Source organism: Oncorhynchus mykiss, chromosome 18 (genome assembly GCF_013265735.2).
Source record: "Oncorhynchus mykiss isolate Arlee chromosome 18, USDA_OmykA_1.1, whole genome shotgun sequence".
Lineage (NCBI taxonomy): Eukaryota > Metazoa > Chordata > Actinopteri > Salmoniformes > Salmonidae > Oncorhynchus > Oncorhynchus mykiss.
In genome coordinates this window covers 54,516,569-54,581,978 of record NC_048582.1, presented here as the reverse complement: position 1 = coordinate 54,581,978, position 65,410 = coordinate 54,516,569, and the positions used below count along the sequence as shown (strand labels likewise).

Here is a 65,410-nt window from a genome sequence, read left to right as displayed (position 1 = left end):
TGCTCCAGGCCGGATGGGCCCAGCCTTCCCCAGCGTAGCCTGCTCCAGGCCGGATGGACCCAGCCCAACAAAACCCCAGTTTCATTTCATCAACTGCCGTTTCCCATGGACCACTGCTCCACAAGTGGACGGAGCGTTCCAACCATTTGGAGAGATTGATATTTTTCACTCCCTTTTTTCTTTCTTTGTTCCTCTTTCTTTCTTTCTTTCTTTCTTTCTTTCTTTCTTTCTTTCTTTCTTTCTTTCTTTCTTTCTTTCTTTCTTTCTTTCTTTCTTTCTTTCTTTCTTTCTTTCTTTCTTTCTTTCTTTCTTTCTTTCTTTCCCCTCTCTCCCTCTCTCTCGTTCTCTGGCAGCATGCAGTATTCATCATCCTCTCTGCCTGCATGACTGACGTACAGGTCTGATGGGTCCTGTGCTCCTTCAAATGAGACCCCTAATCCAGAAATCACAGCCATGAAAAAAATAGAGTAGGGTTGATATTATGAGTCACTATAAACACTATAAACATAGATTCATAGTCCTTTATATATCCATATAGATTCAAAGTCCTTCATATAATCATATAGATTCATAGTCCTTCATATATTCATATAGATTCATAGTCCTTTATATATTCATATAGATTCATAGTCCTTTATATATCCATATAGATTCAAAGTCCTTCATATAATCATATAGATTCATAGTCCTTCATATATTCATATAGATTCATAGTCCTTTATATATCCATATAGATTCATAGTCCTTTATATATCCATATAGATTCATAGTCCTTTATATATTCATATAGATTCATAGTCCTTTATATATTCATATAGATTCATAGTCCTTCATATATTCATATAGATTCATAGTCCTTTATATATTCATATAGATTCATAGTCCTTCATATATTCATATATAGTGCAATGCAAAAGTATTTGCCCCCTTTCTAATTTCCTCTACTTTTGCATATTTTTATACTGAATGTTATCAGATCTTCAACCAAAACCTAATATTAGATAAAGGGAACCAGAGTGAACAAATAATACAACAATTACTTATTTATTTCATAAACAAAGCTATGCAACACCCGATGCTCCTGTGTGAAAAAGTAACTCAATAACTGGTTGTGCCACCTTTTAACTGCAGTGACTGGATGACTGCAACCAAATGCTTCCTGTAGTTGTTGGTCAGTCTTTGTGTCTTTGTGGAGGAATTTTGGCCCACTCTTCCATGCAAAACTGTAACTCAGGGACATTTGTGGGTTTTCAAGCATGAATTGCTCGTTTCAAGTCCTGCCACAACATCTTAATTGGGATTAGGTCTGGACTTTGACAAAGCCATTCCAAAACTTCAAATTTGTTGCTTTTTAACCATCTTCATGTAGACTTGATTGTGTGTCTTGCTGCATGACCCAGCTGCACCCCAGCTTCAGCTCACAGACGGAGGACCTGACATTCTCCTGTAGAATTCTCTGATACAGAGCAGAATTCATGGTTCCTTCTATTAAGGCAAGTTGTCCAGGTCCTGAGGCAGCAAAGAATCCCCAAACCATCAGACTACCACCACCATGCTTGACCGTTGGTATGAGGTTCTTACTGTGGAATGCAGTGTTTGGTTTTCACCAGGCATAATGGGACCCATGTCATCCAAAATGTTAAACTTTTGAATCATCTGTCCATAGAACATTCTTACAAAAGTCTTGATGATCATCCAGATGCTTTTTGGCAAACTTGTGTTAACTTTTTGTTTCAGCAACTTTGGTGGATGCGTGACCAGGCCAGCCCAGTACACCTTACAGTGACCAGGCCAGCCCAGTACACCTTGTGTGTGTGTGTGTGCGTGCGTGTGCGTGTGTGTGTTGGTGTGTGCGCGTGCGTGTGCGTAGGTGTCATTTCCAGGCTGTGTGTGTGTGTTGGTGTGTGCGCGTGCGTGCGTTTGCGTAGGTGTCATTTCCAGGCTGTGTGTGTGCTCATGTGTAAACGTACGTGTGTCTCTATTCAGGATGTTCTCAATGGGTGGTGGAGGACCTGTCAGCAGCTGCAGCTGTGACCACATGATTACCTGAGTCCCTTCAATGTAAACGCCACAGTTTAGATTGAAATATGAGTGCCAGGCTGAACGCCACTAGACAATGTGTTGAGGAAGGGAGCGGGGAGAGAAAACAAACTTCCACCATGCTCCGAGGATCTGGTTTAAGTTTCAGCCATTCAGAGCAGAAACACACGAACACACACACACACAGCCACGGCGGTGGGTTGGAGCCTGGGAACATGCAGAGAGAGGGTCCTGTGTCAATAAGGAACAGTGGTGGGCCACAATAGGGCCTGCCTCAGACCACACCGCTGACAGACACCCACACAAAGGAGCCTGAAAGGACTCCCCCGCCATTCTCACACACACCAAAGAATGGGTCAGTGTGTGGCTGTGGTGGCGGGCTGCCCAGGGCTGTTTGATGAGTGTGTGTTTGTGTGTACATACGCACACACAAACACCCAAGACGGACGCGGATGGACACACGCATGCACGCACGCACACACGCACGCAAAACACACACACACACACACACACACACACTGAACACATAAACAAACACCCATACTTACAAAAGCAACATAGAAATGTCCTCATGTAAAGAAATTTACAGTAGTCCTAATTGTCAAACCCAGCAACAGGTTATTGCTGAGATCATTGCAGGAGTTCACAATAATATATAACCACTAAACTAACTTTGAATGTTGTGTAACACAAACATTTATCTAAGGATAAATTATAGAAACTCCCCTTCACATAATGATGAACTATTTCTGTGTCTGTGAGTGTTGGCAGTGCTGAGATGACCAAACCAGAGATGTGTTGACTTACTGTAACCAAGGAGCTGTAGCTAGCTCTATGTCCTTGCTGAATGTCTATGGTTGTAACACAGAGGATAAAGAGGTGAAGTGCTGCCACCTTGTGGCGAGGATAAAACATTAATCACTGAATGATTATTTCCCAACCTAACCACTAGATTGCAGCATTGAGTCTTATGCAACTTTCCAATTTGGGTGTAAAGCTTGATTCCTCCCTCACCTTTGACAGCCAACAGTGTAAAGCGTCTTCCTATCACCTCAAGAACATTGCCAAACTCTGTCCCACCCTCACTCAGTCTGATGCAGAGAAGTTGGTCCATGCCTTTATCTCCTCAAGGCCGGACGACTGCAACACACCCTTAATCGGGATCCTTGGCAGGATTCTCTAGAAGCTCCAATACATCCTGAACACCCTCCACCAAACACCCTCCATCAAACACCCTCTACCCTCCACCCTCCACACTCCATGAAACACCCTCCACCCTCCATAAAACACCCTCCATCAAACACCCTCCACCCTCCATCAAACACCCTCCATCAAACAACCTCCATCCTCCATCAAACACCCTCCACCCTCCATCAAACACCCTCCATCAAACACCCTCTACCCTCCATCAAACACCCTCCACCCTCCATCCAACACCCTCCATCAAACACCCTCCATCAACCTCCATCAAACACCCTCCACCCTCCATCCTCCATTAAACACCCTCCATCCTCCATCAAACACCCTCCATCCTCCATCAAACACCCTCCATCTTCCATCAAACACCCTCCACCCTCCATCAAACACCCTCCACCCTCCATCCAACACCCTCCACCAAACACCCTCCATAAAACACCCCCCATCCTCCATCAAACACCCTCCATCCTCCATCAAACACCCTCCACCCTCCATCAAACACCCTCCACCCTCCATCCAACACCCTCCACCCTCCATTAAACACCCTCCACCAAACACCCTCCATAAAACACCACCCATCCTCCATCAAACACCCTCCATCCTCCATCAAACACCCTCCACCAAACACCCTCCATCAACCTCCATCAAACACCCTCCATCAAACACCCTCCATCCTCCATAAAACACCCTCCATCCTCCATCAAACACCCTCCATCAAACACCCTCCATCAAACACCCTCCATCCTCCATCAAACACCCTACATCAAACACCCTCCATCCTCCATCAAACACCCTCCATCCTCCATCAAACACCCTCCATTAAACACCCTCCTCCAAACACCCTCCATCCTCCTTCAAACACCCTCCACCCTCCATCAAACACCCTCCATCCTCCATCAAACACCCTCCATCAAACACCCTCCATCCTCCATTAAACACCCTCCTCCAAACACCCTCCATCCTCCTTCAAACACTCTCCACCCTCCATCAAACACCCTCCATCCTCCATCAAACACCCTCCATCCTCCATCAAACACCCTCCAAACACCCTCCATCAAACACCCTCCATCCTCCATCAAACACCCTCCATCCTCCATCAAACACCCTCCATCCTCCATCAAACACCCTACATCAAACACCCTCCATCCTCCATCAAACACCCTCCATTAAACACCCTCCTCCAAACACCCTCCATCCTCCTTCAAACACCCTCCACCCTCCATCAAACACCCTCCATCCTCCATCAAACACCCTCCATCAAACACCCTCCATCCTCCATTAAACACCCTCCTCCAAACACCCTCCATCCTCCTTCAAACACTCTCCACCCTCCATCAAACACCCTCCATCCTCCATCAAACACCCTCCATCCTCCATCAAACACCCTCCAAACACCCTCCATCAAACACCCTCCATCCTCCATCAAACACCCTCCATCCTCCATCAAACACCCTCCATCCTCCATCAAACACCCTCCATCCTCCATCAAACACCCTCCAAACACCCTCCATCAAACACCCTCCATCCTCCATCAAACACCCTCCATCCTCCATCAAACACCCTCCATCCTCCATCAAACACCCTCCATCCTCCATCAAACACCCTACATCAAACACCCTCCATCCTCCATCAAACACCCTCCATTAAACACCCTCCTCCAAACACCCTCCATCCTCCTTCAAACACCCTCCACCCTCCATCAAACACCCTCCATCCTCCATCAAACACCCTCCATCCTCCATTAAACACCCTCCTCCAAACACCCTCCATCCTCCTTCAAACACTCTCCACCCTCCATCAAACACCCTCCAAACACCCTCCATCAAACACCCTCCATCCTCCATCAAACACCCTCCATCCTCCATCAAACACCCTCCATCAAACACCCTCCAAACACCCTCCATCAAACACCCTCCATCCTCCATCAAACACCCTCCATCCTCCATCAAACACCCTCCACCCTCCATAAAACACCCTCCATTCTCCATCAAACACCCTCCACCCTCCATCACTGGTTCCTGCCTCATTCAGGATTAAACTCAAAACCCTCCTGCTGACTTTCCAGTGCATTAATGGAAATGCCCCTCCTTATCTCCAAGAACCCCTCTCCCTCAATAACCCCACCCGCACCCTCAGGTCAAACGATAGCCTGCTCCTCCATGTCCCCAGGACCAAGCTTCGTCAGGACGGCTGCGCACAACCAACGTTCATTATGGTGTGTCCTGTCCTTTACAGAGAGGTGCAAGACTATAAAGTGATGTGATTAAAAAACATTTAAAAATTAAACAGAGATTAAGTTTAAGCATTATCAAAGTTTTATTTTTTTAAATGTATTATAGAGGAACAGTAGTACAATTGAAACAGAAAAAGGAGAATTTAATTTTGAAAACCTTGAAAAAACATATAAAGAGTAACCTGACTTGTTTTGTGTTTGGGGTTGAGCCCAAGAAAGGCCCATTGGTTTTGCATCACTGTAGTTTGAAAAGAGAGTTGAAAAATACACCTTTAAAAAAAGCTTGTTTCTGTATTAGTGTTTTGTTTGTTTTGTCCATTATAGTACAGCATAATAAAATCTAAAACAATACATCTTGAGATCATCGGTTGTACAGTAAGGGAGTCAAAGGATAGTATAAAAACCAGAAACAGGGTGGTTAAATGGATAAGCACAGGTGTGAGCACACACACACACAGACCCAGAGAGGAGAGAGAAAGGCTAGGGTTGTGTTCATTAGGGCACAACGTAGCAACGCATTTTGCAACGGAAAACAAAAACCAGTGTTTCTTATTGGACAAGTACAGATAGCAAAGCACCTCCCCGTTTCACTCGTTTTCCGTTGTGTGCCTTCTGAATGCAACCAAGACACGACACAAAGCCAGGCCAAGGTTTTAAACAAGCTGACTGCAGCGGACTGTGTGTTTCATTAAGTAAAATCAACTACTTACATTTTTTTCCCCACAGTGATTTGAAGGTAAATGATATTTTACAAACAGGGATGAGAAACTTACTATAGGTTTCCTTTAAATACATTTCCACTTTGAGAAAAGGGAGATCAAACATTTCTGTATAATTGTAGCACTTCAATATATATCCACTGCATATGGACAGAAACTGCTGTTCCTACATTTCAAACAATCCATATTTCTTATAAAATATGTTCTTAATGAAATAAAAAGGAAAAGTAAATACATCTTTGTAAAGGACAAATAAAACTATATATGTATCTAAGGTAAAGTGAATGATTTTTTTTTTTTATAAAAACATTTAAATCTGACGATTACATACACAAGCAAGGATCTACACACTATAGAATTTACCTGGCTTTTTTAATACATCATCTCAACAATAATAAACTATTTTGTTTGGACAAACAGATAGAAATTAACAGTCTTGATTGCATTTTGGAGTCAATATAATATTAAATAACAAAATGTCTTAAAAAAATGTTCCGCACGGAAGAGAAAAGACTGTCTTAATATTGTTCCATTCAGACCTTCTTTGGGGAAGCAAACAAAGACTAAATGATTTTCATGAACGCCAAACAAAAATAAGTAAGTGCATGTCTATGATGGCCATAGAGCTTCACTTTATATCTAACAAAGTGTTTTCCTACCTGGCAGACAAAATAAAAGGACTTAAACAAATTCAATAAAAACTGATTGTAAAAATATCATTACTTTTGAAAATGGAGTTTCTCTTTCAGAGGTCATAAATCACATATTATGATCTATCGGCACTCTTCAAATACCACCTTACACCCAACGTTCAAGTTAATAATAGCATATATATATATATACTCAGTACCTAACATAAACCATGTATATGTATATATATATATATATATAAAGTTATCTTCTTAACTTAGGTCCAGTACTGTCGGTAGTTCTCCAAAATGGTATGTGAGTGTGTGAGCATTAAATAAGAAAAGACAATAGCAAAACAGTGTTCTATAGAGAGCTGATTAATACATATAACTGAGTCATTTCAAGCTTCATGATTAGAAACATCATATACAGCCGTAGGTCCAGTATTTTGCGACATAAGCATTACAGCACCAATCATTTCCATCATTTGGCAAAATTCAAGCTTTAAATTAATGTCAAAATGCTTTATAAAGTGTTACTGTGTGGTGCTGTGATTCATACAAAGCAAGCAAATAACAATTCCCCGTATACTTTCACTGCTTTTTTATGAATCACTTTCTATTTTCTCTCTGCTTTATAAGGGATACAACAAGATTTTGGTAATGAGGCCTTATCTACTTTCCCAGAGTCCGATGACGTCGTGAATACTATTTTTTGTCTCTGTGTCCATTATGAAGGAAGTTACTGTCGAGAGCCAATGCTAACCAGCGTTAGCGCAATGACAGGAAGTCTATGGGTATGTGCTAGCAGGTGAGTAGATACCCATAGACTTCCAGTCATTGTGCTAAAGTTAGTTAGTATTGACTAGTGGAACTACCTCTAACTTCCTTCATACTGGACTCAGAGACATAGACATTGTATCCACGACTTCATCCGACTCTGGGGAAGTAGATAACGGTCCTCAATGCCAAAATACCCAAGTATCCCTTTCATATTTTTTCGCAGCATTTTTCAGTAGTTTTCTTATTTCCTGCTAAATCTTGGTGTGCGTTCTGCTTGGCACATAGCACAGCCCACTTAAATTAAACTCATAAATATGGCTGTGATAAATTAGTCACAAACAGATTTTTTGGTTCCAAGATTTGTGCATGGAAAAGATAAAATATAAAATTATAATGTTCAGAGCATCTAAACATAAAATCTTCCTGTCGGCAAATAATGCTCTCTTTCTTTGACGTACTTTATGCTAAAACACGCAGCTAACAATAAACTTTCAGACTTGACAGAAAGTCCAAATCTGAAAGGGAACTTCTCTGATAGCAGTTTACAACAAAACAGAAAACAAAGTATATTTAATAAGACCATAATAACTTCTCTTTCATAAATTAAATAATTAACATTTATTTTAAAGATGATTGGCCTATCGTAACTTAAACCGCTGTACACCACCAACCCCCTCCCCCCAAAAATAAAATACAGCACCATAAACCTGATTTCAATATTTCATTTTTATCTCTTTCTCTAGTGAGCACTAAGCACAGAGTCTGACACATAGAATATCTGTACATCTTGGAGTCCCTCGCTACCAAAGCTTCTCTTTGTCTCATACACTGAACCGTGTAAATAACCTCAAGGTTTGATAGCACTTTGATTGTTTACCAGCTTTTTAAAATGTATAATTCGTCAACTATTTTGTTTCTATCTGAGCAAGTCACTACTCGTTCTCAAGGGCAGCACCAGTGTCACCCTCCTCCCAGTTGGATTGGTCGTTGTCGTTAGGCTCCTCCCCCTCCTCAGCCATGTCCTCGTCAGGCTCCTCCCCCTCTCCTCCCTCCTCGAAGTCATCGTCTTCACGGACGAACCCCTCCAGGGACTCCAGGCCCTCCTGTGTGGCCTGGTGGGAATCTGCACATTCCGCACATTCCGCACAAACGCCGTAGCGCCGCGAGCCATGCCGGATCCCCACGCTGGCCGCCAGCATGAAGATCTTTTTACATACCATGCACTTGTACTTCTTGTCCTTTTTGTGCACCTGTAGGGATGGGGAGGGGGGAGAGAGCGAGACAAAGGTTAATGCTCTGTTCAAGTTCTGTCGGAATAGAGGACAGAGTGATGAGGGGGAGAGAGAGGGAAGGTGGAGAACAGAGTCATGGAGGGGGAGAGAGAGGGAAGGTGGAGAACAGAGTCATGGAGGGGGAGAGAGAGGGAAGGTGGAGAACAGAGTCATGGAGGGGGAGAGAGAGGGAAGGTGGAGAACAGAGTCATGGAGGGGGAGAGAGAGGGAAGGTGGAGAACAGAGTCATGGAGGGGGAGAGAGAGGGAAGGTGGAGAACAGAGTCATGGAGGGGGAGAGAGAGGGAATGTGGAGGAAGGAGAGAAGGTGGAGGAAGGAGAGAAGGTGGAGAACAGAGTCATGGAGGGGGAGAGAGAGGGAAGGTGGAGGAAGGACAGAAGGTGGAGGACAGAGTCATGGAGGGGGAGAGAGAGGGAAGGTGGAGGAAGGAGAGAAGGTGGAGGAAGGAGAAAAGGTGGAGAACAGAGTCATGGAGGGGGAGAGAGAGGGAAGGTGGAGGAAGGAGAGAAGGTGGAGGACAGAGTCATGGAGGGGGAGAGAGAGGGAAGGTGGAGGAAGGAGAGAAGGTGGAGAACAGAGTCATGGAGGGGGAGAGAGAGGGAAAGTGAAGGAAGGAGAGAAGGTGGAGGACAGTGATGAGGAGGAGAGAGAGGGAAGGTGGAGGAAGGAGAGAAGGTGGAGGACAGTGATGAGGGGGAGAGAGAAGGGGAGGGTGGAGGACAGAGTGATGGAGGAGGAGGGTGGAGGACAGAGTGATGGAGGGGGAGAGCAGGTTCGTGGAGACAGGAGACAGAGTATGGATGGGTGTGTGTGTGTGATAATGTTTTGAAGAGGGAGGTGTGATTTAAAAACAAGTAATTAAGGAAATCCAAGACGACATGGTTACAAGGACATGGTGTTTAGAGGCAAGCGAGGGTGTCTGAAGGACTCAGGTCCTCTACTCAACAGGGAATGTGAGTAGCTAGGGGAAGGTGCAATGTGTTTTAGGGACTGAGGGGGTGTGGAGGTAGACTTAGGTGCAGGGTGTTTTAGGGACTGAGGGGGTGTGGAGGTAGACTCAGGTGCAATGTGTTTTAGGGACTGAGGGGGTGTGGAGGTAGACTTAGGTGCAGGGTGTTTTAGGGACTGAGGGGGTGTGGAGGTAGACTCAGGTGCAATGTGTTTTAGGGACTGAGCGGGTGTGGAGGTAGACTCATGTGCAATGTGTTTTAGGGACTGAGGGGGTGTGGAGGTAGACTCATGTGCAATGTGTTTTAGGGACTGAGGGGGTGTGGAGGTAGACTCATGTGCAATGTGTTTTAGGGACTGAGGGGGTGTGGAGGTAGACTCATGTGCAATGTGTTTTAGGGACTGAGGGGGTGTGGAGGTAGACTCATGTGCAATGTGTTTTAGGGACTGAGGGGGTGTGGTAACTTTCCCAAAATACCCTGGTTTTCCATAAATTCTGGTTGGAAGATTCAGGATTTCCTGATAATTACCTCCAACTAGGATTTCTGGAAAACCAGGGAATCTTGAGAAAGTAACTGTCATTTTGCAACCCTACTCAGGTGTCTGGGGGAAGGTGAGAATGTGGAGGAGGACAGCTATGTTTGGGAGGAGGTGATGTTCCCTTTTAGGCCCTCTACTAACCAGGGAATGTCTCTTGATGGGAAGGTGACAGTGTAGAGGGAGGCTATGACACGGTGATGTGTGTAGGGTCTTACCAGGGAATGTCTCTTGATGGGAAGGTGACAGTGTAGAGGGAGGCTATGACACGGTGATGTGTGTAGGGTCTTACCAGGGAATGTCTCTTGACGGGAAGGTGACAGTGTAGAGGGAGGCTATGACACGGTGATGTGTGTAGGGTCTTACCAGGGAATGTCTCTTGACGGGAAGGTGACAGTGTAGAGGGAGGCTATGACACGGTGATGTGTGTGTAGGGTCTTACCAGGGAATGTCTCTTGACGGGAAGGTGACAGTGTAGAGGGAGGCTATGACACGGTGATGTGTGTAGGGTCTTACCAGGGAATGTCTCTTGATGGGAAGGTGACAGTGTAGAGGGAGGCTATGACACGGTGATGTGTGTAGGGTCTTACCAGGGAATGTCTCTTGACGGGAAGGTGACAGTGTAGAGGGAGGCTATGACACGGTGATGTGTGTGTAGGGTCTTACCAGGGAATGTCTCTTGACGGGAAGGTGACAGTGTAGAGGGAGGCTATGACACGGTGATGTGTGTAGGGTCTTACCAGGGAATGTCTCTTGACGGGAAGGTGACAGTGTAGAGGGAGGCTATGACACGGTGATGTGTGTGTAGGGTCTTACCAGGGAATGTCTCTTGACGGGAAGGTGACAGTGTAGAGGGAGGCTATGACACGGTGATGTGTGTGTAGGGTCTTACCAGGGAATGTCTCTTGACGTGCTCTCTGCGGGTGAACAGCTTGCCACAGATATCACAGCTGAAGGAGCGGACGCCGGAGTGAATGATGAGGTGTCTCTTCAGTGTTCTCCGGTGCTTGGCGATGTAGTTACAGTGGGGACACTTGAGCTTATTCAGGGCCGTGTCGGACGACTCACCTGAGAAGAAAAACACAAACAGGTTATGAGTCAGGAGGCTGCTTTCTACTCAGCTGCTCAAACCCACATTTGACAGACAATGAAGGGAGGAATTTGGAGCAGTTAGTTAACGAGCCACCCTGGTCTCTGGTGGTACAACCCCTTTGCTCTTCACTTCTCAATAGAAGAGAGGAGCTGTTGGGTGTGGTGGTGGGGTGAGGGGGGTCCCTAGTGAGGGGATATCATGTTACCATGGTGTTTATGGAAAGGGAAAACAGTCACTCAGAGTTACCCCCATAAAATACTAGAAACTGTGTCCGTTGCCATGGCAACTACTGCCTAGGGGACATAACAAAATAAGTCTAATGTGATTTCCCTACTGAAAACATGTCATTGTTTTACCATTAACCCACTGACATAAAACATTTCACATTCGTGTAGGAAGGAAAGAATCTTGAAGAAAATGTTCGGAAATGCAGTGCCTCGGTTGCTATGAACACATTTCACAAGATATCAACAAGATTCAAATTAAAGTGGGCAAAAATTACAGCATCGATAAGGAACTACACAATTGTGAAGAAAGATATTTGAGGAATCTATGATGTGAAAAAGTGGAATCATAACACCACACTAACTACTAAACAACCCCAGGGATAGCTATAGATAGTGACTAGTTAACTGATTGATTTGGCAAGGCTCTGTGCTATTCTGTGCCACAGCACAGCCACCTGAACGATAGGGTTCTGCCTTTGTCTTTGTTTGTCCCGAGACACAAAGCGTTGTCAAGCAGGCCAGGTTGCCAGGGGGCTGAGGATAAGCAGGTCACCTGTGCTGTTCGTGTTCAACAGGATACAGTGTGTTCCACCACCTTGTGGGATATTTACATTTTAGTCGTTTCACTCCGATCCAGAGCCACTTAGAATAACTTTTCCGATCACTGATCACAATCGTATTAACCATCCACCGAGTTAGGTTCATGACATAAGGTTTGAAAACAGAATAGATCATAAGTACAGTAATCTCTAATCTGTAAGTACCAAAGTCTGAACATATTTCTGAACAGATTCTAAGCCAACTACTAGAGTGTATAATAGTAGGTACATGCAGCTTATACAAGAAGAGATCTTACCATTCTCCCAGGACTCTCCTTGCTGGGAGGAGTCTTGTAGGAGGCTGTACTGAATCTGGTTGGCCAGTTCTGTGAGAGGAGAAACAAAGAGATGATCAGAGGGGCTGAAAGGTTTGGGGGGCAGAAGGACCTTACCTTACGTACACAAAAGACCAGGCCCCACAATCCCCCCCACCCCAGTTTACAGACCTATCCCCAGGGTCGTGTTCAGCAGGGCACACTATAGGAAAAATGTTTTAAAAATAAATTAAGAAAATGACGTATTGGACAAGTCGTGGAGGTAGACCCTCCCTGTTTCATTCTGCTTTTGTGTTTTCTGTTTGGTGCCTAATCCCTGATGAATACGACCCTGGAGCTGCCTGTGTTCTGCCTGCCTGTCTGTCTGTAGAACACTTCCTCTAGCCAGGCCACTGTATTCAGCAGCCTCTCCCAGCCTCTCCCACTGGGCTGTGGATTAAGCCAGGATGAAGCTCTCAGCCCTTCACTGAGGATCATGTTACACTGAACAGGCTTAATTAGCCATAGCTCTGGGCCTGGCCCTCAGAGCCCATTGTTAAGTACCTGACCACTGGTCCCATTCTCTATTCTGCCTGCCTGGGTCAATATTTGCAATGGTAAGGACAGCCCCAGTGCATTAGGGGGGATTAGGGAGGGAGGGAGGGGCAGACCCTGACAGCTTTGCACCTCCAAGGGATTGGGAGGTTATTTAGTGTGTGTGTAAAGAGGCAGCAACCAGGCAGCCCGCACTTTAAAACAATCCAACGGCCTTGTTTAGAGAGGAACCTAGAATTTAAAGCCATAAATCCAGAAACTCTGCTATGGTAAAGCAGAGAAATGGACCTCTGGTCTCCTGAAGCTTAGGTAGTGTTCATTCGGCACCAAACAGAAGAAAACAGATTGAAACAGGGAGACTTATCCAATAACAAATGCTAATTTATCCATTGCAAAATTTAAAAAAAAAAAATCCCTTTGGTCTCCTCAGAGTTGGGTAAATCTGCTTTCAATTTATTTGTACCCCATGTATGGAACAATCTACAGAGTTCCCTATAACTGGATGTTCTGGTGCCTCTCTGGCAGTTTAAAATGTTAATTGGGGAGTGGGGACCTCCTTGCTGAGGAATGTGATTGTTATTCTGGAATATTTGTATTATATTGTATTCTACTTTGTAAATAGTGTATATGCAGGGCTCCCTTGCAAAAGAGATGTTGGTCTCTACGGTGACCTAGTTAAAATAAAGGTAAATAAATATTAAACCAAAAACATTGTGCACTAATGCTAAACCGCAGATTCTCCTCATAGTAACCCATACTACCACAGGTACAGGGGAACTGGAGCATCTCTAATACATAGATCTAGGCTGAAGAGAGTCAGAAAGGGAGGTCAGAGTGCCAAATTTGGGAATTGTGTTGCTGCATTAATGATGACACACCGAGTTGCAACACCCCTCGCCACAATAAAACATGTGAGAAGAAGATTTGTGTTGCGTTTAAAGGAACCTGGAGGAAGAATGTGTCCCCTGCTTTACTTCCTTATCCTGCAATAGGAGTGAAATACCCCCTCAATGCATGATATCATTCCATACAGCACACTGCTTAATGGGGGCAGAGCTGGCCCTGTGTGTGAGCGTGTGTGTGTGGCCATGACAGGCTCATAGAATCAGAGATAACCCAGGATTTCTGAGGTATGGTGTGGCAGGATGAGGACAGGAGTGGGGCCGACTTAAAAAGGACAGGCTGGCCTTACTCATACCAGGCTGGCTGCTAATTAAAAAGCTGGTGTAACCGATGTGAAATGGCTAGCTAGTTAGCGGGGTGCGCGCTAATAGTGTTTCAAACGGCACTCGCTCTGAGACTTGGAGCAGTTGTTCCCCTTGCTCTGCATGGGTAACGCTGCTTCGAGGGTGGCTGTTGTCGATGTGTTCCTGGTTCGAGCCCAGGTAGGAGCGAGGAGAGGGACGGAAGCTGTACTGTTACACTGGCAATACTAAAGTGCCTATAAGAACATCCAATAGTCAAAGGTACAGTGGGGAGAACAAGTATTTGATACACTACTGATTTTGCAGGTTTTCCTACTAACAAAGCATGTAGAGGTCTGTAATTTTTATCATAGGTACACTTCAACTGTGAGAGACGGAATCTAAAAGAAAAATCCAGAAAATCACATTGTATGATTTTTAAGTAATTCATTTGCAAAAAAGTAGGAAAACCTGCAAAATCGGCAGTGTATCAAATACTTCTCTACTTTCTAGTTCTCCCCACTGTATATGAAATACAAATCGTATATAGAGAAATTGTCCCATAATTCCTATAATAACTACAACCTAAAACTTCTTACCTGGGACTATTGAAGACTCATGTTAAAAGGAACCACCAGCTTTCATATGTTCTCATGTTCTGAGCAAGAAACTTAAACGTTAGCTTTCTTACATGGCATATATTGCACTTTTACTTTCTTCTTCAACACTTTGTTTTTGCATTATTTAAACCAAATTGAACATGTTTAATTATTTATTTGAGGCTAAATTGATTTTATTGATGTATTATATTAAGTTAAAATAAGTGTTCATTCAGTTTTGTTGTAATTGTCATTATTACAAATAAAAAAAAATGGCAGATTAATTGCTATCGGCATTTTTTGGTCCTCCAATAATCGGTATCGGCGTTGAAAAATCATAATCGGTCGACCTCTAGTCTGGATCAGACCTGGGTTCAAATACTATTCGAAATCTTTCAAACACCACCAGCGTTTGCTCAAGCCTGCCAGATGGGTGGGTTTTGAAGACTATTTTTATTTTGTTGTTTTTTTGTTGTTGAATTTTACCCCTTTTTCTCCCCAATTTCGTGGTATCCAATTGTTTTAGTAGCTACTATCTTGTCTCATCGCTACAACTCCCATACGGGCTCAGGAGAGACGAAGGTTGAAAGTCATGCGTCCTCCGATACACAACCCAACCAAGCCGCACTGCTTCTTAACACAGCGCCATCCAACCCGGAAGCCAGCCGCACCAATGTGTCGGAGGAAACACTGTGCACCTGGCAACCTTGGTTAGCGTGCACTGCGTCCGGCCCGCCACAGGAGTCGCTGGGCTGCGATGAGACAAGGATTTCCCTACCGGCCGAACCCTCCATAACCCGGACGACGCTAGGCCAATTGTGCGTCGCCCCACGGACCTCCCGGTCGTGGCCAGTTACGACAGAGCCTGGGCGCGAACCCAGAGTGTCTGGTGGCACAGCTGGCGCTGCAGTACAGTGCCCTTAACCACTGCGCCACCCGGGAGGCCTCAGTCCCCAGTTTGGGGACTATTCTATTGGTCCATTATGCCAGGCAAGCTCAAATCAAGCACAGATAAAGTATTTGAAATGATTTGAAACCAGGTCTGCTCAGGGTACTATTACTCTTTCTAGTCTCTGACTAGCAGTAGCAGGCTGCCATGTCCAGTGGAACAGGACTGACCTCTGGACTAACTCAGACCTCCACCAACTAAATACCATGACTAGAGGTATGGTCGTCATACCATGTCAGTCTAGGAACTAAACAGAAAATGCTAGGCTTACACGTTCTCTAAAACAGGGCTGCTGTTTGGTCATCTAAACAACTGTTGGTTCGACCTACCTAAAGAATGTGCATGTGTTTATGTGTAGTCAGTTGGGGGACTGAGTGCTTGGTCTGACTACCTAAAGAACTGGCTACCTAAAGAACTGGTGTGAGAAGGGGGTGACGTACCGGCGTTCTCAGAGAGGAAGGAGAAGTCCTCCCTGGGATAGGAGGCTGAGGGCTGGATGAACATCCCCTCATCAAACCCTTCCTCTGGCTCTGGTGGGATGTTGTAGACGAACCGCCGCGTGATCTGTTTCTTCCTCCGTCCGCTCCCCGGCTGCACCCTCTGACCTTCCCTCTTCACCGCCACCACCCTGCCCGCCGCAGCCCCGGGAGCCGGCTCGTTCCAGACGAACACCGGCCCCGGTCCCGGAACGCTCGGAGGCTCGTTCTCAGCAGACTCGGATGAGTTCTCACAGCCCCAGCTGGAGCTTCCCAGGGCGCAGCCCTCCCCTGCAGACAGCTCCACGTCACTGGGTTCCTCCTTTACACTGCCTCCCCCTGCTTGCTCCCCATCCTGGACATGACCACTGGCTTTGATTGACAGCTTGGACAGGATGCTGGTGGCCCAGAAGTTACTCCCAGGCTTCTTGTTGGTGCTGCCGTCTGAGCCCACCTGTCCAGCTCCGTCTTTGGCCACCGTTCTCCTCTTGTTGTAATCCACCACCACTGAGTCGGGGGCCTCCTGCTTGATGCTGATGTTGAGGGCTTCCTTGATGAACCCCCGACACGATCCCACCACCTCCGTCATCTGGAGGTAGGAGGCCACGGACATTACCTCGATGGCGTTCTGACTGGTCAGCAGGAGGTTACCGCTATACAGGAAGTCCAGGATGACCGAGAAACCTGCCACTGCCGCCACGTCGAGGTGGGTGTCGGTGACTGTGGTCGTCTGGTCACATGACGAGGATGATGAGGAAGTGTTCTCGCTCTTGGTCAGGCAGTAGAGGGTCTTAAAGTAGCGGCTCCCGGCTACGAGGATGTTCTTGTGCGCCCGGAACACCTCTCCACTCACCACGATGTTGACGTCACAGAGGATTCCTCCCTTGCGTTGTTTGTTTAGCTCCTGCAGCAGCTGGTAGCAGTAGGAGTCCTGGTTAGGTTTGTTGTTCCTGTAGTAGTCTTCTGTCTCCATGTCTGTCCCCTGGGGGGGGTCCTCACAGCCAGGCCGCTCCAGCTCCTGGTAGACAACACACACACACACACACACACACACACACACACACACACACACACACACACACACACACACACACACACACACACACACACACACACACACACACACACACACAGAGAGAACGAGAGAGAGAGAAACAAATAGATGAGCAGGATTAATGGCTAGGGACACACAAAGGAAAGGGACAATGACAGAGATGCACCTGGCAGGGGTGAAACTGGTCTAACTGGCTCCATAATGGGGGAGGTGTTGCTTCACCTGGAACTGGAAATGTGGTAACTACTTCCAAAGTAGACTGAAATACAGTCAGAGAGCTGCTTAGGTTACTGTTACTCCCACTTTTGCAGAAAATCATGGCGCAGGTTCCCACATCATGCTGATTTTTGTGTCCAGGAATAGGGCCTAATCTGGGTCTGTGACAGCAGCTAATAGTGTTATAACTAATCAAAAGAGACAAAAACAGATTTAATTGTCCCAAAACCCCACCCGCTACCTGTCAATATGATGGCTGATGGGAGAGAAACTCATTCTTCTTCTACCTCCATCCCTCCCTCTATCTTCCCTATCCCAACATGGGAGTTTCCCATCCAGGGCAGCAGGCCAAGCTGGTACGGAGGAGAGCCAGAGAGAGGGAGTACACAGCACTGCACTGACTGACATAACTGTTACTATACTAACACACTGCCTGCATACATTTCTGCCTCGTTTGGAATTGCATAGCAGATGTCCTAATCCTGAGTAATTTACATTGCTCGAGCCCTGCATTTTCTCTCCCCCACCCCACTCTCCTTACACAGCTGGGTTTTCAGCTCAAGTAATTTATATTAAATCCATTTCTCTGCTCTTCGAGGTCCCCACCCCCCTCCCTACTCTGAGTGACTGGAAGCCCTTGTCCGCGCAGGCATGATCGGGGTTATTATCAGGAGCAGCAAGGCACTCTGTTCCTGCTAGCTAACGCTAGGAAGGACCTGGTCTAGAGGAAAGGAGCGAGAGGGCGAGAGAGAGCTAGCAGAGAGAAGAGATAGAGCCAGGTCACCCCATTTACCCTCACAATACCAGGCTCTCTCCTCTCTTGCAGGCTCATTGTTCAGTGCTGCTTTGTGCCTCACTGGGGTTTCTTTGTGTGGCCCTGCACTCACACACTTATTAGATACAGCAGCTAAACCCTGGCTCCTCTGTGCCTGCTCTGCTCTTTGCTCCCACTTAACCAGAAAGGCCCTGACTTGACACTTGTGTGTGTGTGTGTGTGTGTGTAAGGGAGACGGGCTGCATGTGGCTCTCTAAGAGGGGCTAAGCACTGAATAGGATAACAGGAAGGAAGACGCAGAATGATTCAATCATCCACACAACCATACAATGGGCTCAATGCCAGAGAGTCGGTCACCTTATTTTCTGCCCTAACAGGATGGGTAGTATTTGGAGAGGTGTGGCATTGACACTTTGAAAGGCGTGTGTATACGGAAGGAGGGTGAGCAGGCAGATTAACCATCTCTGGTGAAATCGCCTGCTTCCTGGTTGCATAAAGAGGCATATTTACTATCTTTAAATCAAATTTTATTTGTCACATTCGCTGAATACAACAGGTGTGGACTTTACCGTGAAATGCTTACTCACGAGCCTTTCCCAACAACACAGTTATAAAGTAAGACAATTAGCAAATTAAATAGACAATAGGAACACGAATAACAATAACGAGGCTTTATACAAGGAGTACCGGTACCAAGTCAATGTGCAGGGGTGCGAGGTAGTAGAGATAATATGTACAGGTAGGGTTAAAGTGACTAGGCAGTCACATTCACTGGATTAACAAGACGCAACAACTGACAGGTCACAATGGTGGGGATACGTCCTGGTATTCAGGCAGTTTTAACCATAATAACTGCCACAGTAACTGAGACTGGTCACAATGGTTGGGGTACAGGCCTGCTACACTGCTGCATGTAGGCCTAGGCTGTGTGAGCTGGGCTGCAGTATGGAGGTACGGGAGCCAGGCTAGGACACTACTCTCTCTGGCTCCATACTCGGCTCATCCTTCATCCAGATGTGCCACGTGTTACAGGTCTCTCACACTGCTCTGGCTGAGTCCAAATGAGAATACCATGGTGAGAAGACGAACCTCTGACGTGGCCATTTATTGTGAGCCAGGCCCAGTGATGTTATGGTGGAAACATGAGGTTAGAGTACTGGTAGGCTCGAGGCCCGTTGACGTTCATCATCTAAATTAAATCTAGTGCCTTCAGGAAGTATTCAGACCCTTCCCTTTCTCCACACGTCATTACACAACAGCCTTATTCTAAAGTGGATTTGAAAAAAATTATAATCTCATCAATCTACACACAATACCCGATAATGGCAAAGTGAAAACAGGTTTTCCGAGACAGGATTGTGTCGAGGCACAGATCTGGGGAAGGGTACCAAAAAAAATGTCTGCAGCATTGATGGTTCCCAAGAACACAGTGGCCTCCATCATTCTTAAATGGAAGAAGTTTGTAACCACCAAGACGACTCCTAGAGCTGGCCGCCTGGACAAACTGAGCAATCGGGGGAGAAGGGCCTTGGTCAGGGAGGTGACCAAGAACACGACGGAAGCTACTCCTCAGTAAAAGGAATATGACAGCCCACTTGGAGTTGGCCAAAAGGCACTTAAAAGGACTCTCAGACCATGAGAAACAATATTCTCTAGTCTGATGAAACCAAGATGGAACTCTTTGGCCTGAATGCCAAGCTTCACGTCTGGAGGAAACCTGGCACCATTCCTACAGTGAAGCATGGCGGTGGCAGCATCATGCTGTGGGATGTTTTTCAACTAAAGGGACTGGGAGACTAGTCAGGATCGAGGGAAATATGAACATAGTAAAGTACAGATATCGTTGATGAAAACCTGCTCCAGAGCCCTCAGGACCTGAGACTGGGGCCAAGGTTCAGTTTCTAACAGGACAACGACCTCAGGACAACGCCACAGGAGTGATTAGAGACAAGTCTCTGAATGTCCTTGAGTGGGCCCAGCCAGAGCCCGGACTTGAATCCAGTCAAACATCTCTGGAGAGGACCTGCAGAGAAGGATGGGAGAAACTCCCCAAATACAGGTTTTCCAAGCATGTAGCATCATACCCAAGAATACTTGAGGCTGTAATCGCTGCCAAGGGTTTTATTTATCCGTTATTTTACCAGGTAAATTGACTGAGAACACATTCTCATTTGCAGCAACGACCTGGGGAATAGTTACAGGGGAGAGGAGGGGGAAGAATGAGCACATTGTATACTGGGGATTATTAGGTGACCGTGATGGTTTGAGGACCAGATTGGGAATTTAGCAGGGACACCGGGGTTAACACCCCTACTCTTACGATAAATGCCATGGGATCTTTAATGACCTCAGAGAGTCAGGACACCCGTTTAACGTCCCATCCGAAAGACGGCACTCTACACAGGGCAGTGTCCCCAATCACTGCCCTGGGCTATTGGGATATATATATATATATATATTTTTAGACCAGAGGAAAGAGTGCCTCCTACTGGCCCTCCAACACCACTTCCAGCAGCATCTGGTCCCCCATCCAGGAACTGACCAGGACGAACCCTGCTTAGCTTCAGAAGCAAGCCAGCAGTGGTATGCATGGTGGTATGGTGCTGGCATAGGGTGCTTCAACAAAGTACTGAGTAAAGGTTCTGAATACTTACGTAAATGTAATATCAGCTTTATAAAATGTTCTAAAGATTTCTAAAAACCTGTTTTTTTCTTTGTCATTACGGGTTATTGTGTGGAGATTTAGGAAGGGAAACTATTGAATCCATTTTAGAATAAGGCTGTAACGTAACAAAAATGTGGAAAAGGTCTGAATACTTTCCGGAAGCACTGTGTGTGAAATTCTGTGTTTAGGCTATTACTATCGACGGATTACTAAAATGGACTGCAAATACAGCCTAGGCCGATACAAACAGATTGAAACAACTTTTACAGTAGATCTACCTACCAGTCCTTAACTGTGTGATGTAGGCTACTGTTGACTAATCTCTCACCATCCAGGAGTACAAATATAAAACACTTCCTCTTTTTGTGGAACAATATCCCAGAAAATAAAAACTTACCAAGGGCCCTGGGCTAATGTGACTACACACTACCATCCATCTACCATCCCATCCCTACCCTGAGGCCAGCTGGCTCCATACTCTCCCCTAACCCGACCGTCTCCCAGATGCTAGAACAATGTGGCAGTGTGTCTGGCCCTTAAGGTGTGGGTTGGGAGCAGGCCTCCAGGCCTCCCAACAATGCAAATAGCTCCTCGTTGGGTTGACGGATTCCAGGGATGAATTGTCCCCCCCCCAGACTTTGGTCCGGAATTGGGTGAAGAAAAATATGCCATTTCATGTGCTGCCACAATGTAGTTCACACAGGAATTATATTCTAAACAGCATTAGGCTACTATATATGGGGGAAAACACCACAGGGAAAATCATCTTTGCATATTTAAACTTTGACATTAACAACTGCACAGAAATTCAAGAAATTTGAAAGGCATCTAAAATATTTTTTTACCCAAAGCTACGAAATGAAATGAGGCCATAGGAAAGTGTTTGATTAGGCCTTATCCCTCGCCATCCCTAACCAAGCAGCCAGGGTAGTCTTGTTTTCAGGGAGGAGGACTACTTCTTCACTAATCCCTCCTCCCACTGCTTTTCTTCCTAATTAGTGATGTGTACAAGTTAGTGGATCCCTTCACTTTAAGTCATTCTGATTAGTGATTGCGTATATCGGACTGAACTAACCCTGGTGGTCTGGCAGTGTGATCCAATCCTCTTGCATTTCACTGACAAATTAGAGTCAAATTGTGGCTGCATGCTCTTAATTCCCCTGACAGCTTGAATCAGAGTCAGGATAAGAGGTGATAGGGCGTAGATGTCAAATAGGAAACTGGGCTCTGTAGTTTTTTTTATATACTGCTGTGATTACTCTTTAACCCTGTGTAAAAACCCTGTAATTACTACAGTAGCGAACAACATTGTTAGATAGAATTTTAGCAATTGCTTTGTATTTGGGTAGCAATGGTGATGGGCAGGTTTTGTAATTACACATGTGGAATGTTCCATCTCACCCAGAGGGTGTTTCATAGTCCTATGATGAATATTCCAAAAGTGATTTATTTGCAGCAATATACACATTCATCATTTTGGTATTGGGAACATCATCAAGTAATCAATCATTGATATCAATCCTAGGGGAAAGAACCCTTGGTGATGGTTTCTGTCCTTCTGTACATACAACCTGACAATGTATAGCTTGGTAATTATATATTTTTTTAAAACATACCATAAAAAAAACGATTAACCCATGAATTGTATGGGTTGACGAGGTCCAGATGTTGCCATGACAATCCATGCTGCTGCCAGCATACATACACTACATGAACAAAAGTATGTGGACATATGCTCGTCGAATATCGCATTCCAAAATCATGGGCATTAATATGGAGTTTATCCCCCCTTTGCTGCTATAAAATCCTCCTTCCTCTGGGAAGGCTTTGCACTACATGTTGGAACATTGCTGCGTGGACTTGCTTCCATTCAGCCATTGGAGCATTAGTGAGGTCGGCACTGATGTTGGGCGATTAGGCCTGGCTTGCGGTAGGCGTTCCAATTCATCCCAAAGGTGTTCGGTGGGGTTGAGGTCGGGGAATCTGTGCAGGGGAGTCAAGTTCTTCCACACTGATCTCAACATACCATTTCTGTATGGACCTCGCTTTGTGCACAAGGGCATTGTCATCCTGAAACTGGAAAGGGCCTTCCCCAGAACGTTGCCACAAAGTTAGAATCGTCTAGAATGTAATTGTATGCTGTAGCATTAAGATTTCCCTTCACTTGAACTAAGGGACCTAGCCCAAATCATGACAAACAGCCCCAGACCATTATTCCTTCTCCACCAAACTTTACAGTTGGCACTAGAGGTCGACCGCTTAATCAGGGCCGATTTCAAGTTTTCATAACAATCGGAAATCGGTATTTTTGGGCGGCGATTTGCGATTATTAAAATATATATTTTTTTTTATTTAACTAGGCAAGTCAGTTAAGACCACATTCCTATTTTCAATGAAGGCCTAGGAACGGTGGGTTAACTGCCTTGTTCAGGGGCAGAACGACAGATTTTCACCTTGTCAGCTCAGGGTTTCAATCTTGCAACCGCACAGTTAACTAGTCCAACGCTCTAACCATTGCACTCCACGAGTAGCCTGCCTGTTACGCGAATGCAGTAGAAGCCAAGGTAAATTGTTAGCTAGCATTAAACTTATCTTATAAAAAACAATCAATCATAATCACTAGTTATAACTACTAATCCAGTTTAGCAGGCAATATTAACCAGGTGAAATTGTGTCATTTCTCTTGCGTTAATTGCACGCAGAGTCAGGGTATATGCAACAGTTTGGGCCGCCTGGCTCATTGCGAACTAATTTGCCAGAATTTTACGTAATTATGACATACATTAAAGGTTGTGCAATGTAACAGCAATATTTAGACTTAGGGATGCCACCCGTTAGATAAAATACAGAACGGTTCCATATTTCACTGAAATAATAAACATTTTGTTTTTGAAATGATAGTTTCTGGATTCGATCATATTAATGACCAAAGGCTCATATTTCTGTGTGTTATTATGCTATAATTAAGTCTGATTTGATAGAGCAGTCTGACTGAGCAGCAGCAGGCCCGTAATCATTCATTCAAACAGCACTTTCGTGCGTTTTGTCAGCAGCTCTTCGCAAGCACAGCACTGTTTATGACTTCAAGTCTATCAGCCTAATGGCTGGTGTAACCAATGTGAAATGGTTAGCTAGTTAGCTGGGTGTGCGCTAATACTGTTTCAAACGTCACTCGCTTTTAGATTTGGAGTAGTTATTCCCCTTGTGCTGCAAGGGCCGGGTTTTTGTGGAGCGATGGGTAACGATGCTTCGAGTTTGGCTGTTGTTGATGTGTTCCTGGTTCAAGCCCAGGTAGGGGCGAGGAGGGGGGTGGAAGCTATACTGTTACACTGGCAATACTATAGTGCCTATAAGAACATCCAATAGTCAAAGGTATATGAAATACAAATGGTATAGAGAGAAATAGTCCTATAAATACTATATTAACTACAATCTAAAACCTCTTACCTTGGAATATTGAAGTCTCATGTTAAAAGGAACCACCAACTTTCATATGTTTTCATGTTCTGAGCAAGGAACTTAAACATTAGCTTTTTTACATGGCACATATTTTACATGGCACACATTACTTTCTTCTCCAACACTTTGTTTTTGCATTATTTAAACCAAATTGAACATGTTTCATTATTTATTTGAGGCTAAATTGATTTAATTGATGTTTTATATTAAGTTAAAATAAGTGTTAATTCAGTATTGTTGTAATTGTCATTATTACAATTTTTTTTTTTTTTTTTAAGTATATATATATATACACACACACACCGATTATATACTGATTAATCGGCCGATTTAAAAAAAATATCTATATTTTTATTTTTTATAAATCGGACGATTAATCGGTATCGGCTTTTATGGTCCTCCAATAATCGGTACCGGCGTTGAAAAATCATAATCGGTCGACCTCTAGTTGGCACTATGCATTTCAGCAGGTAGCGTTCTCCTGGCATTCGCCAAATCCAGATTCTTCCGTCAGACTGCCAGATGGTGAAGCGTGATTCATCACTCCAGAGAACGCGTTTACTCTGCTCCAGAGTCCAACGCAGGCGAGGTTTCCACCACTCCAGCCAATGCTTGGCATTGCGCATGGTGATCTTAGGTTTGTGTGTGGATGCTCGGCCATGGATACCCATTTCATGAAGCTCCCGACAAACAGTTATTGTGCTGACTTTGCTTCCAGAAGCAGTTTGTAACTCGGTAGTGAGTGTTGCAACTGAGGACAGATGATTTTTACTCGCTTCAGCACTCTGCAGTCCCATTCTGTGAGCTTGTGTGGCCTACCACTTCGCAGCTTATCCATTGTTGCTCCTAGACGTTTCCACTTCACAATAACAGCACACACAGTTGACCGGGGCAGCAGGACAGAAATTTGACAAACTGACTTGTTGGAAAGGTGGCATCCTATGACAGTGTCATGATGAAAGTCACTGAGCCCATTATATTGCCAATGTTTACCTATGGCTGTGTGCTTGATTTTATACACCTGTCAGCAACGGGTGTGGCTGAAATAGCCAAATCCACTAATTTGAATGGGTGTCCATATACTTTTGTATATATAGTGTATGAACCTATTGTAACCTTTTCACAGAAAGAATTACATGTGGGTCAGGAAGGGAGAGTATGAAGGGGTAGCTAGCTGTCAAGCTGCTTGGACATGATTTACCTCTCCTCCTGTCCAACCTAGCCAGTGACACACCATCTATGGATTCTGGGGAGTCATCTAGCACAATGCCTCTAATTTAGCTGCTCCAACGGGAGGGGAGAAATGCGCCAGAGGTCATTCTGCATTCTGCTCTCCACTGTGCAAAGCAGAACAGAGAGGGGGGGGGGGGGGGCAGGGGTGCGGTTCACCAGCTAGCAAAGCAAGCTAGCAATCAACCAAGGTAGTTGCTGGGGCAACAAAAGCGTTTGTTGAATGGTTGCAAGTGCATTATACTCTGGCACAGAAGAAAACATACAACTCCAGGCAAATGTTAACAGTAGATAGCTAGCTAGTATGTGTACTGTCCCTGAAGCTATGGAAATATATATATATAATAACACCCTAAGGTAGCTAGCCACCAATGTGACTCCCATTACTTGTACGTGGAATAGCAAGTTAATGGGAGTCACACTGTCACTGGGCTACAGGCTAGCCAGATTTGTTTCGCTAGTAATGGGTTTCTGTATAAATGTCACCATTAAGCACATTTTAATAAACGTGAGCTGTAGCTAGGTATTTAGATTAACATGGGAGCATCGGGTAGGCTAGCTACCATTAACTATCAAACATGTCTGATTAGAACTAGCAAGTAGCTAGCTAAAAAGTAGCTAAGGTTAGCGAACTAGGAAGCCAGCTGGATAGCCTCTCGCGGGGAAATGGAACTGCCAGGGAACTGAAACTCAGCTGTGCGTAAATATTGGCTAAGTTAGACATAACTCAAAATGATAACCATAAATGACGCTGTAGACACTTTACCTGCTTGGTCGGATCATTCCTTCCGTGCTCAGAAGACAGGTGATGTCTCAAAAGCAAGGCCCGCTTGTAATTTCGACTGCCTTTCACCAGCTCGTCGTTGTTTTTAGTGGCAATGTTGTGACACCAGGAGCAAGACATAAGTCCCGTCTCCTGGCAAAATTTGAGCCATGGGAACTCCTGTCGCCATGATGCTTGGAATGGCGAATGTTTCTGGAGTAACGTCTGCGGTCTCATTTCTACCCAAGACTTCCTGGCACCACCCGTTTCCTGCTCCCCGTCTCCCCCGCTCCCCGCTTCGCCTCTGTCCTCGCTGTTCAGGCCGTTACCCGCTGTCCAGTTACTCCCTTTCCTGGACTCGTCTTTTCTGACAGTTACTGCCACCCAACCGACACGATCATCTCCGTTCCCGTCTGCCCAGTTGCCCCCTTCCGGGTCCTCTTCCTCCTCTGCCTCTGGTTCTGTGCTATCGCTGACAGATCCCCCACCCTCCACTCTCTCTTGCGATGGTCCTTTTGCCCCCAGATCCCTATCCTCTTCTTGATCTGGTCTGTTCCCGTTCAAATTTCGGTCTTGACAGGCCTGGGCCTCCCAGCTGTTACTGTTGCTCCCCCCGACACCACTGGAACCGGTTACGGCTAATCCACCTCCTCTGAACGCCAGCGACCTGCGGTTTCTCTCCCCAGACATTTTCTTAATATATTAAAATATACCACTTTCTTAACAATATCCCTACCGACTAATGTCGATATATTAAAGTATTCTATGTTGCGGATCCGAATTAAATGTCTGTTTATCGTTTTTTCCTACTTTGGCCTCCTGGTGAGAGTATGTAGGTTATGCGGAAATAAATAAAGCTTTAAAACGCATAATGAATTTCAGGGTTCTAGCTGCGTCCGCGCAGGCCCTACAGAGGTCGAATGGCAACGACTTTCCCCACAATGCACTTCGACCAGAGAAAGGGGGGTCGTGGGGGGTCATTTAAAGGAAGATGGGGGTGCTGTTCTTTTATAGCTCAACGCCGTTTACAGCAAGGGGTCTTTTGTGTGAGTGGCTGCACCCATTTTCCGCGTGCTTTTCATCTTTGGTTTTGCTTGTCTCCAACCAACAAATCCTTGTCCTCCTTTCAGACCTCCTGCCAAGCGGGGTGACGGTCCCCTTGTATTTAACTGCATCAAACAGATCTAGTGCGCACCTATGGTATTTGTATTACATTAATTTCAATGGGCAGGTACAACAAATGATCCAACCAAACGCACAAGGTGTGGTGGTGACCTAGGAACCTACAGATACTAGATACTCTCTGTATGTTCCTAGGTGGTGACACAGCTACCAGGTGAATGATTAACACTTTCATGGTTCATTGCGTTCCACATTTTTCTCCATTACTATTTCGTTATTTCCAATATTTTTTATGCAATCCAACATCACCCAGTTTTTAATAGGCGTATAATAAAATAAAGTCAAACAAATGTTGTCCAAATAAGTGTATATTTATTTAAAATTAATTATGTGAAAAACCATAGCAATATCAGAAACTGTAATAATCAATAACAAACCAAATACGTAACTAATAATTGATTGGAAATGTATACAGTCCTACGCGGCCGAGTGGAATATATATATTTTCATTAGGTTTTATTGATGAATAAACCAAAATTAGTAGTTTATGATGATACAGTAAGTAATACGTAATACGTAAGTAATACGTTTATGTTTAGATAACAACAAAAACATAAAACATTTGTTTAGGTATAACTGACATTTTTTCGTTTTTCTCCCACAGATTATTCAAATTACACTGCCACAATCAATATGTGAATATATATTGATCTAAAACCTAGAATAATCCCATGGAAGCCTGCTCCTGACCATTTGCTCCTGCAGGTGGCAGTAGTCTTTCATGATTCGCTGAGTTTTCTGACTGACAGCACTGTTCCAGTAATGCGTTGTTAGGCCTAGCGTCCAGTTTCAAAACCAGTAGATTAAGGACTAAACCAGGACAGTGTGTGAACATGATGGGGAGTGTGACCTACTCTGTTTCTGATAACGGCAGGTGTATATAAAGCCTTGTCAGGTCTAAATCCAGAGTGAAAGGGAGGGTAATACAATATGCATACCCATACAATCAGTCTCTCCATTAAATGGCTTAAACGTATTTGTTATACTTTTTATTTTTAGTTAAGTATTTCTTTGAATGCAAATGTATAAATCAATCATCATGAAGGGGGGCTGGTGTGTCAACAGACAGTCTAGAGACAGTCTGGTTATAGTCTGAGTCAAAACTCATATTGGGTGTATATCAATTAGGTTACAGGTCAGATTGAAACCCAGTCTGGAAGGTCACTCTGGGGCCACATTAAATCCACTTGTGTATGTTCAGAAAGACATCAATACAGCTGTCCTACAATGAAATATAGAAAAATTACTATAACGAAATGTGAAATATTAGTTTGTCAGCCTTGGCGCGCTGAAATAGACAGCTTGATTACATGTTACACATTGAAACACGTGCCTGGCTCTGGTTGTGTTCATAAATTCAGAGAGTTTAGCTCTGGGAGCACACACTGGAAGCGGTGTAGGGTTGATCCAAGCGTTCTGACATCACAACGGCAGTCAAGCACCAAGCTAACGTTGCCTAGCTTACTAGCTACTTCCAGACACATACCCCTAGAAGAGCTGGTTAGGCTGTTTTCATGACCTTTATTTAACTAGGTGTAACAGTATAGCTTCCATCTGTCCCCTCGCCCCGGGCTCGAACCAGGGACCCTCTACACATATCAACAACCAACACCCACAAAGCATCGTTACCTACAAGCATCGTTACCTATCGCGCCACAAAAAAGCCGGGGCCCTTGCAGGGCAAGGGGAACAACTACTTCAGGTCTCAGAGCGAGTGACGTTACCGATTGAAACGCTATTAGCGCGCACCAACGCTAACTAACTAGCCATTTCACATCGGTCACATAGGCTAGTCAGTTGATAACACATTCTCATTTACAAATGACGGTCTAGGAACTGCCTTGTTTAGTTTTTGTCGACGTTTACTGACAACGGCCATATTCAACGGGTGTTGAGCATTTGTAAATTCATTAGTTATTCTGCGCTCTGGCACACTCAGACGAGAGCACTCTGAAGACGAAGTAGATAGCCAGAGAGAATTTAAGAACGCACCCTCTGTTTACACTTCTACGTGCTCTTTCTACGGCTTGACGTCACAGAGGACCCCACCTACCGCGAGCATGTGAGTGCACAAGATTGCAGGAGCGAAGTGGGGAACCTGCAAGCTTTTGGATCAAATAAGTATAGCAGAAACAGCAAATAGCGTGAGGATGGAGCAAGCAGATCAAGGTAAGGTATTTGTTACAGCATGCAAAATGATAGTACTATTACTGACAACCATTTTAAAACTATGTTTAGTTTGTTTCTAACCAAAGTTAGCCAGCTAGCTGTAGGCTAATCAGAGCATATGCTAACTAACTCAAGTTCAGCCTTCTGCAGAAGCTTTAAAAAAAATAAAATCTAAAACAAAGAATGTTCTAGTCTTCGATATACCCAGAGACAATAATATGCAAGCCATTAATCTCAAACCACACAAGTTAAACAAGATAGTCAAACATTGTTCAATGTTCCTGTTCTTTGAATGTGGGAGGAAAAACGATACAGATAAGACAAGGAAGTTTGTCTAGTCCTCGAATTTAAAACCCAGCCTCAATTGTTAACGTTACTTTGTTGCACGCGTATGAAAGAACGTTGAAAGAGTAATAATATTGGTTCAAGCATTACATTTATGCGTTGTTTTGCTGTTCTTTTCACTGAAGTGGGTTGAAAAATACAGTTTACCATATGTTTGCTCCAGGAACGCCCACACACCACACCTTGCTCTAGATGTGTCATACATTCCTTACTGTGTACAGATTGTTCTCCTTCTTGATCATTCACATGTATGCCTTTTTTACCCATTGATAAGTTTACTGTATGTCTTTTGTCGTTTTAAAGCTTTGTGAACAACTTCTTTATCTCCGTTGTAGACAATGTCTCTGATGGCACAATTACATTTTCACACTTTGAATGTACTATGTGTATGATGTTGTCCTGTTACGTTTATTTGATAGGCCTCATCACTAAAGTGTACTAGGTTATGAACAGCCTTAGATTTGCACTGTTCTTGTGGTTATTTTTTATTTGACCTTTTATTTAAGGCAAGTCAGTTAAGAACAAATTCTTATTTTCAATGACGGCCTAGGAACAGTGGGTTAACTGCCTGTTCAGGGGCAGAACGACAGATTTGTACCTTGTCAGCTCAGGGGTTTGAACTTGCAACCTTCCGGTTACTAGTCCAACGCTCTAACCACTAGACTACTAGACAAGGGTAGCCTATCAGCACTTTTTCAGTTTTCCTGCCATCTCGGAAATGGGTAAACACTTCATGTCTCTACAGGTCTAGCCTATGGTTTTACTCCCAGAATGATATACACCTTTCACATTAACAATCCAGGTAGTAACCAATGCCACTTGAGTGTCATTTTGAGGAGGAGCATCACTGGGAGAATCTGAATTGCATACTCCTCGCTTCCTATCTCCCTCCACCTTCTCAAAACCCATTGGAGGAGAAGGTCAGAGGGGAGAGACCTCTGGCTTTCTCATTCAATGGTTTTTGAGTAGGCGAGGAGTATGGAATGAGATTCTCCCACTGTCTACGTCTGCACGCCAGTCCCCTATGACCCCTCTGACCACTTCCCTGTTCTCTTCCCTCCCCCCCTCAGTTTCCCATTCTGCCCAACATCCCTCTTGGGAGGTGATTCGATGCAGGGCCAGACAGGTAGCAGCTGAATGCATCTTTCCTGGCTTTGATTACTCCCTTTCCTCTCCTCTCCTGCTGGGCAGCCATCTGCCTTGTGCCTCCCTCTCCTCCCTCCTCTCTGTTCATGTCTGCTTGCCCACTTCTCACATCTCACTGCAGCTGGTATTCAGGCCAGGCAGGCCAGGGAGCAGCGTGTTGTTTAAACAACAGATTGCAGGATGATGCCAGAGACACACGGTGTCTTGTTTGTGTACTTTGCAGGAGGGGTTGCCAGGTAGGAAGGCCTCTGACCTGCTTGTCTTTTTCTTCTATATAGATTACATGTTAGTCACCTGTCATGAGCAGGATCAGCATCCTTCGGCACATAGAGGTGATGCTGTTTCCTGGGGTCCATCTGCTTGTTCCCCCACACACACACACAAAAAATACCTTTCGATACCTTTTGTATGTTCGTGCTCATCAAAGCAGACCTGGCATTCAATACAAAAGGCAGCGTTGTTCACATGCCAGCAAATACACAGCAAATATGACCCCTTTTTTTTATTACCTTTTTAATTCAAAATAGTTAGTCCCAGTGTACACTGGATAGGAAACAGCTCTGTTGCCAAGATTTTCATCAGGGTGACTCATGATGGGACAACCAGTCAACGGTTTTCTTCTTGTCAGGCAGCTGTCATGGCAACAGAGTGAGATGTACAGTTTGTTTTTAGTGCTTCAGGTAAAAGCAGTAGGAGAGCCTGTGTCTGACTGCACCTACATCTGGAGCCTAATTGACCAATATCAGCCAAATATTGTGCCTAAACAGATGAAAGGGCACTTTTTTTTTGTTAAATATAGTGTCTTTTGCAGGTCTCTATATTTCATCAGAATTTAAGGTAACCTTAATGACAAAGGCCTGAAAAGGAACTGTTTTACCAGGGGGGAAATGCCTTTTACTGCAGGGTTTACTGGTGTTACTTAGGGAATGGCTCCAGTTCAGTAAACATATACACTACAGGTGAAAAGTTTTAGAACATCTACTCATTTGAGGGTTTTTCTTTATTTTTTTACTATTTTCTACATTGTAGAATAATAGTGAACACTTCAAAACTATGAAATAACACATGGAATCGTGTAGTTAACCAAACCCAAATATATTTGAGATTCTTCAAATAGCCACCCTTTGCCTTGATGACTGCTTTGCACACTCTTGGCATTCTCTCAACCAGCTTCATGAGGTAGTCACCTGGAATGCATTTCAATTAACAGTTGTGCCTTGTTAATTTGTGGAATTCCTTTTCTTCTTAATGTGTTTGAGTCAATCAGTTGTGGGGGGGTATAGAGAAGCTAGCCCTATTTGGTAAAATACCAAGTCCATATTATGGCAAGAACAGCTCAAATAAGCAAAGAGAAATGACAGTCCATCATTACTTTAAGACATGAAGGTCAGTCGATACTGAAAATGTCAAGAACTTTGAAAGTTCCTTCAAGTGCAGTCGCAAAAACCATCAAGCGCTATGATGAAACTGGTTCTCATGAGGACCGCCACAGGAAAGGAAGACCCAGAATTACCTCTGCGTCAGAGGATAAGTTCATCAGTTACCAGCCTCAGAAATTATAGCCTAAATAAGTGCTTCACAGAGTACAAGTAACAGACACATCTCAACATCAACTGTTCAGAGGAGACTGTGTGAATCAGACCTTCATGGTCAAATTGCTGCAAAGAAACCACAACTAAAGGACACCAATAAGAAGAGACTTGCTTGGTACCAAGAAACATGAGCATCGGACATGAGACCGGAGTAAATTTGTCCTTTGGTTTGATGAGTCCAAATTGGAGATTTTTGGTTCCAACCGCTGTGTCTTTGTGAGACGTGGTGTGGGTGAACGGATGATCTCCGCATGTGTATTTCCCACCGTAAAGCATGGAGGAGGAGGTGTTATAGTGTCACCAGCAAAGCACCCCCACACCGTCTGTGGTTTATTTAGAATTCAAGGCACACCAGCATGGCTACCACAGCATTCTGCAACAATGCGCCATCCCATCTGGTTTGGGCTTAGTGGGACTATAATTTGTTTTTCAACAGGACAATGATCCAACACACCTCTAAGCTGTGTAAGGGCTATTTTACCAAGAATGAGAGTGATGGATTGCTGCATCAGATGACCTGGCCTCCACAACCCCCCCCCCAATCTCAACCAAATTGAGAAGTTTGAGATGAGTCGAACCGCAGAGTGAAGGAAAAGCAGCCAACATGTGCTTAGCATATGTGGGAACTCCTTCAAGACTGTTGGAAAAGCATTCCAGGTGAAGCTGATTGAGAGAATGCCAAGAGTGTGCAAAGGGTGGCTATTTGAAGAATCTCAAATGATAAAATATGTTCTGATTTGTTTAACACTTTTTTTGGGGGGTTACTACATGATTCCATATGTGTTATTTCATAGTTTTGATGTCTTCACTATTATTCTACAATGTAGAAAATAGTCTAAATAAAGATCACCTACTCATTGAAGGGTTTTCTAATGTTTTTAATGTACTTCTCTGCCTCTTTGTTTAATTGAGTTGATACAAACACCTCTTTCTTCCTATTTTCTGTTTCATAGTTGCCATTGGTTACTTACCTACTGTATTTGCTCAGGGGTCCGTTTTTGCTCTCGGGTCCATTTCGTTGGTACCGTGCCGGGGAATGTCTTTCTGCACAAACTGAGGCCCAGATATGTCTTTACTTTAGCGAGCCTTATGCTGTGACGTAACGTATTTGTGGAGACATTGTACATGTGTGAGCTGCAGTTTACCTCGAGTAGGCTACCATCTCGCTAGGGGGATGTGAAAGGACCAATGAGATGTTTATTTTTCACTCTATGACTGATAGTGTGGAGCAGAACTAACAAGAAGCCTGGGCCTATGTCAAGTCTATTTGTCATGTGTAAAGGGTACACAATAATTGTGGTGCGTTCGTTCATGCAGACAACTCTGGAAATGGTCATATTTCTGCTTTGTATGTGTTAGCCTAGGTTTACCTATTGTATTAAAAGCACCTCTGTCACTTTATACACAAACTCCAGAATTTGCTGCTTTAAATTCAGTAGCCTACCTCTCCTCTCCTAGTTAAGCATGCAAGAGTATGTGTGGTCTCAATGGTGTAGAGTACTCTCTGGTAATTGAATCTATTTCTTCTGTTATTTTAGTGCTTTTGATATTGCATGTATGTCGCAACATTGCTGGGACCATGACTAGCAAGTGAGCTGTGTCACATGGGCTACGCCTAAATTACATTGTGGTACTGTGGTTGGGTTCGGGACCAGTTCTTGCTGATGTGGGTAGGAGTAGGACAGAAAGCCAGCAGGAGCGGGCGGGTACGGATTGAAAAGCTGCAGCAGCAGAGGGGGATGAAGAAATCAGTCCCGCGCAGACCTCTAGTACACAGTACCATGAAATGCTTGCAGGTTCACCTTGCAACAATGCGGCATAATAGGTAGACACAACAGGTGTAGACCTTACAGTGAATTGCTTACTTACAGGCTCAAACCAATAGTGTGGAAAAAAAAGGTGTGGGTGTAAGTAAAGAAATAAAACAACAGTGAAAAAAGAGTAGTAAAGGCTATATAGACACTGGTTAGTCAGGCTTATTGAGGTCGTATGTACATGTAGGTATCATTAAAGTGACTATGCATATATGATGAACAGAGAGTAGCAGAAGCGTAAAAAGAGGGGTTGGCGAGTGGTGGGACACAATGCAGATAGCCCAGTTAGCCAATGTGCGGGAGCACTGGTTGGTCGGGACAATTTAGGTAGTATATACATGAATGTATAGTTAAAGTGACTATGCATATAAAATAAACAGAGTAGCAGCAGCATAAAAAAAGGGGTTGGGGGGGCACACGATGCAAATAGTCTGGGTAACCATTTGGTTACCTGTTCAGGAGTCTTATGGCTTGGGGGGTAAAAACTGTTGAGAAGCCTTTTTGTCCTAGACTTGGCACTCCGGTATCGCTTGCCATGCGGTAGTAGAAAGAACAGTCCATGACTGGGGTGGCTGGGATCTTTTGACAATTTTTCGGGCCTTCCTCTGACACCGCCTGGTGTAGTGGTCCTGGATGGCAGGCAGCTTTGCCCCAGTGATGTACTGGGCCGTACGCACTACCGTCTGAAGTGCCTTGCGGTTGGAGGCCGAGCAATTGCTGTACCAGGCAGTGATGCAACCGGTCAGGATGCTCACGATGTTGCAGCTGTAGAACCTTTTGAGGATCTCAGGACCCATGCCAAACCTTTTTAGTTTCCTGAGGGGGAATATGCTTTGTCGTGCCCTCTTCAAGACTGTCTTGGTGTGTTTGGACTATTCTAGTTTGTTGTTGATGTGTACCCCAAGGAATTTGAAGCTCTCAACCTGCTCCACTACAGCCCCGTTGATGAGAATGGGGACATGCTCGGTGCTCCTTTTCCTGTAGTCCACAATCATCTCCTTAGTCTTGGTTACGTTGAGGGATAGGTTGTTATTCTGGCACCACCCGGCCAGGTCTCTGACCACCTCCCTGTAGGCTGTCTCGTCGGTGATCAGGCCTACCACTGTTGTCGTCAGTAAACTTAATGATGGTGTTGGAGTCATGCCTGGCCATGCAGTCGTGGGTGAACAGGGAACACAGGAGGGGACTGAGCACGCACCCCTGGGGAGCTCCAGTGGTGAGGATCAGCTTGGCAGATGTGTTGCTACCTACCCTGACCACCTGGGGGCGGCCTGTCAGGAAGTCCAGGATCCAGTTGCAGAGGGAGGTGTTTTGTCCCAGGATCCTTAGCTTGGTGATGAGCTTTGAGGGTACTATGGTGTTGAACGCTGAGCTGTAGTCAATGAACAGCATTCTCACATAGGTGTTCCTTTTGTCCAGGTGGGAAAGGGCAGTGTGGAGTGCAATAGAGATTGCATCATCTGTGGATCTGTTTGGGCGGTATGCAAATTGGAGTGGGTCTAGGGTTTCTGGGATAATGGTGTTGATGTGAGCCATTACCAGCCTTTAAAAGCACTTCATGGTTACGGACGTGAGTGCTACGGGTCTGTAGTCATTTAGGCAGGTTGCATTTGTGTTCTTGGGCACAGGTACTATGGTGGTCTGCTTGAAGCATGTTGGTATTAGACTAAATCAGGTGTTGAAAATGTCGGTGAAGACACCTGCCAGTTGGTCAGCACATTGCCCGGAACACACGTCCTGGTAATCCGTCTGGCCCCGCAGCCTTGTGTATGTTGACCTGTTTAAAGGTCTTACTCACGTCGGCTACGGAGAGCGTGATCACAGTCGTCCGGAACAGCTGATGCTCTCATGCATGCTTCGGCGTTTTCTTGCCTTTGGTAATGCATCCCAGATATTTCAATCCAAAATTTTTCTAAACTTTTGTTGGCAAACAAAATATTTCCTATTGATCTCCTTTCATAATGTAGCATTAACCACAAGCTAGCTCTATATTGGAATGCTGTTAACTGAGGAAAAACTAAACTTTCCTCCTTCCTGTATGCTTCAAAACATGTTTTTCTCTGACATGCGGCCTAACCTAATGATAGTAATTACTGTAAGACCAAGGTCATGGCGAAGTTACTCTAATTAGATTTCAATAAGACACAACTGGCTCCATTCAGAGGTCTGGCTATTGTAGGAAGTCTTTCAGAATCTGAGGCAGCAACATCCACCCCCACCAGCCAAGATTGAGATGCCACTGACTGACACTGACATCTCTTCCTGTAAGACCTGGTTAAAACATCAAGGAGCAGACAGTTGTCATATAGAGGTAACTGCCTAAATAAAGGAAACTCCAAAATAGTGTCTTAATAGGGCGTTAGGCCGCAAGAACAGCTTCATAGAATAGCTGCATAGAATCTGCAAGTATCTGTAAGTCTATTGGAGGGATGTGACACCATTCTTCCACGAGAAATTCCATCATTTGATGTTTTGTTGATGGTGGTGGGAAAAACTCTTTCTCATGTGCCGCTCCAGAATCTCCCATAAGTGTTCAATTGGATATATGAGACACACGCACAGACTCCTTAAACCCCCTATGCTCCTTTGAGACCCCTCTTTCAAAGTCCCTGAGATATCTTCTAGCCATGGTAGCCAGAATAATGGGCAACTGGGCATTTTTATACATGACGCTAAGCATGATGGACACCTGTGTGGAAGCACCTACTTTCAATATACTTTGTATCCCTCATTTACTCAAGTATTTTCCCTTTATTTAGGCAGTTAATCTATCTGTAGATTAGGGCTGAGCGGTACCTTATTTTACGATATACCGGTATTGATGCACGGACAGGTTTGGGTTTTTACTTAACGTTCTATGTTTGAATGTTTTTAGTTTCTTAAATGTAATGTCAATTTTTTTAATAGTTTACCTCGCTACTTGAGTCATCTCTCTCTTTCCATGCCACTTTCCACAAAGACCTAGCCCCGTTCCGTCACTCAAGGAGCACATTTGTTGTTCCTCGACCACGAGATGCGTTCAGTCTGCATTGTCAATGCAGCTCATGCAACAATGCTGTTTTCACTTTGCTTTTTAATATAAATCCACTAGCGTTGTGTTTCGTACATCTGCAAACAGCTAGTTTGTCTTTTCTTAGCAAGTTGGTCCTAAGTCTTTTTAGCACCTAATGCTAATCGCTTGTTAGCTGGCTGGCTAGCTAGCTAATAAATGTACTGAGTCAAAGTAATTACCTATACAGCCTAATAAAACCAGTGATGGTGTAGACTTAAATCAGTTTGAAACAGTATCTTCTAAAGCAAAGAGGAATACGCAAAGCATGAATATGTTAGCTACATGAAGTAGCTAAGAGAGAACATTTAATGTAGCCAAAGACTATCGGGTCCCCTAGGAAACACTTGTCAACACTTTGGTTACTACCCAGTCACAATAACTCCCCCCTGGCATTTCATTCATTGTCATTTCAAACAACACTGTTCTCAAAGTGCACACTATTTTATTCTTCTCCCCCTTTTCGTGATATCCAATTGGTAGTTAGTCTTGTCCCGTCGCTGCAACTCCCGTACAGACTCGGGAGAGGCGACGGTCGAGAGCTGTGCGTCCTCAGAAACACAACCCAGCCAAGCCGCACTGCTTCTTGACACAATGCCCGCTTAACCCGGAAGCCAGCCGCACCAATGTGTCAGAGGAAACACTGTACACTTGGGGACCGTGTCAGCATTTACTGCGCCCGGCCCGCCGCAGCAGTTGCTAGACCGGGATGGTACAAGTACAGTGCCTTGCGAAAGTATTCGGCCCCTTGAACTTTGCGACCTTTTGCCACATTTCAGGCTTCAAACATAAAGATATAAAACGGTATTTTTTTGTGAAGAATCAACAACAAGTGGGACACAATCATGAAGTGGAACAACATTTATTGGATATTTCAAACTTTTTTTAACAAATCAAAAACTGAAGAATTGGGCGTGCAAAATTATTCAGCCCCTTTACTTTCAGTGCAGCAAACTCTCCAGAAGTTCAGTGAGGATCTCTGAATGATCCAATGTTGACCTAAATGACTAATGAAAATTATTCAGCCCCCTTAAGTTAATACTTTGTAGCGCCACCTTTTGCTGCGATTACAGCTGTAAGTCGCTTGGGGTATGTCTCTATCAGTTTTGCACATTGAGAGAATTTTTTTCCCATTCCTCCTTGCAAAACAGCTCGAGCTCAGTGAGGTTGGATGGAGAGCATTTGTGAACAGCAGTTTTCAGTTCTTTCCACAGATTCTCGATTGGATTCATGTCTGGACTTTGACTTGGCCATTCTAACACCTGGATATGTTTATTTTTGAAACATTCCATTGTAGATTTTGCTTTATGTTTTGGATCATTGTCTTGTTGGAAGACAAATCTCCGTCCCAGTCTCAGGTCTTTTGCAGACTCCATCAGGTTTTCTTCCAGAATGGTCCTGTACATGTTTGGTGTGTCTCCCAGGTGGCTTGTGGTAAACTTTAAACAACACTTTTTATGGATATCTTTAAGAAATGGCTTTCTTCTTGCCACTCTTCCATAAAGGCCAGATTTGTGCAATATACGACTGATTGTTGTCCTATGGACAGAGTCTCCCACCTCAGCTGTAGATCTCTGCAGTTCATCCAGAGTGATCATGGGCCTCTTGGCTGCATCTCTGATCAGTCTTCTCCTTGTATGAGCTGAAAGTTTAGAGGGATGGCCAGGTCTTGGTAGATTTGCAGTGGTCTGAAACTCCTTCCATTTCAATATTATCGCTTGCACAGTGCTCCTTGGGATGTTTAAAGCTTGGGGAATCTTTTTGTATCCAAATCCGGCTTTAAACTTCTTCACAATAGTATCTCGGACCTGCCTGGTGTGTTTATTGTTCTTCATGATGCTCTCTGTGCTTTTAACAGACCTCTGAGACTATCACAGTGCAGGTGCATTTATACAGAGACTTGATTACACACAGGTGGATTGTATTTATCCTCATTAGTCATTTAGGTCAACATTGGATCATTCAGAGATCCTCACTGAACTTCTGGAGAGAGTTTGCTGCACTGAAAGTAAAGGGGCTGAATAATTTTGCACGCCCAATTTTTCAGTTTTTGATTTGTTAAAAAAAGTTTGAAATATCCAATAAATGTCGTTCCACTTCATGATTGTGTCCCACTTGTTGTTGATTCTTCACAAAAAAATACAGTTTTATATCTTTATGTTTGAAGCCTGAAATGTGGCAAAAGGTCGCAAAGTTCAAGGGGGCCGAATACTTTCGCAAGGCACTGTACATCCCGGCCAAACCCTCCCCTAACCTGGACGACGCTGGGCCAATTGTGTGCCGTCCCATGGGTCTCCTGGTAACAGATCCATGCTGAGACAAAGCCTGGACTCGAAACAGGATCTCTAGTGGCACAACTTGCATTGTGATGCAGTGCCTTAGACCACTGCGCCTCTCGGGAGGCCCCACACTATTATCTTGTATTTCCATGATTGCAACAGTTCATCCAAGTGTTTAGATCAAAATCGCAAGTCAAATTTGCAACGTTTGGTTAAAAATAAGGCCTAGATTTTTTTTGCCTATATCCTGCAGCCCTATGTGGCAGTGTGGAAATGATCTCATGAGTGCAGGAAATGCAGAAATGTATAAAAATGCAGACATTTTTGGGGGTTGACGTTTTAATTGAACAGTATAAAACAATTAGAATGGAAACACATTGAAATCACTTAAAATGAATGTGTTGCCAGCCTAGGGTCACGCACTACTCATTGAGTAAATGTTTTACTTGTATTATTCAAAAACATAAAATACCATCATACTGTCAAAACTCTGAAAATTACAGGGAAATGGTATTTGGGCCGTATTGCTCAGTCCTACTACCAAGCAGAAGATGGCGATACGCCTGACCAGATCGCAGGTAGTCTAGCGGTTAAGAGAGTTGGGCCAGTAACCGAAAGGTCTGGTTCAAATCCCTGACCCTAGGTGAAAAATCTACCGACGTGCCCTTGAGCAAAGCTCTTAACCCTAATTGCTCCTGTAAGTTGCACTGGATAAGAGCGTCTGCTAAATGATGATTCCATGTCATGTCAGCTGTAATGGGATGTCCACTCCATACTTCTATCCCAGAAGGGTTTGCGTATCTGATGCTTTATTTTCACCCAACTTCCTCCAAGTCCCGTGATGCAAGACAAAGGCCTGTAAATGAGGAGGATCACAGAAGGAAAACCTGTAGTTTCTATTCTTGTTATGCCGATAATGTTCTCCCCTTTGCAACCACTGCAACAGCACAGTGCTATAAACTCTTGGCATCGGAAACGTTCGGGGTGCAGTGTGACTCACAATTCATTACAGCTTCTATTTCTTTATGTGAATTCATTTATGGGGTCTATTACTTTTTGTGTATTACAATGTCTATTACTTTGAATTCATTACAATGTCTACTTTATGTAAATTAATTACCACGTCTTACTTTATGTGAATTCATTACAGGGTCTATTTCTTTATGTGAGTTTTTCATCCGACTGTGATTTGGCTGGGCTGTAGGCGAGCCTGGGGGAGCACTAACATTACACTGAGGGGAGAAACCTGGGCCTGGCTGTAAAAGTCAAACTGAATAACCCAGCTGGTTTTTGGGTTCAAGTGGAGAAAAATGTGGGATTCCTGATCATAAGATCTTGAGGAAATCGAGACAAATGTAGAGCAAGGAACATCTCCACGGGAGAAGGACATGATTGCCATCTCTGAATGACATTATTGTTGTGAGAGCCTGAAAGATAAACTGTCTTCTAGCTCAGATGACACCACCAAAATATAGATTTGCTCTCTTTTATTATTTACGCCCAAGGAACGCTCCCCTCATATCCATGAAGTGCCTCGGTAGAACTCCCTCTCTAGTAGATCGTCACGGGCCTCCTATCATAACACTGTGGATATCGCAGGCCTCCCCTCTCACATGGCACCCCTGGCTGTGTCCAGGCCTGGACTGGAGACTTGAGTCATCCCCCAGTGTCCCATGGTCATGGGATGATGCCCCCCTTTTAGGTGTGGATAAATCCTAGGCCTCTTCATCTCCACACTGTCTGGCTTCTGTCCTGCCCCTTACTGACTGTCTGGCCAGCCACGGTTGGGCTGGAAAGTCATCATCCATCCAGCCAGTGTCTCATGATTCCTGTTTGGGACCCTCCACCATGTGACATGGTGCGCAGGGAATAATCTACTGACAAGTCGCTGTGGAGTATTAACAACTTAAAAGAGCGTCTTTCTGTCTGACCACGGTGGCCGTTGTTTGTGTTCGAACTCTGCTGGGCAGTGGTAAAATGGATGTCTGACACTGGTCCCGGTTTTGAGGGAATAAGAAAAACAGGAAGCTAAAGTAAGAGACAATTATTCGAAGAACAGTGGCACTCCTTCCTTTGCCAGTTTAAACCCTCTGTTTCATCAGTAGCCTATTTGGTTTATGGAGTTCTATGTGTAACTGGTAAGGTTAAAGTTGCCAGCTCGGGTTTCTTGAAATGAACATTTCAGCCAAAGAGATGGCTATCTGCTGTTTTGAATCATTATCCCCACTGAAAACAAATACCTAACTTGTAAACCTACACCAAAATGGAGAGGCAGTGCATGGGTAAAATCACTGGGAAAGCCAGGGGGGAGAAAAGCCATATTACAGCCAATGTGTTCTCATAATTGTGTTTGCTCTATAACCTGTTAGTTCATATGCCTTGACCCCGTGATATATATATATATATATAGGGTTAAGGCCGAGACAATAAGAAGACTGTGGCAGAATAATTTCAACCACAACTTTTTTTCATTACAGAACCGGGGAGCAACAACTGTCTGGTGGAGTCCACAAAGCATGTTGCATGTAACAAACAGTTACATGACCTACAGCATGGTCAAGCAAGTTCATGTTTCTGATATTTTCTGACTACTAAACAACTATTATTTTAGAACACCAGAGAGTTGCCGCAAAGAATATAGGAGCTTGTTCCACTATTCCAGCACCATTTCAACATCCTCAAATCACCTCTGCTTAGTCTAATACAGGGACAAATAAAAGATTCCAAAGACAATGTAGTCCAATCAACGTAAGCTAAATAGTCTGGCTTCAAATTTTATTGGTCACATACATATGGCTAGCTGATGTTAATGCGCGTGTAGCAAAATGCTTGTGCTTCTAGTTCCGACCGTGCAGTAATCTCTAACAAGTAATCTAACAATTTCACAATAACTACCTTATACACACAAGTGTAAAGGAATGAAAAAAATATATAAATATATGGATGAGCGATGGCCGTGCAGCATAGGCAAGATGCAGTAGATGGTATAGAGTACACTATATACATATGAGATGAGTAATGTAGGGCATGTAAACATGTAAAGTGGCATTGTTTAAAGTGACTAGTGATACATTTATTACATCCAATTTTTAATTATTTAAGTGGCTAGAGATTTGAGTCAGTATGTTGGCAGCAGCCACTCAATTTTAGTGATGGCTGTTTAACAGTCTGATGGCCTGAGATGGAAGCCATTTTTCAATCTCGGTCCCAGCTTTGATGCACCTGTACTGACCTCGCCTTCTGGATGATAGTGGGGTGAACAGGCAGTGGCTCAGGTGGTTGTTGTCCTTGATGATCTTTTTGGCCTTCCTGTAACATCGGGTGGTGTAGATGTCCTGGAGGGCAGGTAGTTTGTCCCCGGTGATGCGTTGTGCAGAACTAACTACCCTCTGGAGAGCCTTCTGGTTGTGGGCGCAGCAGTTGCCGTACCAGGCGGTGATATAGCCCGACAGGATGCTCTCGATTGTGCATCTGTAAAAGTTTGAGGGTTTTTGGTGACAAGCCAAATTTCCTCAGCCTCCTGAGGTTGAAGAGGCGCTGTTGCAGCTTCATCACCACGCTGTCTGTGTGGGTGGACCATTTCAGTTTGTCCATGATGTGTACGTAGAGGAACTAAACTTTACACCTTCTCCACTACTGTCCCATCAATGTGGATAGGGGGGTGCTCCCTCTGCTGTTTCCTGAAGTCCACGATCATCTCCTTTGTTTGGTTGTTGAGTGTGAGGTTATTTTCCTGACCACACTCCGAGGGCCCTCACCTCCTCTCTGTAGTTCGTCTCGTTATTGTTGGCATTCAAGCCTACCACTGTGGTGTCGTCTGCAAACTTGAAGATTGAGTTGTGGGCGTGCTTGGCCACGCAGTCATGGGTGAACAGGGACTACAGGAGAGGGCTGAGAACACCCCCTTGTGGGGCCCCATTGTTGATGATCAGCTGGGTTGAGTTGTTTCCTACCCTCACCACCTGGGGGCGGCCGGTCAAAGTCCAGGACCCAGTTGCACAGGGCGGGGTCGAGACCCAGGGTCTCGAGTTTAATGACGAGTTTGGAGTGTACTATGGTGTTAAATGCTGAGCTGTTATCGATGAACAGCATTATTACATAGGTATTCCTCTTGTCCAGATGGTTTAGGGCAGTGTGCGGTGTGATTGTGTCCCCTGTGGACCTATTGAGGAGGTAAGCAAATTGGATCTAGGGTGTGAGGTAGGGTGGAGGTGATATGATCCTTGACTAGTCTCTCAAAGCACTTCATGATGATGGAAGTGAGTGCTAGTCGTTTAGCTCAGTTACCTGAGCTTTCTTGGGAACAGGAACAATGGTGGCCCTCTTGAAGCATTTGGGAACAGCAGACTGGGAAAAGGATTGATTGAATATGTCCGTAAACACACCAGCCAGCTGGTCTGCGCTTGCTCTGAGGACACTGCTAGGGATGCCGTCTGGGCCAGAAGCCCTGTGAGGGTTATCACTTTTAAATGTTTTACTCACGTTGGCTGCGGTGAAGGAGAGCCCTCAGGTTTTGCTAGTGGGCCGTGTCAGTGGCACTGTATTGTCCTCAAAGCGTTTGTCTGGGAGCAAGACGTCGGTGTCTGCGACAAAGCTGGTTTTCTTTTTGTAATCTGTGATTGACTGTAGATCCTGCCACACACCTCGTGTCTGAGCCGTTGAATTGCGACTCTACTTTGTCTCTATACTGACGCTTAGCTTGTTTGATTGCCTTGCGGAGGGAATAGCTACACTGTTTGTATTCGGTCATGTTTCTGGTCGCCTTGCCATGATTAAAAGCAGTGGTTCGCGCTTTCAGTTTTGACTGCCATCAATCCACTGTTTGTGGTTGGGGAAGGTTAATAGTCACCGTGGGTACAACATCACCGATGCACTTGCTAATATTCTCGCTCACCGACTCAGCATATACATCAATTTTGTTGTCTGAGGCTGTCCAGAACATATTCCAGTCCACGTGATTGAAGCAATCTTGATGCTTGGAATCAGATTGGTCAGACCAGCATTGAACAGACCTGAGCACGGGTGTTTCCTGTTTCAGTTTCTCTCTATAGGCTGGGAGAAACAAAATGGAGTCGTGGTCAGATTTGCTGAAAGGAGGGTTTTGTATGCGTCGTGGAAGTTAGATTAGCAATGATCCAGAATGCTGCCAGCCCGGGTCACGCATTCGATATGCTGATAAAATTTAGGGAGCCTTGTTTTCAGATTAACTTTGTTAAAATCCCCAGCTACAATAAATGCTGCCTCAGGATATGTGGTTTCCAGTTTACATAGAGTCAAATGAAGTTCTTTCAGGGCCGTCAATGTGTCTGCTTGGGGGGGATATACATGGCTGTGATTATAATCAAAGATAATTATTTTGGTAGATAATTGAGTTCCTGTATGTTGTTATGATCACACCACGACTCGTTAATAATAAGGCATACACCCCCGCCCTTCTTCTTACCAGAGAGATGTTTTTTTCTGTCGGAGCGATGCGTTAAGAAACAGGGTGGCGGTACGACTCTGATAACGTATCCCGAGTGAGCCATGTTTCCGTGAAACCGAGAATGCCTTCCAGAGAGACATCAGAGATTGTAACAATCTTTGCTCGAATTTCGTCTACCTTGTCAAGAGACTGGCATTCCTGTATACACGCCACTGTGGAGAAGTTGCATGGATTCAATAAGTTATTACTATAATTCTTCTAATATTAAAACTTATTGTAAAGTTCTACTTGTTGGCAAGGAAGTGTGACTACTCGACCTACAGGTTGCTTTTCTTATATCCCTGGAAGGAGGAAATACAAAAATAAATCACACAGATGTAGCTAGCTTGAGCTTCAAGTCATTTGTAATGAGTGACGGAGCCTGCTTTGTGCTCCCATATAGGAATTCCTAGGTATAACCAATCAAACTCCAATCAGACATCACTAGAGCACATCGATTGTATTATCAACATTCAGATAAATGAATAGCATATTACTTACGGGTACAAATTTTGCTGTTAGAATGAAATGTGCATTAATAATATCACACTTTCCCTTTAAGATGATGAATGGCCGACTTTTACTTCGTATTTTTATGTGTGTGTGTACTCTGACGCATGCTTTGGTAACCGGCCAACAAGGACCAGCCAGAAAGGCAAACATCCGGGACCTATAAACTCTTCACACCAACTTTGGAGAGAATGAGGAGGTGCCGAGGTTGGTGTGTGTGTTTGTGCACGCACCTGCTTGCTTGCTTGTAAGGAACTTGGTGAATGGAAGTACTCACTGTAAGGCCTCATTGTGACCTGAATCTTTGTATCACAGCCTTGTCATAATGTAACGCTCTCCATATATTTCACTGGTAGAATAATTTCTATAGTTTGCAATCCTACACAGATGGTTGCTAGGAAACACATGGCTCTTACAAAGACGACAACTGACAAATCCAAGATTCCTATAACAATGGCAGAACCTTGCTCCATTCAATCCAAGGTCCTTCCTTCCTTACCACTCCCCCATGTGGCGCAGTGGTTTAAGTCGTCAATACAGACCCTGGTTCGACCCCGGGCTGTATCACAACCGGCTGTGATCGGGAGTCCCATAGGGCGGCAAACAATTAGCCCAGTGTTTTCCCGGATAGGGGAGGGTTTGGCCGGGGTGGCCATCATTGTATATAAGAATTTGTTCTTAACTGACTTGTCCCATTAAATAAAATAAAATATAGACCCGTACAGAAGTGGCTACATACAGAACTTTAGTGTGACACAATACAAACACTGACCCCGCTACTGCCGAGCACCATGGGAAAAGGACGCTAAGGCTATGCTCTGAAACAGACCTGTGTTAGTGAGCATTGGCCTGAACTGTACACCAGTGTAGGTGTCGTATAGGCTACCATTATCATGGACATATTTTAAAATGCCTACTCTCACAAAAAGTTAATCTATTCTGTCTGCAGTAGACACTAAACAGCACAGTTCGGCATTGGTAGACTACTACATACAGTACAGCAAAGCTCTCTCCACACGCTACAGCACAGCTCTGTGTTGGTACATACAGCTGCAGCTACCTGCTCTCTGGTACATAGTGTCTCTTTCTGTACAGTAACAGTACAGTGGAGCTCCCAGCTGGACAGTCTGAACTGGATTAGCGGCTCGCTGTAATCTGGGACACTGCAGATTACGGCTGCTTCCATCTCACGGGCCTGCCCTGTCCCGGGCCTGAGCGTGTCATGTGACCAACCAACAAATGGAACCTCGTTTTTCCCAAGATGACAAGATGGATGGGGAAGGGGGCGATAGAGGGAGGGAGAGAGCGACCAGGGCTGTATACTAGAGCTGGAAACTCATCACAGAAGAGCTCCTGCATTCCACAAATGCTAGCATAGCCTAGCATCTTTATGGTATTTTCCTTTAAAAACCTCCTGGGTGTGCAGATTCAGAAACTGGATGTGTGGATGATTGCAGCAATCCACCAGTGACCTTTGGGATTATTTCCAACAGAGAAGCCTAGCTACCAGGGGACTGGGAGTGCCTGACTAATGACTGTGGTGGTTGGTGATTGCAGTGTCGGCAGAGGGTGACGGCTAAAGGGAAGGTAACTCATTAACACCACAGAGCAACTGTCGTGACGCCACCTCGGCCTGCCTGGATGACTGCATGTCATGTGAGCCTGCAGCAGAAAGACAGACCCCGAGACAGACAGGCTAGGAGGCTAGCCCGGCTGGAGCTGTGTGTGTCCGACCGCAACACAGTGTCACATACTGACACACACACGCACTGTCATATACACGACACACTTTCACGTAATGCACTGTCATATACACGACACACTTTCACGTAATACACTGTCACATACACACACGACACAGGAGTACCGTGCGTCTACCAGACCAGGAGAGGACAATCGGAGCACTGACTGAACTGTGCCCCAGCTGCATGTGTCCGAGCACATGCAGGCAATATCAGCTGCTGCAGTGACCTGAGTCATTGTGGTTGGACCCAGCCACCTAACCCAGCCTGGAGCCACCTAACCCAGCCTGGAGCCACCTAACCCAGCCTGGAGCCACCTAACCCAGCCTGGAGCCACCTAACCCTGCCTGGAGCCACCTAACCCTGCCTGGAGCCACCTAACCCTGCCTGGAGCCACCTAACCCTGCCTGGAGCCACCTAACCCTGCCTGGAGCCACCTAACCCTGCCTGGAGCCACCTAACCCTGCCTGGAGCCACCTAACCCAGCCAGGCAACAGCCATGGACGCTCTGGAGCAGGAATACAAGTCGCCGTTTAACTTTGAGCAGGGGGTGAATAGCAGCTACCTCTATCTGTCCCCCAGCGTCATTGTAACACCACCAGGCTCACCGCACGTGACTGTCACAGCCAGAGGTAACCAAAGCAGTGTGTGAGTGAGTGAAGAAGTTTGTATTTGTACTGGGGTGTGGATAGGGTGTTTGCAAAGAGAATGAGATGTGAACAAAAGGAGATCTCCTTTGCGTTTCTTGATGTGTGTGCGTTTAACTGCGTTCTGTTGCTGTCACATTCTGACCTGCTTTATAAAAGGGTCTGTCTGGGGCAGATGTCAAACGGGTGGGTGGTTGCTGGGGGTTGAACTCTGACCACACTGAAAACACTCCTAGGAAGAAACCTAGAGTGGATTGTCGTGCTCGCATCAGAGGAGCTTGGTCAAGCTATGACAAGACCGAACAAAGCTGGTACCACAGCCAAAGCCCTTTTAAACAAATATTGTTACATGACTCTTAACTATGCTGGAATCCCATCATTACTAGTTACAGATAACCTAGAGCAATATAATTAGCTTACACAGGCCACTGTAAAAAAATATATAGAAAGGTTCAATGACTTAATTTAAAAAAACCTTTTGGCTTGTTATACTAACAGGCTAATTATACGCTGCCATTCTGGTGGGATTAACCTCAGTTCTCAACAGACGTGCCTCATTTAAAGTAGTGGCCTTTATTTTTTGGCTGTGAATACAGAGTACCTATGCATTACGTTGGAGCAAAAACAATCAGCGTTTTGTGTGATGTAGGCTAATCTTTATAGTTGCTACCACATCATGGGCAGAAGGAGTTTGACACTCCTGTTCGAACCCATATAAGGTAGAAGCCCTCGCGGTCTGGGATGGTGGTATAGATTACACAGACCTGTCACTGTCAGCAGTATGGCTACCTGGACCGCGGCTACCTGGACCGCAGACACCTGAGTGCCACTCCCTCGTAGTCAAGGGGAGGGAGGGAAACAATCGGAACGGTCAAGAAGAGTTGAGTGAATGTGTTGAGCATATCTAAAACAGGCTACTTATGCAATCAATTGTCATCCATACAGGTAACATCCATAGATCCATGTCAGCTGCCGTTCTGTGTCTGAGCTTCTGTTACCACAACAGTTCTCTCTAATACTAATCAATTACAGGACCATCCGTTCCCAGGGTCAAAACCAGATCACAAGGAACACCCATGATTCGTGCTGCGCCGGCCAAAACTCCTTTTCTCAATCAGAGAAAGTTAGGGCTGCATCAGCAGCATGGGAAATTGATTTAACTAATATGTGCACTAATACTAGTTAACTAGTAATTACATAGTGAATCCTACAGAGCAAGAACCATGTGCCTTTTGATTTGTTTTAATAGATTGATGAATCATTATAAAGTAGAAAGTATAATTGAAAGACTAACTCTTGATGTGGTATGCACATTCCCCCCAAAAAGAGAGATTTGAAAATATCCACATTTTTCATAACATGGTTCTTTGTTGCTGCTAGGGATCAGTTATTGGCGTTTTTATTCCACTGACGGCCTTTTCCTCAGTGTCTTTGTGATTGACAACTCTGTTCTGAACTACCCCACTGTTTCTCTCCTGCTGAAGAATCTCAACATCTCCATCCAGGAGGTTCAGCTTTTATTCATGTTACAATTGAAGACTTTCATTCCAAAACACTATATATACATTTTCAGAAATATTGGTACGTTTGCTTTGTTTTAAATAAATTCTGAGTGAAAAACCACCCCAATCTATCTAATCATGGCGTTTGTTCAATGACAGATTTTTCACATACATGTCTATCACTTGATGGTTTCATTTCTGAGAGACAATCCATTTTATTTGCAAAATGCTGTATATCCGCCTCACACTCAGAGAAATAAGTAGTACTGCTAGGTTTTACAGTCAAATATAACTAAATGTTTAATAAAGAACTGTACAAATGATACATTTGTGACATCAATATATATATATATATATATATATTTATTTATTTAGCTTTTATTTGATTGAATACAGTAACATGATCTGTATGTAAAACATCTATGTTTAGCAGATTCTCTTATCCACAGACAACCGCATATGACAGTCGAATATACAGGATACGAACATATTCCACTCCAGCTTAACAATGGATATATAGCGTTAAACAAAACAACAAATCCTACGAATAAACACAACTGTGATTGGTGGATATAGTGTTTTGGAAATAAACTCTTCAATTCCTACAGGGTAGAACTGTGGCTGACTGGCCTGCTCAAGGCTGAGTCCAACATCAAAGAAGTGAGACCACAATATTGTGTGTGTGTTTCACACCTGCCCTTCAAAGGCTCTCTTAATCTAGCTGCCCCCCCCCCCCCTCCACCGCCCCTGGACACTGGACTGTCTTCTTCCTCCACTCCAGAAGGAGAAACACTACTAAGTTGACAGCTATCATTGAACACCTGCTGTATCCTCAAGCCTTTGAGGATCAGAAACTCTGAGGATGTCTCTCTTAACGCTCTCTTTTACTCTCCCTGTCTCTCTCTATCCCCCCCCCCCCCCCCCTCCCTCTCTCTTTCCTCCCCTCCCACTACATCTCTCCAGGTGCTGTGAGACCAGACTCTATCACAGAGGTAGGGGAGGATGCAGTGATGTCGGTGGCTGTGTCCCCTTCCATCCCCACCCTGACAGAGGAGGAACAGGAGGAGCTGCGAGATGAACTGCTCAGGGTAAGTCAGGAACCCTGGTTCAAGTCAGAGGTCTAGGTATTATAAGAATGTAGATACTTCCAGTGTTATAATGTATAACAACAACTCTGTTGTACGAATTACAGAATTTTGGTTCTGGGGGTGAAAAAAACGTTAAATTACATTTGTTTCAGTCAATACTACCCAACCCTGCACCCTGTGTGTCTCACCCCTGCACCCTGTGTGTCTCACCCCTACACCCCGTGTTTGTCTCGCACCGTCTCTGTCCTCCAACGTGTGTCTCTCTCTCTCACTGTCTGTTGCGTTCTCTCTCTGTCTCATGTCTCTCTCCATGTCTGTATCGCTCTCTCTGTCATGTCTGTGTCATGTCTGTCTCTCTCCATGTCTCTCTCAGGTGGAGGATGAGGTCGTGACTCTGTCTCAGGTGCTGGCAGCTAAGGAGAAGCAGGTGGCAGACATCAAGAGGAAGCTGGGCATCACTCCTCTCAACGAGCTCAAACAGAACATCAGCAAGAGCTGGCAGGAGGTCACCACCTCTACTGCGTATGTGGCTGTACACACACATGGACGCACACATACATAACACTTATACACTTGGGGTGGCAGGGTAGCCTAGTGGTTAGAGTGTTGGAGTACCCGAAAGGTTGCAAGTTCAAATCCCTGAGCTGACAAGGTACAAATCTGTCGTTCTGCCCCTGAACAGGCAGTTAACCCACTGTTCCTAGGCCGTCATTGAAAATAAGAAATTGTTCTTAACTGACTTGCCTAGTTAAATAAAGGTAAAATAAAAACACAGGCATACATGCAGATGTGAGCACACACACTATTCTGCAGAGTCAGCTCTCACATGCTGACTTTATCTTTATTTTCTCTCATATTTTTTTATTCCGTCTTGCTCTCCCTCTCTCTCTCCTAACAGCTACAAGAAGACGTCAGAGGGCCTGTCCGTAGCTGGTCAGAAGGCCACGGCAGCCTTCACCAGCATGGGCTCGGCCATCAGCAGGAAGTTTGAGGACGTCAGGTGAGGCACACACAAGTCTGCGTCTGAAATGACACCCTATTCCCTATATAGTGCAGTACTTTTGACCAGGTCCCAATGAGCTCTGGTCAAAAGTACTGCACCGTGTAGTGAATAGGGCGCCATTTTGGAAGCATACAAAGACAGGCTCTTTTTTTAACCACAGAGGCCCTAAGCTTAGACCTGAAGTTTTGTAGTGTATTCTATCAAGTAGAGTGGGGACTGACGTGGCAGGGAGAATACACATGCTCGTCTTATCATGGGAAATGTTTGGTTTGTTGTCTGTACATGTCTTTAACACAATACTTGGCCTTTACAGATTGCAATCTATTTCCAATTCCTTTGGGTAAGACTGTCCCTGCCGGTGCCGTTAGTTAGTTCATCCGTACCAAGTCATTTTATATGCTGCTTAGATCATTACTCTGTAGGTCGTCTTGGAGTGTTAACCCCTGGCTGCTAGTAGAGTTCATATCTGACACTGTACTGCATGGGTTCTTCTGTGCTAGGGGGATTTGGTTCTGTGTGAGATCTGTGAGGATTCATTCCAATGCTTATTGTGATTGCATGACTGTCTGTGTACAGTAGGTCTACATTGCCATACATGACTATGGTAACTGAGGCCTGTTTTCACCTCAACATACTCTTAGTCACTCGTCAATTTAACTTGGATTGAATGTAGGAAATAAAGGATGAATGAAGGAATGTGTGTCTCTACCTCTCCACACTGGGGCACTCTCTTTTTTTGCTAACCCCCTATCTCTCTTTTTTAATGCTGTCGGATAGCATACGCTCCCTACAGCATTCTGCTAGTATGCCCGTGATGAGGTAAGGGAACACGCACGTTAACAACCAACCCGCGGCTTGCTGGAACCCTCCTCTGTAGCACCTTCTACAATAACGTCTCGCAGCTTTGTGGACTTGAGGAAAAACTGGCTTGAGTTTTGACATTTTAAAATGGAAATCACAAACATTAGAAGCTATTTTAAACCTCAAATACACTAGAAGTTTGCATTCCCCGCTGTGCAGGAAAATTCCCAGCAACAAGAGTGATCAAATGAAGAGCCTACATCTGTTGGTCGAGATGCGACTGCCAACACCTCTCTAGTTTATAGGGACTGAGGTGCATTTCTGACACAAACACTGTTCTTGTATTCTTAGTGTTTATACCCTCTGGACAGTAAATAGTCTTTATGATCTGTGAATAGAAGAGACTGAATGTGGCCACTCTGGGATCATCTATAGTTATCTGACGACCCATCCAGACAGGGTTCAGTTAACGTTCCTTATGAAAACAATGACGATAAATGTGTCTCCTTTTATGCATCCCAACTCCCACCTCTGCTTTCTTCCCTGACCTCCCACCTCTGCTTTCTTCCCTGACCTCCCACCTCTGCTTTCCCACAGTCCTCTGGATATGGAAGTCTGGTGTCTGTTAGGCTGTGTACAAAATGGCACCCTATTCCCTATATAGGGTACAACTATGGGCCCTGGTCAAAAGTAGTGCACTAAGTAGGGAACACACTAGTCTGCAATATCACTCCTCTTCATCCCGCTCTACTCACATCCCGTGTCCCTCTTCACAGGAACACACCCACCTTTAAGTCGTTTGAGGACAAAGTCGAGACTTTAAAGGTAAAAGATGAGAAGAGGAGTGAGTAAGAACTTAATCACTTCTCAGTACATTTGGAGGAGCCCTAAAATATTTATCTTTGAATATTTGGGGAGAAATTCATCACAACAGATGATAAAAATGAATGAATTTGTTTGTCTTCATTTATTCATTCAACATCTTTCTCTTCCTCCACCCTGCAGGTCAAGATGAGCCCGACGGCATCTCAGGGTGACTTTGGCGATGTGTTGACCTCTACAGCGACCTCTGACCCTTCTGTTCCCGTAGAGAAACGGCCAGAGGCCACACCCATCGCCACCCAGGAAGAACAGCCTCACTGAGACCTGCCTGACCTTTCACCCCTGACCCCTAGCTAGGCTGACATTCACTAGAACCATACCCTCTTTCCCCTTCTGTCTCCCCTCTTTCTGTTGTCTCACCTCCTCCCTTCTTCAGCTCCCTCTTTACAATCCTATAGCACAAAACAACAGAACCAACAACCATTCACTAGAACCATACCCTCTTTACAACCCTATAGCACAAAACAACAGAACCAACAACCAAAAAAGAAAAATAAGTTTCCCCAGGAACTTTAAAATTAAAAAAAAATGTAATTATGAAAATATTGTTGTGACACCGTAGGTTTGTAGGACTGTATGTTTCTATTTTAATGTCCATGTTTGAGGAACCTGCACAAGTAGAAGAATATACATTACACTTAATGAGAAACTGTATGTCACAGCAAGTGAAGTTGTGATGGCAAAACGAATTGGTTCACACAGGCCCATATATTTCCAGAACTTTGAGTACTAACAGGCATTTGCTTTTTCTTTTCTTTTGATGTACTCCAACCACTGTAATCACTAGGATGTCATTTCTATTCCAACACTGCAGAGGCTTTCTCTGTCATTTACTACTACTATCACCAATAGCACCAGTAATGTGGTGTAGAGCACAGCTGAGTAGAGTTAATACCAAATCTGTGTAGCTCACACACTCCTCTCACAGCTTAACCATATGGGGGTGGTCTAAATCTGACCTCTGAGCAGTTCATAGTGCTTAACTCTGATATCAGAGAAGGTGGGCCAAAGCATCCAGATCAGTGTGTAATGATAGTCGCAGATGCATGATTGGTTATAATGGTGTCAGCTGGCCTTGACCCTCAGGTCAGTGCAATTTACATCACTCAAAGCCTCACAGCATGGTGGGCCAAAGTCCGTATTAGGGCACTTGTCTTACTGGCTTCTCTCTGCTTGGTATGCTGAAACACAGCAGGATAGTCACTGGATGCTGTGTACTTCTCTCTGCTTGGTATGCTGAAACACAGCAGGATAGTCACAGGATGCTGTGTACTTCTCTCTGCTTGGTATGCTGAAACACAGCAGGATAGTCACAGGATGCTGTGTACTTCTCTACTGTTGAATGATATATGAATGGTAGTTGTTTTTGTTTCAAAGTGATTTTCATTGTTTACCTTTTCATAAAGATGTGCAATTTTCCTTAAATTGGAAATATACTGTTCTCGACCTAGACTAATAACTAGATTTCCTCCCGTGTCGGTATTTTAATTTCTCTACAGTGTATGTGGTATGGTAATCCATTTTTACAGTTGACTGTCTGAGGGAATGTTTTTCTCTTCTGAACATCTTGAGGTATAAAAGAGTGCGATGCAGGATCCTGTTAAATGTTTACTCTTGACCACACTAGGATGATACATACAGTGCCTATAGAACGTCTACACATCCTTGAATGTTTTTCAACAGAAGTCTTTCTAAGAGTTTAAGTGTTCCTGAGTGGTCTAGTCTGTCCAGAATTAAATCTGCTTCAACAAAACAGAGGCAAGGTTTAAATATCGCTGTCCACCAGTGATCCCCAACCAAATTTACTGAGCCTGGGCAATGTTGACAAAAACGATGGATAAATGTTGCCCTAAGAGTTGTGCCAACTTGGTAGAACTTTAATGGAAATGAGTCACAGATGTAATTGCTGCCATAGATGCATCCGCCAAGTATTAACTCAGGATAGAGACTTATCCAATTATGATATCTGTTACTTGGTCAAATAACTTTCTTTCACGTTGAAAATGTGGAGTGGGTTGTGTAGATCTGTAGGAAAAACATTTCAGGGGGAGTGTAGACCTTCTATGGGCACTGTATTTTAGGACACTAGTGAATATTTGGTTTAAATGCCTAATGCAAGTCCTCCCCTACTGGAAGACGACTGGCCATATCATGGCATGGATTCATTGTGGAAATAAAGTTCTGGAAGAAAAGTCCTGGTTCCACCATTAAGAAGACATTATGGCTAATAAAATGTATTCCAGAGAGAAGTTACTGTAGACCCGTTGCCCCCATTTAGCCCGACTGCTAAAGCAGTAGGCTGTTGACTTTTCTGTTTAGTCAGGACCTATTTCACAGAAAGAGGGTCTCCCGCCTCTTCATTGTGGGCAGAAATAGTTTGTCAGGAACTCTGTGATCAAAAGTCTTCTGGTAAACTGCCAGAGAGTAGGCCTTCAACAGCCACACTGGTCTGGTTTGTAGTTGGAATGCTGACGTATCTCTAAAAAAAACAGTCAAACTGGGTTATTTAACAAGAATGCACTTGAACAGTGTCTTGTCTCCTTTAGCATTCCTCACAACCTTTCAAATAAATGTATTTTTATGTTGTTTTCAACATTTTAAGAGGCATGAGAAGAGAATACATTTTCCATCCATTTATGACATTTGTCTGTACCAAAGCATCATGGGGGTTCCTTATATCCACTCTGGTATCACACTGTAAGAGGCAGAGGTAAAAAAAAAAAATTGTCATGTCACTGTTATGCAGGGCAGGTTTCAGGAGGTGGACAGGTGTGCCAATAGCTATGTAGATATATAAATAGTAGATATCCCCTTGGTACATTTAGAAATATACTTTTTTGTAGACATGTAAATCTGCTTATTGTAATGAGGAGTAACATGTCTAGAGCAGCGTGTCACCTGCCGGTATAGTTCAGTGGTTACAGATGATATAGTCAAGTACTTGAAGCTTTTTGTTGTTACACTAATCATTGCTATAGTGACATTCTTTGGAGCAACTTTTGTTTTTCATGTTGGAGCTTCACTCTCTTTGTCTGGTGTTTACGGAGCCTGCTTGGGATTCTATAACCTTCTAGAGACAACTTGATTACTGGGAGTTCTGTTCTGGAACTTCAGAGTCAATACTCGGCACTCCTGCATCACTTTGTTATGTGGTAAACTTTAATGGCTGCCTGGAGGAATGTGGGACATTCCCATTAACAAAGCAGCCTGCCTCTAATTTGAGTCTAATGGTTGATTGGATTTGTCATAACATTCCAGTCTGGTCTGACTTTCGGACGGCATTATAAATAATAACAGAACAGGACCCTTAGTTTTAGGAGATCCTGCCCGGGATGGTTAAGGTGTTGGAAGTCTGAATCTTTATTACTTTATTTTTCCAGGGGGTTGATGCTTGATGGGTCACTGGTATTTGAGATGTTTGTGGAATGTGCCAGCGCTGTGTTTGGTGGCCCTACTGTGTACGTGGTCATGCTAAGAGTGGTCAGAGGGTAGAGAATGGGTAATGCCTTGCCACGTTATTGTGTCATGTCAGACACCTACAACCTTCAAACATTTTTGAACTGTCATTTTAAAATGATAATTGTGATAAGACTATATCCACTATTTTCATATGTTGTGGGTCAAAAACGTTTTAGAATCTCTTTTATTACGCTTTCACTAGTACAGTGCCTTGCAGTGCCCCCTTGAACTTTGCGACCTTTTGCCACATTTCAGGCTTCAAACATAAAGATATAAAACTATTTTTTTTGTGAAGAATCAACAACAAGTGGGACACAATCATGAAGTGGAACGACATTTATTGGATATTTCAAACTTTTTTTAACAAATCAAAAACTGAAAAATTGGGCGTTCAAAATTATTTGGCAACAATGCAAAACGTCATGTTTGGCGTAAAAGCAACACAGCTCATCACACTGAACACCATCCCCACTGTCAAACATGGTGGTGGCAGCATCATGGTTTGGGCCTGCTTTTCTTCAGCAGGAACAGGGAAGATGGTTAAAATTGATGGGAAGATGGATGGAGCCAAATACAGGACCATTCTGGAAGAAAACCTGATGGAGTCTGCAAAAGATCTGAGACTGGGACGGAGATTTGTCTTCCAACAAGACAATGATCCAAAACATAAAGCTAAATCTACAATGGAATGGTTCAAAAATAAACATATCCAGGTGTTAGAATGGCCAAGTCAAAGTCCAGACCTGAATCCAATCGAGAATCTGTGGAAAGAACTGAAAACTGCTGTTCACAAATGCTCTCCATCCAACCTCACTGAGCTCGAGCTGTTTTGTAAGGAGGAATGGGAAAAAATGTCAGTCTCTCGATGTGCAAAACTGATAGACATACCCCAAGCGAATTACAGCTGTAATCGCAGCAAAAGGTGGCGCTACAAAGTATTAACTTAAGGGGGCTGAATAATTTTGCACGCCCAATTTTTCAGTTTTTGATTTGTTAAAAAAGTTTGAAATATCCAATAAAGGTCGTTCCACTTCATGATTGTATCCCACTTGTTGTTGATTCTTCACAAAAAAATACAGTTTTATATCTTTATGTTTGAAGCCTGAAATGTGGCAAAGTTCAAGGGGGCCGAATACTTTCTTAAGGCACTGTATATTAGCCGTAAGGGTAATGCGCAAGTCATTTATAATGCATTGTCTATGTTTAGTGTTTTTCCTGAACAGGGCCAATATTACTGATTTGGATGGGGGTCACTTAAGATCATGAATGTGGGTCTCTTCCAGGCGTTTTACAGAGCATCAGTTGAATGATTGTGTACTTCACTTGTTTTGACCTGCTACAATAAAAACCAGCCATGCATCACATCGAGGGATAATGGTGCTGATGATGCAGGCTCCCGAGTGGCGCGGTGGTCTAAGACACCTCATCTCAGTGCAAAAGGCGTCACTGCAGTCCCTGGTTCGAATCCAGGCTGCATTATATCCGGCCGTGATTGGGAGTCACATAGTGCAGCACACATGTCATTGTAAATGAGAACAAATTCTTAACTGGCTTGCCTAAAGGTTCAATTGAAAAATGAATCATTAAATGAGGATGATGCTTTGTCTGCACAAATGGTTTATTTACGTCTTGTGTTTTATTCGGCAACAAACGACCTGGTCTCGTCACTAAAGCGACGAGACCAGGTCGTTTGTTGCCGAATAAAACACAAGACGTAAATAAACCATTTGTGCAGACAAAGCATCATCCTCATTTAATGATTCATTTTTCAATTGAACCTTTAGGCAAGCCAGTTAAGAATTTGTTCTCATTTACAATGACATGTGTGCCCTCGAATATACAGTACATTGACAAGACCACCAGATGGCAGTGTGGAACAGAACCCCAAGCATTAGTACGGTTGGGAAAGGGATTATGTTACATCAATTATTGAGAAGACCTTAAAAGTGGTGGGATTAGAAAGGTGCTTTATGGGAGAGAGAGAGAGCACGTGTTTCTTTATGGGTATTTAATAGGCTACAGCTCATACACACACTCACATAGAAGAATAGCACATCAGGTGGTAGTAAAACAGCTGCCAAAAAGTATCTTTATTTCAGTTACTGAACGATCACCAGTAGCTTATAGTAACACAGAGAAGCCTGGGCCGTGTTCATTAGGGCACACAACGCAAAGTGTTTCAAAACATTTTGCAACGGAAAACAAATGACCATTTCTCATTTAACAAGCCCATGTAGTCCCTCCGTCCTTTCTTCAGTCCGTTTAGTACCCAATGAACACAACCCTGGAGAGTTCTTACACCGAGGAAACGACGACGACAACAGCTGAATGGACGAGCACCACTACATGGTCAGGACCATCACAAACATTACAATGGCAGTTTATAATACACACAGCTCGAGTAAAAATACTGCAGTATATACAGTCAGTCAGTGATGAGTTAACAGTCAGCATGTGTTGATTCTCCCAGAGAGAGAAGATAATCAACATTACATTTATGTTTAGCTTCACTGGACAATAGTGTAATAAAAATGGAAGTTGAACATCATTGGTGCAGTAGGATACAATTTAAGACATACATATTGCAAGTGATTTCTTTGATGGATTGCAATAACAGCATCTCGTACACTGTCAACTCTCCCACTGTCTATTCTATTGTCTTAGCTACAGCCATGGGATTGTGGTGCAAAATCAAACCTCTGTATGTAGCCTACACGGTGTCTCAGGCTAAATGTTTAGCCGTTACGTTCATCCAACATTCAAACATGGGTGCTTGTGGAGAGTGACACCGTGGTTTAATGGTGTCAATGTGCAGAGCCCTAAAATTCTAACATTGAAACGTGGATATTTGTGGACAAGACACAAATGGAGATTACATGATGAAAACATGAGAATATGGGGACTTATGGAGATTGATACAACAATCTGATGATGTCACCACAGCCCCCCCCCCCCCCTCCCTGCCATCATTAAAACAGAGAAGGGCGTTAGCCTCATGTGGGGAAGCTATTGATTTTATGGACCACAGTGATTCTTATGAAGAATTACCACAACCAGATGGACCTTATAAAAGTCACCTTATACTGTGAGTTAGTCGACACACAAACACACTACACTCTCCTTCCCTTGTGGCTCTCACTGACACCGAAGCCAAATCCAGCCTCCTCTCCTCGATGCTCCTCTATTCTACTGTAGTCGGTCTTCCTGCTCCAGTGCCTTAAACATATGCAGTCAGCCAGCAGCTCCTCTCCTCAGAGACCAGCAGATGAGCCCTCAGCTCGTGAGGAGCCCAGATAAGCACCACCACCACAAGGAGCTGTAGCCACACAAACATGAATGTGTGCGCGTGCATGGCATGCACGCGCACACATTCACTAAACTAAACGCCTCCATGCTTTCCCTTGAGCCCTGCTATATCATTAGGATAACAGAAGGATTGTTGTTTGATTAGTTCTGACTGCCTGTATTTATCATACCAGGGTTGTTGTCTGAGGCCCGGCATGCAGAGCAACAGGGATGGATTAAGGTATATAACGATGTCAGTATGAGATGTGATATGAGAATGCAGGACTTGGATATGGTCATATTTATGGGTCCGACATGTTTTAATAGGTCTCTGTAGCCTCAGACACAGTGAAGGCTGCTGAGAGAAACACATTACACCCTGGGCAGTGGTTCACAGAACTCACTCTCTGGGCAGTGGTTCACAGAACTCACTCTCTGGGCAGTGGTTCACAGAACTCACTCTCTGGTTTCTACCGGTGAGCTCATGGCCCCCGTCTTGGAAAGACAGAGAGCAGCATAGGTCATATGTCTAGCTAGCTGCGGACATGACTGGAGTAATTCACACCACAGCCTCTCCGTTACTCACGCGTACTGTAGCGTAATGTGATCTGGATAATATAAAGATATATATATAAATAAAATACATTTGCGTTGTTTAACAGGGTCAGTCATAGTAGTGCAGCACCCCTGGAGCAAATAGGGTTAAGTGCCTTGCTCAAGGGCAACATCCGACAGGGCAACGCTCTAACCCCGAGGATACAAGACGATATATGTAGCACATCGCTATAATGATGGGAGTTTGGTGGTGTCATGTCAGAGACCTGTGTGAGTCCGAGTAGTCCTGTGTGGAGTTGACTGTGTGTGAGATGTAGACGGCCCTACAGAGGAATGGAATCCCATATCCCAACATGACTAAATATTCTCCTCCTCCAGGGGGTGCCTGACACCACCAATCTACATTATTATACATTACTGTATGTACTGTGGTTGTCATGGGATCCATCCCTTTATGACGACATGCGTTTCTGGTTGGGAGCTTTGGTAGCTTCCGCTGATAGCCGGGCAGTGGGCCCCTCTACAGCCTCAGATTCAGACTGCACCAACACGCTTCAACCAGTCAGTGGCACGTGTTTAGGACGCGTCCGGACTTTCCCTCGACACACAGACCTGGGTCCAATACGTATCTCTCCCTATTCCCTAGACCTACTCCAAGGCACACTTGAATTAGCTTGGAGTTTGCACTTTTGGGACTATTCCATTAGTTTCATGTGTTCAGCACAGCTCAAAAACATCATTTTAAAGGCATCTGACATAATATATTTGACCCGTGTCTGCTCTACACAGTATACTTTAACTAATAGAACCATATTCATTCAGGTGGGTCACTGATATTTTTCCAATACTGTACAACCTGGTCACTGCAGTGTAAAGCAACCCCCTTCCTACCAAATAACATATTTACATGCAAAGCTTTAACAAATATAGCAAAAAGCACTAATTGGGTCTAGAGCGGGCAGAGAGCCGGTTGTTGCAGAGATATACAGTATGTGTGTCATGCAGGCCAGGTGGTTATGTCCTCGTAGAAAAAGCATTCTAGCAGAATGGCCCATTTTACACATCCTGGATGTGTGCCAGCAATGCTTAAGTATCAGCATCAACCTGCCCTTTTCTACAATATCCATATTGGTTTTACTGGAGCCATTCGGCTATAAAAGATGATTGGCTATGTACACATGCCGCTATGGTTAGTTCAGGATGGGGCCAGAGAGAGAGGGAGGGAGACGGAGAGAGAGGGATGGGGCCAGAGAGAGCGGGAGGGAGACGGAGAGAGAGGGATGGAGACGGAGAGAGAGGGATGGGGCCAGAGAGAGCGGGAGGGAGACGGAGAGAGAGGGATGGGGCCAGAGAGAGAGGGAGGGAGACGGAGAGAGAGGGATGGGGCCGGAGAGAGAGGGAGGGAGACGGAGAGAGAGGGATGGGGCCAGAGAGAGCGGGAGGGAGACGGAGAGAGAGGGATGGAGCCAGAGAGAGAGGGATGGAGCCAGAGAGAGAGGGATGGAGCCAGAGAGAGAGGGAGGGGGCCAGAGAGAGAGAGGGAGGGGGCCAGAGAGAGAGGGAGGGGGCCAGAGAGAGAGGGAGGGGGCCAGAGAGAGAGGGAGGGAGACGGAGAGAGAGGGAGGGGGCCAGAGAGAGAGGGAGGGGGCCAGAGAGAGAGGGATGGGGCCAGAGAGAGAGGGAGGGAGACGGAGAGAGAGGGAGGGGGCCAGAGAGAGAGGGAGGGGGCCAGAGAGAGCGGGAGGGAGACGGAGAGAGAGGGAGGGGGCCAGAGAGAGAGAAGGAGGGGGCCAGAGAGAGAAGGAGGGGGCCAGAGAGAGAGGGAGGGAGACGGAGAGAGAGGGAGGGGGCCAGAGAGAGAGGGAGGGGGCCAGAGAGAGAGGGATGGGGCCAGAGAGAAAGAGGGGGAGACGGAGAGAGAGGGAGGGGGCCAGAGAGAGAGGGAGGGGGCCAGAGAGAGAGGGAGGGGGCCAGAGAGAGCGGGAGGGAGACGGAGAGAGAGGGAGGGGGCCAGAGAGAGAGGGAGGGGGCCAGAGAGAGAGGGAGGGGGCCAGAGAGAGAGGGAGGGGGCCAGAGAGAGAGAGGGATGGGGCCAGAGAGAGAGGGAGGGAGACAGAAAGAGAGGGATGGGGCCAGAGAGAGAGGGAGGGGGCCAGAGAGAGAAAGAGAGGATCCACAGAACCATCTAGTTGGCATGGTCAGCTGTAATATTTAGCACACTACTTCTATTAAGCTGACCTGCCAATCACATCAAACCACTAGACTCTCAGGAGTAACCACATACAGAGAGACAGACTAATATAGCGACACACACACACACACACACAGAGAGACAGAGAGACAGGGGAGAGAGGCCCATAGACCTAGATACTATTGAACTACATATGTAACGTAGTAGTGCACTGTAGGGAATAGAGTGCCATGAGGTCAGTGGAACAGACCAGAGAATAGCAGGAAGAGGGTTAACTGGGACAGTGGCAGGAGAACACTAGCACTACTGCCAATATTTGGAGGACTTTTGAAGCGGTTACTCTCCCTCCATGGTAATGGCAACCTGCCTGCCCACTACATGGACAACACAACAATATACACATTGATAAAGTAATTTCTCAGAAGCTTTGCATGCACATGCAGTATTACAAAATACAGTTAGATCATCATAGAGTATATAGACCTATTGAAAAAGTGTAAAAATCCAGTGCGACAGTCATTAAATTGGTTGAGGTTAACATGGTTGTAGTAGGTAAAGGACAGGGCAGTCAGATGATCCATTTACAAAGAAGATGCTCCGTCTCCATTTGGTCTCCCATTTTCTGGGAAGAAAACAAGTATTTGAGCACCGAATAGAACGTTAGACAAAGCTCCTCCCACTAATAAATGCTCCTAGTTTGGAAGTTGCGGGGTTGAGGTGCGTATTTTGGGTCACATTAGTTGGTCTGATCAAAATGCTACCTCCTGCGGATTCTGAAGTAGTGGTCAGCTATTGCACTGTGGCTGCTGCCAATTTTTAGTTGATTTCAGGTCACAGAGGAATGGCGTGGTGTGAGCATTAGGAAGAGGGCCAGCAATACAATGAAGACCTGCACACCCGTGGTGCAGCAGTAGTGTTGTTGAGTCTCTGAATGGGTCATCTTACTGATTTAACACATTTAAAAGAAGCATCCCTGATTCACCAAACATTTCCATGAAAGAGTAAAAGCCTTTTCCATCATGATTGTAATTCTTCAATCTCAATCTTCAAACTACAAGCCCTTATTCAAGGGCAAATACATGTTTGGAAAAGCAGAAAGAAAGGACCACACAGACAAAAAAGTACGTAAAAACAGTTTATAAAAAGCATCTGAAGATCCAAAAATCCTTCCTTGCCCTAAAAAACAAATGCCCTCCCTCTTTCGATCCACAGCATGAAAGAGAAAGGAGGCAGTCACTCTAGCCTTGTACTCCCATGGGGGCCAAAAGTGGCCCCTGAACTTAATAGTACATTTTCATCATTTGAATGAAGATGGAATAAAGATCCCCAGACAAGAGGAGGCTGGAGACACTCCATCATAGCTGTGTCTCTACACACCCAGAGTCAAAATCCAACTCAAACTCATCAAGGCACAGTCACACTCCAGGTTCCCATAAAAAAACATCCTCTATTTCACATGGACTTAACATTCCTGAAAGCAGTCAGAGGGACAGCCCTCACTCCCCAAACCCCGGAACACAACAATACTGTCCAACCCCACTAACACAGTGGGAGGGACCAGACAGACAACCTGCTCTCATTGGCTTGTTGTTGGAAGTCCTGTTAGCTGTTAGAATGTGATGTTATTGACCTTCTGGTTGTGCTCGTACAATACAAGCCATATTCCTATGACTATTCTGATAACTAGCAGCCTACTCTCTTAAATAACCTTTGTACTTGTTTGTTACAGGTGATCATCTTGTGTCATTTATGAAAAATACATCAGCAATTTTTTAATGATTTCCTTTACTTTAAAGTCGTGCTGTGTGTGTGTGTGTGTGTGTGCGCGCGTTCGGGCATGTGTGTGGCCAATAAATCTCCTCTTCATTGCTTTGCGGTCCATTTAACCAAGACACATAGACACAGTATTGTGCCAGTGCAGTGGGTCTCTGTTCAGCCCAGCCTAGCCCACCTGCCATTGGCTTATTGTTGAGCAATACCTCTCAGGAGCACAATGAATCCAGTGTCAGAGAAGAGAGGGACAGAGCTAGTGACAGAGGGATGGAGCGAGGGGGGGGGGGGGGTGACAGAGCTAGGGACAGAGGGACAGAGCTAGTGACAGAGGGATGGAGCGAGGAGGGAGTGACAGAGCTAGGGACAGAGCTAGGGAGAGAGGGACAAAGCTAGTGAGAGAGGGACGGAACTAGGGAGGGAGGAGTGAGGGACAACGCTAGGGAGGGAAGATAGAGG

At 44.7% G+C, this 65,410-nt stretch overlaps 2 protein-coding genes across 13 annotated transcripts; one reads left to right on the top strand and one right to left on the bottom strand.

Moving 5' to 3' along the window:
• Positions 1-5,534: 5,534 nt before the first annotated feature.
• LOC110496548 (zinc finger and BTB domain-containing protein 10) lies at positions 5,535-27,601 on the bottom strand. Its single transcript, XM_036953293.1, has 5 exons — positions 26,480-27,601; positions 16,279-17,332; positions 12,555-12,623; positions 11,271-11,446; positions 5,535-8,851 (listed from the first exon to the last, which is right to left on the bottom strand). The coding sequence occupies exons 1-5, from the start codon at positions 27,164-27,166 to the stop codon at positions 8,534-8,536; spliced, it is 2,304 nt and encodes a 767-aa protein (XP_036809188.1). The 5' UTR covers positions 27,167-27,601; the 3' UTR covers positions 5,535-8,533.
• Positions 27,602-29,661: 2,060 nt separating this feature from the next.
• Positions 29,662-56,286, top strand: tpd52 (tumor protein D52). Of its 12 annotated transcripts, none has more exons than XM_036953288.1 (8): positions 29,662-29,827; positions 50,881-51,005; positions 51,379-51,527; positions 51,904-52,005; positions 52,322-52,348; positions 52,786-52,827; positions 53,586-53,634; positions 53,815-56,286. In XM_036953288.1, exons 1-8 carry the CDS (start codon positions 29,809-29,811, stop codon positions 53,950-53,952), a joined length of 651 nt encoding a protein of 216 aa, XP_036809183.1. In that variant the 5' UTR covers positions 29,662-29,808; the 3' UTR covers positions 53,953-56,286. The 12 variants fall into 12 exon arrangements, with proteins under 12 accessions (XP_036809183.1, XP_021428180.1, XP_036809186.1 ...); XM_036953287.1 differs by lacking the exon at positions 29,662-29,827 and adding an exon at positions 47,704-48,400 and having other exon boundaries at positions 53,586-53,653; XM_036953283.1 differs by lacking the exon at positions 29,662-29,827 and adding an exon at positions 47,708-48,400.
• The last annotated feature ends 9,124 nt before the right edge of the window (positions 56,287-65,410 follow it).

What these genes read in the sequence shown, in the direction of transcription:
- LOC110496548 (XM_036953293.1), bottom strand. Translation starts at nt 27,166, where the DNA reads ATGTCTGGGGAGAGAAACCGCAGGTCGCTGGCGTTCAGAGGAGGTGGA. An exon ending in GGAATGATCCGACCAAGCAG is followed by an intron (nt 17,333 to 26,479) that starts GTAAAGTGTCTA and finishes GTTGTCTACCAG; the next exon opens with GAGCTGGAGCGGCCTGGCTG. An exon ending in CTTCCTCTCTGAGAACGCCG is followed by an intron (nt 12,624 to 16,278) that starts GTACGTCACCCC and finishes CTCCTCTCACAG; the next exon opens with AACTGGCCAACCAGATTCAG.
- tpd52 (XM_036953283.1), top strand. Translation starts at nt 48,268, where the DNA reads ATGGACGCTCTGGAGCAGGAATACAAGTCGCCGTTTAACTTTGAGCAG. An exon ending in CGTGACTGTCACAGCCAGAG is followed by an intron (nt 48,401 to 50,880) that starts GTAACCAAAGCA and finishes ACATCTCTCCAG; the next exon opens with GTGCTGTGAGACCAGACTCT. An exon ending in ACAAAGTCGAGACTTTAAAG is followed by an intron (nt 53,635 to 53,814) that starts GTAAAAGATGAG and finishes TCCACCCTGCAG; the next exon opens with GTCAAGATGAGCCCGACGGC.